At 43.1% G+C, this 72,089-nt stretch overlaps 1 protein-coding gene and 1 long non-coding RNA gene across 2 annotated transcripts; one reads left to right on the forward strand and one right to left on the reverse strand.

The window, feature by feature from the left end:
* The first annotated feature begins 10,488 nt into the window (after positions 1 to 10,488).
* LOC119183128 (uncharacterized) lies at positions 10,489 to 18,495 on the forward strand. Its single transcript, XR_012888000.1, has 4 exons — positions 10,489 to 10,816; positions 10,883 to 10,946; positions 13,023 to 13,116; positions 17,109 to 18,495. It is a non-coding gene; the product is annotated as an uncharacterized LOC119183128 (long non-coding RNA).
* A 22,375-nt stretch (positions 18,496 to 40,870) lies between these two features.
* On the reverse strand, positions 40,871 to 44,270 carry LOC142777268 (uncharacterized). Its single transcript, XM_075881586.1, has 2 exons — positions 44,151 to 44,270; positions 40,871 to 43,375 (listed from the first exon to the last, which is right to left on the reverse strand). Exons 1-2 carry the CDS (start codon positions 44,158 to 44,160, stop codon positions 42,357 to 42,359), a joined length of 1,029 nt encoding a protein of 342 aa, XP_075737701.1. The 5' UTR covers positions 44,161 to 44,270; the 3' UTR covers positions 40,871 to 42,356.
* Between the last annotated feature and the right edge of the window lie 27,819 nt (positions 44,271 to 72,089).

The following is a 72,089-nucleotide window of genomic DNA, read 5'->3' on the forward strand; positions in this document are numbered from 1 at the left end:
ACTGGAATACTGTGAGGCAGCCAAAATTTTTTCCAATGCAACAAAACACACTCGGCACATTTTGATGCAACAGATATTAGTGATCAGATTGGAACCTAGCACAGCGTGGAACACTTTTGGATGGTATCTTTATTTTCAAATACGGCAACCCAATGTGAGGCTACTGCAAAAGCGGTGTACATGCATACAAAATGAAAGTATTTAAACTGTAATATCACAATAAGTGTGCCAAGGTAAACAAATATCACTACCCTTGAGTGCATCTCGGTAAGAAATCAGACAAATACAACAATATTATAATACAAGTGCTTCCAAAAAGTCAGACACACTGGTATTAGGAATCATACCAAGTAGATCAATCTAGTGTTTGGTAACTTTATTTGAACGTGTTAGAGAGCACTGCAAATGACTTCTAAGCTGGATTGTGATTGCAGATCAGTGCTGTGAAGGCTTTAGCACTTTGCGGATAGTATAAATATCCTTCAACATCTACAAAATGCATCTGATACTTCTTGATGGGGCAGACATTGGTTTTGAGATTACAGCCAAGCACAGTGGCTTTCTCATGTCATCAATTGTCAAAATACCCTATAATGCAAAAACATGCCCAAAATTTTTGATGGGACAGATACGGATAATAGGATTGCACCAGAGCACCGTACAGAAGTTTTGGCAGGTTTTCGAACAGAGCAAAACTGAATATGCTTAAATGCATGCATGCATATACACACACACATATATATATATATATATATATATATATATATATATATATATATATATATATATATATATATATATATATATATATATATATATATATATATATATATATATATATATATATATATATATATATATATATAGTAGATCCTCCGTGAGCGGTCACAACGTGGTTTATTTCGACGTTTCGGCCTAGAGTCTGGCCTTCATCAGGAATAAAGATACAGTTTGTCGGTGCTCAGCTTTATACAATCTCAAATCAGAGGGCAAGGAAAGAGGGAAAAAAAGGAAAGAAAAAAAGAAAAAAGGGAAAAATAGTATATGGTGGACGCCCCTCGGGTGCCCCCCTTCCACTTTTCCTGCCACTTCCCCCCTCATCTCTCTCCCCCCTCTCCCCTTCACCTTTCTGATGTCAGTGGTCTGTGTATGTTTCCGTTCACTAGCGCATTCCTCCCGATCAGACGGCCCCTCCTGGCACTGGCGGTTCGGTGTGGGGCAAAAAAGAGCTTTTCAGGAAGTCCTAAGCCTTTAACTACTCGGGGTTCCGTAAACAATTCGTCGTAGAAGGACGGGGGCCGCGTATTGTAGCAGAGGCTGGTCAGCGGGCATTTTAGGAAGTTCTAAGCCTTTAACTACTCCGCGCCCAGCGGGCATTTTAGGAAGTTCTAAGCCTTTAACTACTCCGCGCCCTGTCAACATTTCGTCGTAAAAATAGGGGTGCCCCGTATTGCGGTAGGCTGTGCAAGCGCGTGCAATGCGAATTCCTGGCCCGCTTCTAAATTACGCGTGTCGTGGGGGCCTCCCAGCTGTGCACATGGTTGCTGTTGGGCATCTTGGGTTGGTTGCTATAGCAACCAGCCCAAGCTGCTGCACATTTATGTCAAAGTGCAGTCGAGTGACGCGTGCAGCCACGACGCGTGCAGACCGCGGACATCAGAAAGGTGAAGGGGACAAAGGGGAGAGAGATGAAGGGAGAAGTTGAAGAAAGAGTGGAAGGCGGCACCCAAGGGGAGTCCACCTTATATTCTTTGTGTCTTTTTGTCTTTCTTTTTTTACTTTTTTCTGTCTTTTTCCTTTTTCCTTTCCCTCTGATTTGAGATTGTATAAAGCTGAGCACCAACAAACTGTACCTTTAATCGTGATGAAGGCCAGACTCTAGGCCGAAACGTCGAAATAAACCACGTTGTGACCGCTCACGGAGGATGTACTGGACTATATATATGTATATATATATATATATATATATATATATATATATATAGATAGATGACTGGCTATATATATAGAAATGTCTTTGCGTGCCGCATTTGTATATACAGTTAGCATGATTTCATGACTTGACGCTCAATAAAAAATTGCTATACGGTCACCATTCCTCCGCATGCTTCGCATAACGTCGATGCCCAGGTATGTGGGATCAGCCAAATTTTTTTTAGCTATCACTCTCATATTGTACTTCATTTTTCTCTATCTCTTCAATTTCTATCATTCCCTCAATCTCCCACTGAAAATGCAGAGTAACTAACCGAGCCAAGCTTGGTTAACCTCCCTGCCTTTCCTTTTCATTTCTATCTCTCTCTACGATTCTTGAAGGCACCATCACTGAATGACCGCTAGTAAAACCCTGCCAGTGTGTGGTGTGCAATGTACATCTCTTTCTTGCTCTATTTAACTCCCTTAATCCCCACTCCCCGTGTAGGATAGCAAACTGGACGTAGTTCATCTCCGTAGCGTTCTTATATTCTCTCTCTCTCTCTTTCTCTCTTTATATTATCTGCTACTTAGGCGATCTGCGCTGGCAAGATATTCGTGTGAAATGAAACCCAGCTTTTCAAACTTGAATTTAGCACCATGGGCTAAAATTAAATGCGAAAAATTGTGTTTGCAACAGTTGTTGGTCGTTGGTCGGCCATTATCTCGCCAATGTGTCCGCTGCAACGACTGTACGACTATACTGTAGTTTTGGGAATGACTGCAACTTGTAACTAAGTTTTTTTCTGATGGAGTTTCTCGGTTTGGATGAACGAAAAAAATTGACAGTATATCCACGGGGTGAATGATGGAGATTGGGGCGAAGCATCCGTCCGTCCATTCGTTCTTGCTTCCGTCCATCCATGTGTCCGTCTGTGTGACCGTCTGTGCGTGCATCTGTTCGTGCGTCTGCACGCTCATCCGTGCGTCCATCCCGGCGTCCGTCCATGCGTCCATCCGTTCGTGCAGCCATCCGTGCGTCCGTACATGTGTCCGTGCGTCCGTCTGTGTGTCCGTTCGTCCATCTAGTCAACACTCCAAGTACCATGCACCATCTCGCATCTTTTCATCACATATCCCCCATATATAGAATCGCCACATTCCAGCGGATATTCCAAGGACTAAACGAGAGGTGGCACACGCACACTTTCTTATGGCTTGCGCTTCGTGTCTACTTCCCACCTTTAACCACCTCGAGTTCATGGTATATAATAGTTTACTGTATTCATGGCACTGCGGCCTAACGCTCGCTAAACCTTTCTCCGTCCATTAGTTCTTGCTTCCGTCCGTCCATGCGTCCATCTGTGTGACCATCCGCGCGTATATCCGCCCGTTCGTGCGTCCGCACGTCCATCCGTGCTTCCATCTCTGCGTTCGTCCATGCATCCGCCCCTGCGTCCATCCATCCATGCAGCCACCTATGCGTCCGTTCATGCATCTGTCTGTGGCGCCGTTCATACATCTATTCAACACTCCAAGTACCACCATCCCGCATCTTTTCATCATATATTCCCCATATACAGAAGCACCGCCATCCAGCGGACATTCCAAGGACTGAATGAGAGGGGGCACACGCACACTTTCTTACGGCTTGCGCTTCGTGTCTACTTCCCACCTTTAACCACCTCGAGCTCATGGTATAAACACGGCCATTGCATGCTTACGACGTTGAATTTCACTTGAGCGCACAAACATGACCATATACGTTTCTCGATCAGCTGTCACTTGCAGTTTTATTACTCAAAAAAACTCGAAAGCTGTTGAGCAGGAGCTATCGACTACCTTTTGTATACAGGAGGAAATATTGTCGGAAGGTAACCACGATGATGCTTGATGGTGCTTTTTCACCGTTGATAAAATGCCTCGATCATATCCTGGTAATCTCGTTAGGTTTCCAAGATGAGAGGTCATCGGCGCTGAAACATTGAATTGAGAGCAATCAGCTGACACTCGACAACACGAAAATAAAATATGCGCAAGTGTGCGTGAGCGAAACGCAAATATCCGAATACGCAACGAGTGATGAATCAATCAGCTGACAATACCAGGAAAAGAAAACGCGTGCGCGAAAAAAGCGGTACTTTGCGAATACTCAATGTGTTACGCGGTGAACTACAGCCTTATTTTAGTTGCACTAAGCGCGAGAAAGCATCGGCATTATTGAGCCCGTTCTAGCAGTCCAGTCATCGTCCTGGTGCACAAAAGAGCGGATAGGGACGTTGACAAACTAATGCGTGGAAAAATGCGCCGTGTGTCCAAGCTCTTACGACGTTAGGTTTCACGAGTGTCAACCTCTGTGCGTGCTTTAACACATGCTTTTGAGCAGTTGTATTGTAGCCGCGTGTTGCACGAATGCTTCCCGTTTTCGTTTTTGCTCTGATGTCATTTAACGAAAATTCGCAAGGCGACAGTTACTTGACGCGCCGAACAGCGGTGATCTACTGCTGCCGCCGAGCTTCATTATGACGCCCACACGCGATCTCTGTCTCTCTTATATATATATATATATATATATATATATATATATATATATATATATATATATATATATATATATATATATATATATATATATATATATATATATATATATATATATATATATATATATATATATATATATATATACTTACTTACAGTGTAACGGGGCGATAACAAAACTTGAGGAAGGAATGTGGCATTGCCCCCTTCTGAAAGAGGCATCGTCCCAATGCTTTTACAAAAAACGAAAGTACAATATTAAGGTAAGAAGATGAACAATAAACACAGAAACAACAACAAACAGTATACAGTCCTTAGGTTTGTTAGCTAGCGAGAAACGTATTGTGGAGCATGACATAGACGACTTCAAGTAGCGCACGCTGCATTTAGAAGTTCGTGATGCCGTCCAAAACAAACTCCTAGTCGAGTCGGCCGAGACGTCAAACTACCCTGTATGATTCGAAGTACCGTCGCTGAAGTTTTTCACAGGGTACACGTCGGCGTGTCGGCGTCCAGACCCAAACAAGACCACCACCCTAGTAGATCGTTGTTGCGCTTTCTGTGGGCAAGTAGAGGCATATTATAAGCAGCGTCGTGGATCGTCTGATGACCTTCTCTCTCCTTTTTTTTACAACGTCTCTTTTCTCTCATCATTTATCCCCCTTATCCCCTTCCCCAGTACAGGGTAGCCAGCCGGTCTGAGAACTGGCTAACCTCCCTGTCCTTCCTCATTTATTCCTCCTCCTCCTTTGTCAAAAATTGTAGCACCGGCTGTTGGTCGTCTGTTAGTTCTTGGTGTGGAGGCGGACGAGCTGTCTGGCTTCTTCGGCGCCCTGAAGGTAGACGGGGACGTTTGAGGTCTTCTTCATTGGAGACCTACAATTTCATACAATAATACCTAAAGGAGAAGCTGGCGGGCTTCTTCAGCGGCACCTGCACCCCCATGTGAATTATGGGAAGTACAGGCTTCGGTTCTGATTCGGATGGATCATGTTGGAATTCGTGACGCTTGTTAGCCGAGTGTAAAACAAAGTGATATGAAGGTATAGTTAATGAATACTTGCTTCGTTATTTTTTACGAAAATTAATTGCAAAAAGTTTTGTCATTATGTGGTAGAAGTGAAACCTGGACAAATTGTACCAGCAAGAGATGCATTACTGTGTCACTGCTTTCAAAATTTAGCAACAAAACGTAATGAATTGTTCTTTTCAAAATTTGAAAACAAACTTACTTGTTTCCTCCTCGAAAGTACGTATTATCTATTTATGAAAATACCACTACACTATCAAGTCAGAAACACTTAACGTTTGGTCTGCTATGGTGCCAGGGACGTCTGTCACAGTGGTCTGCCCCAACGCACCTCTCGTTTTGTTGGGAAGTCGAGTCAGAGGAGTCTGACGATGCATCTACTTAGCTTCGCCGTCGTTTTGCAGTTGATTTAAACGAGTTTTGGCAAAACACGCTAACAAAAAACATGAGCTCGATGTAATAGTTTGCACAGGCATGGGGCACTCCATCTATACACAGCGGTGAATGGACGACGCTTACATTAAACTGTCAAATAAGACTTCTATACCTCCAGCGTCGCTGTAAGTTGAGAGACCTAGCAGTATTCGGCTTCTTTGAACAACAAAAGCACTGCTTCAGTGCTTTGCACCCACCCCACTACTCTTCGCGAATCACGAAACTGAAACTGTAGGAAAAGATTCGTAGACAGTTCGCTAGCTAACGCGATCGAATCCGAAGCCTGTACTTTCTATAATTTCCATGAGGGTACACAATCGCAGTGCCAAATTCCTCTCTAGATATTATTGTATAAAACTATGATCGAAGACATTGGGTAGTGCGGCGTCGAGCGTCGTGCCCACGCTCTTTCCATACACCAACTTGTATGTCGTTTCTTGCACGGCTGTGTTGTACGTGAAAATCACGCACGGAAGGATGGCATCATATGTCTTGTGTTCGACACTGACGTACATGGCCAACATGTCATCGATGGTTTTATTAAGCCTTTAAGACGCTCCATGAGACCATTTGTCTGTGGGTGTAGGCGGTGGAGCGGTGGTGGCTTGTCTGGCTATGTCTCAACATTGCCTTAGTCAAATCAGCAGTAAAGGCCGTACCTCTGTCGGGGACGAGAACATCTGGGGCATCATGACGGAGAACAATGTTCTAAATGAAAAACTTGGCTACATCTGCGGCACTGCTTTTGGACAGGGCCTTTGTTTTAGCGCTACAGTATACAATATACGGACGACGGCTTTGCTATACTACGATGGCTTTGATATAGTCTCGCACAGGTCATCGGTTCGGAACGACTGAACCTTACTGTAGGTCGTCGTTCAAATGTGGCACTTGTACTGCTTCGTACGCATTTCCAGGGCCTTTTCAATCGTCGTGGCTTCCGATACTGATTCCGTGACCGTCCTGAATGGGTCGCATACAAGGCCGGCGAAAAGTTTCTGCTTGACTTCCCGCATCAGGAAGCAGAGCTTCTTCTCGGCATGACAAAAGAGAAGCGTCCTTTCATAGGTGTACATACCGACATTCTCGTTTGGGAGCATTGCATGGCTCTTAAGTATGGTTTCGACTATTACTCTTTTGACGACGCTTGTGAAGGTGTCAAGAAATGCAGCAGGGAAAAGGTTCTAGGCCACATGTGTGGCTTCTCGGTTCTCAAACCATGCATGTTCGAGCTGAATTTTGCAGGGAGAAATAAATATTCGCAACATCTCACTGTTGGTTCAGTAGTAAAGGGGGACTTGATCGAACCTTGCAAACCAGCTTTCAGGGTCTTCCAGTGGCGAACCGCGGAAAGTTCACGGCTCCTTTGGTTGCCGGAGCAGTATTGGTGCAGACGGCACAGCGGCTGTTATTGTCACCCTGTCCGACATTGAGATCCTGGTTAGCAGCGAGGTAGAGCTCCCTACTCTGGTGGGGGCGCTTGTTGCCGGCAGCTGGCTCGCTTCTCAGCTTTGGCATCGATGTTCCCTTGACGATGTGGGCTTTGCTCAAGGCTGAAGGTTGGCCTTTGGTACGTGGGCCGGGAAGCACCTCCACCAGATGTCACTGGGTCGTGACGCTGACAAAGGTAGAGACAATTTGTCCATATAAAACTGTTTATTTGGCTGAACTTGTGGTCGTTAAACGGAATGTCATATTACAGCGATTCACAGGAGCACCAATAGCGGCGAATAGAGTGTATGCCGTCGATTAACTGTTAAGCGGTGAAGCACGTTGGCATTTATACATGTGCCATTGAATATTCCAGCGTTATGGCTAGCGGCCACATAGGTTCCGGAATAATATGTAATGTTCGCGTAGTGCGTGTCAACATAACAAATGATCTCCTACAGTTCTGAACCATCTCAAACACTGCAAGCATGGTTTGCACTGAAATTTACCTAAAGTATAATAGGGCGATGATAAAACTTGAGGAAAGAAAGTGGTGATATGCTTCAGTATGCATTTCGGTTTGAATGAAGCCGCCGAAATGAAAATGAATTTTGAGAGTCTAATGTGCAGCTAATGCACACCTAATGAGTCACTAGATTGACATTACACCTGCAAAGCCTAATGTCTTTCAGAATCAGGTGTGCAATAGAGACTCAGATGACAACATGCACCAGGATTTCTGATGATCAAAGTACGCAGACTTTCCAGTGCGTGTCCTAATGTCAAAACACATCACATTGAAAAAAACTTTTGTTAATCTTTTAGAGCCAACAAAAACTCAATTTCTTACTACTAAATGTAATAATCGCGGGAATTCTAGATCCCAAAACCACTAAATGATAATGAAGAACGCCGTAGCGGAGTGCTTCAGAAATTTCGATGATCTGTGATTTCTTAACGTGCATCTAAGTTTACTTCAATTACTTGCTGATCTCGACATTCACGTACATGTTGTCTTTCGGAAATCTAAAACACTAAACAGTTTGTATTCCCATAGATTTTCGATCATGTTTCAGTAAATATGACATTGACATGAAGATGATGTGTAAGTCAGCCACACAATAATAATAATAATAATAATAATAATAATAATAATAATAATAATAATAATAATAATAATAATAATAATAATAATAATAATAATATTCCAGGGTCTCTTATGCATTCACGTAAGACAACTCGAAGGTGACAGCCATCTCTTTCTTTTTTCCAATAAGACGATGTGTTCATTTTGCCGCCCTTCAAAAACTTTCTGCAACTAATGTTGTTATGCATTGCCACCCCGGTTAAAGACGCCGTTTTGCGTAGCCAATCAGCCAGCCAGCCAGCCAGCCAGCCAGCCAGGATTGGGTGCGATGTAATATGACTATCATGCGACGCTATAATGACACGTCATCTCGTGGTTATTATTTTTTGCATGCATCTATTGTTGCCTACATTGCAGGATGCGAGACGCTGCCAACGGTCAAACTTTACATTTAATGATGCATCAAAGTTGTGATTTCATTACTAATCAATCATTTATTATTTACTTACTCGTGTAGTGTGCCCAGAAACAATTATGAGGTTGTACAGGCGCATCTAAAACAAGAACAACAACTTCTATTATTATTATTATTATTATTATTATTATTATTATTATTATTATTAATGATTGGATATTCGTGCCAGAAGCGCGATGGGGAGGCAAACTTTGCTGGGGCATTCAGGGGTGCTTTTCACCACCTTGCGCGCATAAATTTTGAATATGTGTTTAAAACTAACAAGCATAGCGTCGATCACTAACGCTGAAGCGGTACCCGAAACAGTTGCATAGACGTGCCAATTTGCCCTTTGCATGGAGGGGTTACATTACCCGATCAGTGGACACCGATGATTGATTGATTTGTGGGGTTTAACGTCCCAAAACCACGTTATGATTATGAGAGACCCCGTAGTGGAGGGCTCCGTTAATTTCGACCACCTGGGGCTCTTTAACCAAATCTGAGCACACGGGCCTACAACATTTCCGCCTACATCGAAAATGCAGCCGCCGCAGCCGGGATTCAATCCCGCGACCTGTGGTTTAGCAGCCAAGTGCCTGAGGCACTAGACCACCGCGGCGGGGCTCAGTGGACACCGAGGGCAACACAGGAGATAAACTCCTCGTATCGTTGTAGTGATCATTTGAAAGCGTATTTAAATATCAGTCACACTTTTACAACAAAAATACGGCTGGGAGCGGCAGCTGCCAAATGTGTGCCCCTCTGCCCCCTCCCCGCCACCAGTAGGTGGTGGAGAGCGAAGGCGTGACGGAGAGGGAGAGAGAAGTTTTATGAGCATTCATGCCTCCACCCCGCCACTGTTTTGCTGTCACAACGCTAGCTGTCACGCAGAGACAGCGGCGTACGTAAAAAAACAAAAAACAAGGGAGGGTAAGGGAAAGCATCCTCGTCGATCTCGGGGAGGGGGGCGGGCGCAGGAAAACAGTCATTTTGCTCTATGTATGCCACGCCGAAAAAAAAATCGCCTGAGAGGCGCGGGGAGGGGGGAGGGGGGAGGGGAGAAAGAGGTAACTGACTCGGTGTGACAGCCCCTGGCTACGCCACTGCGTCGAGACGTAAAGGAACAGGCACCCAGTCAGATACCTTTCTTCTCTGTAGAGCAGGAATGCATGCCACTCATTCTTTTCTGCACACAAAGAAAGCCTCAGCTGCAAAAGCATTGCCTCTGAGATTTGTACTTATTGGCCTTGTGTTACAGAGACTCAGAGATGACCAACGCTTTTGACATGAGTTGGGAAACTTTGTTTGTTATCCAAAACAAAATACTTACAACTGCACAACTACATATATTGCAAACTAATATATAAGAAAGCTTCATTTGGCTTGCAAAGTTATGAATACACTTGATTGTTATTGTAAATTAATTGTACAGTGATACGTTAGTGCTGCTACCTGCACACTTATTTTTGTTAAGCCAGTAAACCAGAAGCTGCAACAGGCCTCGTTGTACTGCAGGCTCACCACCAGCTTTACGCAAGAACATGTGCTGCAAGTCCGCGGTTGCATAATTGCCGTGTTGATAGATACTGCGTGCATTGTAAGCATATCCTCCTTTAAAATTCGTCTACGGGATAGTTTCCGCTTGTCGGGAAGTTCTGCTGCTTTGATCGAGTGGCGGACGATGACTCACCATACGTGTCTGCTCCAAGCAGCCACATCGGACGCGCGCCTTGTGTTCGCTCTGAAAAGTGATTTCTTCCTCCATTTATCGATTACTCGTGTTGTTCGCGTGATTCAGTGTTGAGTGTACTTCCGAGGACAATCCACGACCCCTTCTGTGACAACAAGTGACTGATGTTATGCGAGAGCGTGAGCTTTTTGATAGGTAACTGAAGAGTGCTCAGCCAATGTCAAAACTTTGGTAAGTTGAAGAAAGTCGCTGAACTACGTAGCTGGGTTACTTCATTGTGTGACAAATGGTGTGCAGGAAGCGGTGGCCCGGGCGGCTTGTTGGCACAGCGAGGATGACAAACCAGAGTCCTGATAGGCAGGTATGTTTTGAGGTGGCTAATACCCGTGCTACACGGGCAGAAAAAATGGCATTTACCCCCGAATGCCTTCAGATTTATTGCCATTCGCGCGGTGCCACACGGGCGAACGAAATGGCATTCATCCGAATGCCATTCGAATGCCATTCGTCACCAACTGCCTTCGCCAGAACTCAGTTGACTGAGAAATGCCTACTCTCGACGACACAGCTCGCGAAGTGCGATTTACCTGAAAGTATATAAAACAAATCGTATTGAGCTAAAAATGAAATTTCCCGTCTTTTATTTGCACTAAAGTCTTAAAAAGATGCTTTGAACGTTATACGAAGAAAATCAAGTATTGATAATGAAACGCTTGTCAATTTTAGTGTCTATTTACGCTGTGGATCTGACTAGTGTTGGCTTAGGTTGCTACGGTCGGCTGCAACGTTGTAAAACAAAGCAAGAAACTAAAACTTAGGACAGCGTAATACGCTTATTTCTACATTTGATGATTATCTGATGTGTATGAAGCTTGTAAATGCTTCTTAATTTTTTTTTATTGCTATTCACTCAATGCTCACTTGGAAGGTGCTGTGATCGACATCATCAAGTCAAATGTCATTCGCTTTGGACGTGTAGCAGCGCCGGCGAAACGAATGTCATTCGGAAACTGAAGGCCTTCGCCACCAAATGTCATTTTCTAGGCCCGTGTGGCACGGGTATTATTTTATATCACCGTAAAAACAGTCGCTGTGTGCGTTGATTGCATGTTTTAAAGATTCGCGTTGCGCTACGTAATCTATCCTTTGGTCATGCAAGTCTCTTGTCTTGATGTTATTCCTGGGCTGTTTACTGCACGAGATTATCCTTTGATCCCTTGTTGCCCTGTAAGAGTGTCTGCTTTTAAACATACTGGTGTTGCGAGAGCAGTTCACGTTCACCCAACGTGATAGTTTGTGCGTTTTTACGCGCAAAACAATCACGCGACTGAGCACGTAGATAGAAAAACGCACAGCCCTGTCAAGCACATTTCGTGGCTGCGCTCCGAATCCTTGTGCCAAAAATTCATGTAATTTCTCTGTGGTTAGAATTTCAACATAGCCGCCTCATAAATATTTTAAGAGAGCTAACTTGAAGAATACGTATTTTAGCAATATACACTATGTGCTGAAACTAAGAGTACACTCCTATCACTGTATTGAAGATATGTCGATATCGAGTGTTAGTAGAAGAAATATGAATTCAATTGAGTTAATTAAGCTAATACATGACACCCATTGTTGCAATATTTGTGGGAACTTTTCTTAGCTATATAAATCTTTGTTTTCTCCTTGAAGCATACCAGGTGCTCCATCACAAATAACTTACACTGTGCTCATAAACTATAATTGTTGCTTGATTGTGTGGTGCTTCAAGTTGTGGTTTCGTGCTTTCTTTTTTACATCAGTGTTGTACTGATATTGCCTACTTGCTTGTGTGACGAGGATGTAAACCTATGTGTAGCGTTCAAGGATTTAGTATTTATTTTGTTTTGTGAGGTAGTAAATAAAAAGCAAAAAGATCTTATTCATATGTTTCCAGATGTTGACAGAAAGTTTCAGAATATTAATATTTTTGTGAAGGGCTTATGTAACAAAAAAACTCCTAGAGATAGCTTGTGTGAACAAATGTCAAACTACATAGGAATTTGATTCAGAGTACCAACAGTTCGTTTCCTGAATAGCTTACATTTATGATGTAATACAATATGGATGGCCCCCTCTTACACACGCCATGTGCACATAAACCATGCACTCTTTGCAAATATTGTTTTCATCATTTAGATCACCCATACACATGTGCATGCTCTGCGTAGTGTTATTACGTAGTTTTGTGGATGCGAAACATTCAGTGGCACTCTGTCAATTGTCAGCAAGAAGGGGCTAGTCCAATATTGCCTATTCTGGTTGTGCCATGATCCCTTTATTCAAGGATTTACCCTTTAATGTATCAGTATACACTTTTCTAAGACATGTTTCGTACTCGCTATCTGTGTGTGATATAACCTTTGTTGTGTGTGAAAGTAATCTTTTGTGGTATCTTTTATATATGTATCAGCAATGGCAGCTGTTCATGGTCCTGGTACAGAGGACGGGCTACAGTCCACGATTGGAGCGGTCTTCCTGCAAGCCCTGACAAGCCTTAATAAGTGGTAGGCATTTCTTTTTGTTACCAAAGAGTGATAGTTCGGACACATAGCACCTATTGAGGTATAGCATACACTGTCTTTTAGCTTAGCTGTGGGAAGCCTATGTCCTGCACTTCAGTGCAGTATTCCTTGGACATGGAACATGCATCATTTGGTTTGTAATCCTTGAACATGGAATGTTGTCGGAGCCAACGTTGCGACACTTGGAGGCGTTTTGACAATGGGAACAGCTGTTTCTTGTCACTGCTGTCTTGAGCAAGGCAAGAGTTCTTGTTAAAGGGTTGCACAAGGGAAAACATTCAGCATTGTTTGTTAAACATTAGGTAATGTTTAGCTCAATATAACACAAGAATGAGACCGGTGCTTTTTAAACAAAATGGGTTATTGCAACGGAAGCACAAAAATTCACGGCGTGAGGCTCACCCTGTATTTTTAGTGCTTCAGTTGCAATTAACCATTTTATATAAAGTTAGGGCACATGCTGCGTCCTCTCTCATGGTCTTTGTGGTACATTGTGCTAAATATCACACAAGTTAGAAAGTTCGCTGCAGCGACATTCCCTCTTATAGGATTTGTTGTTCTTTTCAAGTTTCCTCCATCAACATCTATTGTGTTTGGACTGCCATGAAACTGTGTGCAATGAAATCTTACTTATTGGACACCGAGGACACAGATATGCATTTCGCTTATTGTCGTGAGGATTGCTTTTTTCCTAAATGTTTTTTAGTGGAAATGAGAGATTTCTTTAAGATCTTTTTTTTACAAGTAGAAGTGTCATTAATTTTTTGTGTTTTTTAAAGGGACAGCAAACAACACTGAAGCGTAAAAATTTAATGAATTTAAATAAGCACACTTTTGCTATGTGCACATTCTGCCCCAAGAATTTGGTGAATTTGTGTTTAAGGAAGTTACAGGGGTTGTTGTTTCAGCTCGTTTTTCAATTTTCACGTGTATGAGCAGATTTGTGGTATTTTTATAAGTTGTAGTGCAATCTTGTTTTAAGTAACATCATGCAACATGCAAGTACCTATTCCTTTCTAACAAAGCCTTCTCAGATAATCGTTATGCCTAAGAGTTTGATCATCTGAATTAGGGACAGCTTTTCTTGGGAGGCAGCACATACTCATGTTTCATCACATTGTTAGGAACATGTTCCCACTACAATCTATGAAAATACCATGAATGTGTTTATGTAACACAGCTCACAAGACATTGAGGCCTATCATACAGAGAAGTGTAATCTGTGTGATAGTGCCTTGAATAGTCTTGTTGGACTGCAAAGTAGAATTGCTGAATGAATTCATGCTTTTTTGGAAGTACAGTACTCACGGATTGAAACAGGACATTCCGAGTGTGTCGCCAGTGGTACACGTGCCGTCGCTTGTGAGTGCGCATAGAACCAATGTGTTGCGTTTTCGTGTAGGGCTATAGGGGGAAGACCTATGGAGCAGGATTACTCCTTTCGATTGCCAAATTGTCGGCCTGTAGTTCACCACGTGTACACTGCCAGGGCAGCGCTGCAAAGCTCACGCACATTCGCATGTCGACCAAATTGGCTCGCCGCTGTGCACCACTTTTATAGCCACACCAGCAGACGACCCTCTCATTCTGTGTGCTTGGGCAATGCAGTACGCATGCCGTGCAAGTAAGATGCAGGATTAAGTTAGTAGACAGCGCCTTGCGTGCATTTGTAGACATGATAAACATCTGCACAAAAGCATGAAAAGTTTACTTCGTGGTTTCTCTCTCGACAAAAAAGAAAATGGCTAGCAAGCTTTCCTTCATGCAACATGGAAATAATATCATATATTAGTGTCGTTAGGGCAAACTATGGCCTATTGTTGAATAAAAATGCGAGAATCTCGCTCGTTCTTCCGTGGCCGACACCTCTACAAATGCTTGCCACGCAGAATAGCCGTACTATTCATTCCTCGAGGCGAGACAACAAAGTACTAAGTCATTGTTTTGATGCTGCATGGAAACAGGGCCATGGCTGGTGCTTTTCTTTTTCGTCGTGACAAAAAGCTTGAAAAACTTTTTATGCTTTTGTGCAGTTATTTATCATGTCAACGAGCCCATTTCAGGCGCGACATCTTAGCGTTATCTAATTTCTTACTTGCACAGCCTACGTGCCCCATCGTCAAAGGGCGCCGATCTAGAGCGTCGTCCGCTTGTGTCATAATATAAATTGTCCGCACCGTCCCCATCGATTTGGGCTGCATGCATGCAAAAATGCGCGAGCCTTGCAGTGCCACACTGGCAGTGTGCACTTTGTGAACTAAATGCCAACTCTAGCGACCGGAATGAGTAAGCCTGCTCCGTAGCTGTTTTCGCCCTCACTCTATACAACAGTGCAACATCGTGGTTCCACTAGCACCCATGAGCGGCGGCACATGCATTGGCGGCCGCGCGCTACGAATGTCCTGTTTCAATCCGTGAGTACTGTACATATATGTTGACCATACTGGACATGTTGGTACATACTTGGGAGAAAACAGGAGTGCAAGCAAATACATTGACTGCTGCATTCATTATTCTTTTTGTGTCGACGTCTTAGCTCATGATGCTTTTCACTCCTGAGTGTAAATTTTATTTCCTCGCTGAGCTCGTACATAGACTCTAAATTGTATCATCTCTGTGACGTGTGGGTTCAGGCGATATTTTTGTCATCTGCATGGTCTAAAATTATTATGAGTTCAAGACTGTGATGTGCTCTTTCTTTAAATACTTGATTAACGCAAGTGTTCAGTCGGGTTGGCAATTTATCACATAGAAACTTTTCTAAGGTACGGCAAAATATCAACAGAGAAAAGGGAGACAACACAAAGTTGTGCTAGTTCCTGTTGCCACCCTTTTGATTGTGCATGTTTTTTCGGCTGTTGAAATTTTTCTTTAAGAAGAGTTTCTATCCTTGTTCTATCAAGACGTTCAGCAAGTGCTAGCACACCCCAGTGTGAATTCTTGTGCTTGTTAATGACAAGCGGTCAATTTCATAACTTGCAATACTGGCTAGTGAACATGGGCAATTGGGCACTCTAAGCATGGAGCTAGATAAAAATATTTCCTTTTTTATAATACTTTTGTCACCTCTTCAAGGTACATGAATAATGTATTTTCATCTATTGAATAATATGAAAAAGTAATCAAGGGTACAAAAATGTTTTGCTTGCTTCCTCCAATCTGTTGTTTGTAGAAAGATGTGTAGAAACGACCTGTAACATGTTACAACATGCATATCTGTGTAATATACTGTAGGTTACAAAAAGCACAAGTTTTTAAATTGTTTGCACTTGAGTTGTGTAGCGGTGTTACCTAGACGTAGCTCTACATTTCATGTGCCTGTTTGTTGCTCAATTTCACCTTGCACATAGGCGTGCGCATAGGAGTGGGGGGCAGCTCCCCTCTCTCCCAACTTGTTACCTAAGACGGGGGCTTCAAAATTGGAAGCTTACTTAACTAAGTTAGGGGGAGTGCCTTGGTGAACCTCCCCGCCACACAAGTGTAGCGAAACCCTGCACACGCCTATGACTTTGCACCTCTGAGCATGAGCCCTCAATAGTTCTCAGTTAAAGAAGAGAGATTTTAACGTGGAAGTTTTGTGTAAAACAAAGTTGTGGAATAGACCCACTGTTGCATGCCGTAGTCATACATTGGGTGCCATTGGAATCGTGAAAGGAGGTTATTCTGCAATATTGCCTTATAGAAGCTGACTCAGCTGATTCCTCTGTTCGTGATAGCTGGCTTTTCTCCAATTACTGATCAATCGGCGGCCCTTTGAACTGATGTATATTGGTTAGTTTTTTTGTTTTTTTCAACGCAGCATAAAGTCAAGGCTATGTGGTTCGACATTGAATCCAGATGACTCATTTAATATAAGTGATAAATATATATCACTATTTAGAAAAGGCACAACTCATCAATTGTAACGTCTATTCATGTGCTGCGCTAAAATGTATGCTTCAGTGCCTTCTAAGTTTTCATGTTCTCTCTTGCAGGTTTTCAATACAGCAGCGGTGCCACCACGACGGTGCTACAAGAGACCCTATCATAAGTGCAAAGTAGAAAATTATATACAAATGCAGTTCTTCCTGAAAATGTCTTATTCGGTGTTTCTTTGTTTGTTTGTAATTATGAAACTGCACTTTCACAAGAATTGTACACAAGAACGAACTAGCTCCATTTATTGTCCTATCGAAACTGAATTGCTTGACAATGTAATGCGTGTTTCCAAATGCAGGCATTATATACTTGCAGCATTATTTATCGGCCTCGAAATATTCTGACATGTAAAAAACAATGATCTGTTCGTTGGTGGAAATGGTCTGATGGTATTTCCTTTACAGTCCTGTAATGTGTGCACACTTTCAACTTAATAATGAAGCGATTTATTGTTCTGCTTTTCAGCAAATGTTCTGTTGATGGCATAGGGCCTTAGGCTACAATGCGACGTTTGATGTCAACCTAATGCATATGCTCGATAGCACTTCACTAGACAACGGCCATCAGAAACTCTGATGTCGGGACTCTATAGACTAACGCTAGCCAATGGTCATCAGAAACTCTCATGTCGAGCCTCTATAGACTTACGCTAGACTATAGTCATCAGAAACTGTAATGTCATAACTCTATAGACTAACGGTGGCCAATTACTACTAGACTCACATTAGGTACGAATTAGGAAAACACATTAGACTGACATTAGACAGTTTAAAGATTGGGATGTCAAATGACATTAGCCTGTTTATAAAAGTACATTAAATTTTTTCATAAGGGGTAGCATCATCCTCCAATTCCTCCCAGCTGGGTATGTCTTTGTTTACTGACTAAATTGTTTGTGTCTTAACAACTATTACAAAATTTAGCACTAAAATTGGCATACATTTAGTAAATAACTATTTCAAAGAGCTCGGAGTATTTTGTGCAATTTGCCTGTGCAATAACAAAGTTATCTCAAAGCCTGGATCTGCTATCCGTCCCCGCTTAAAACCACGACGGTGAATGTCAGCCTTTGAGAGACTGAACCGTCAAGGTACGTGCCACAAAATGCATCAACACTGAAGTGGCTTACTGATGCATGCTGTAAAAGAGAGGCACCGAATTGAAACTGGCATCGCTTGTATGGGTTGTGAAGACTTGCAGGTATGTTTCCTCATTGTAGCAAACAACCCGTTTTCAAAAACCAAAGACAACTGAGCGCAATAAACAAAAGTGCAGCGTGGACTAATTGTTCATGCACTCGATCTGTCAGAGAAAAAGCTGCAGAAGCGAATATTCAATGAAGTTAAGAATCTGAGTACCCCCAACTGCTGCTTAAATCACAGTGCAAATCTCTGTGTGGGCTAAATAAAATTTACTGGAATGGTTTACATGCATATTTTTCTTATACGGCTCTGTAGAACGCAAATTACCAGGTATTCTGCGGCAGATGTCAGAATAACATTTCCCAATAGTGTGTTTAGCAGTGCGCATAATTATAGAAACACCGTACCGTCGGGACAGCACATAACTATTTTAATATTATTAATAATAATGGTTGATCTATCAATACACAGTTGATGGACGGGGTTATAATAAAAGCAACTATTCGCTTGACTAAGTTCTCGCCCCCCTATTTGCATAGGGCAGTGGCAGTGGCGGCACCACAGCCTACAACATTTTGTACAATAAGTACATAACATAAACGAAATTAGAAATAATGAAACTTTCAAGCTCACTGCAGACGGTTGCCCTGACAGAAACAAAAACACGCACATATGCACTGTGCAATAAACATATATAGAAATGTAAATCAATTGTCGCAATTCTTAAACCACAAATACACAAAACACATATTTTTGTGCAGCGTTATTGACTGCATTTTCATCATTTGAGTTTTTTGTTTATTGTGCAGAAGTCCAAATGTCCAGTATTAGTCATTGTAATTATTTTGTCTTGTTAGCCTTAACATAGAGCTACTCATACCACTAAAATCTTTTCCCATCCTTATATATTTGGTATTTTTGTATTTGGTATAGTAATTTGGTATTTTTGTCACTGCTGAAACCTACTAACAATCAGCGGCAGCAGGAAGAATACCAAAAGCCTGCACGGCAGCCTTGAACGTGATTTTGTTTGGGGGCGTAAAATTGCTCAACAAGTTGGCCTGTGTAGAAGAAAAGCACTGCGCAGAGTACAAGCAACGTGGTAGAGTGTCGGCAACGTGACAGAGTTCTAAACAACACTTTAACCGAATCGAGGACACGTCAAAGAACCCCTGGTGGCCTAAATTTCCCAAGCCCTCCACTACGGCGTCTCTCATAATCATATGGTGGTTTCAGAACGTTAAAACACATATTAATCAATCAACTGAATCGAATGTTTGGCGAGTGTTTTCGCTACACAATATTAATCGTCATCTACTTCGAGTACTTTCCTCGCGCTATCACTACGGTTCCGGTGCTTCGTGGTCGCGAACGGCATGCGCACTATCAGTGTGACATGGCATTTTCGACAGGAAAGTGGCCAGCGCCAGGTTTCCAAGCAAGCAAACGCGAGCAAGTCAGATGACGGTTATTGTTGTGTAGCAGAACTACTACACGAGTACTCTATTTTTTAGAGTGTACGTCTAGCTAAAACATCTGACTCAAAATAAATAAAATGTTCTCTACTGCATAATAGAGCGTAGGAAGAACAAATATTTTTCTCATCTAGAACGTAAGCATTGCTTCCTAATGATCTGCGAGTGAATGATCCACTAGGGATGTACTCCGAGAACAAGCCCAATAAAAGCTATAATTTTTAGAACGTTTGCATAACAAGATAAGGATAACAATCACATGCCTCCTACCCTGGCCCAATGCTGTATGAATTCCTTTCTAAAAGTGCCCCTTCATCCTGAACTCGCGAACTTGCTGTGGACATCATACCAAGAACAAAAACTCGGAAGAAAGGAGAAGCTTCCTCTTAAAGAAGCAATAGCATAGCAAGAAATACTAATACCACACACATTTTGTTAAAAACTTCAGTGGTTATGCTTCAAGTGGATTTGCTCAAAACCTAGAAGGGTTTGTTGTTAGCTCTATTGACAGTCACATCTTCACTAGAAATGTCAAAGAGTAAAGAACCTTTATTTTTTAACGTATGTAGGCTTGTAGGGTTTCCAAAAATAAAAAGAAACAAAATACCAGAGCACTAAAATTTTATCGGTATAAAAGCGAACATGTCCTGTTGCATGCATAAAAGGCTCATCTACGTAAATAGGTGCGCATTACAGCTTTTCGAAACTTCAAGCTAATCAACGATACACCTTCTTTCCGCACAGAAGAAAGCTTACAGTTATGCATAGTTTCTATAGTAAATCACTCAGTAAGTTAATGTACTGCTCAGTATAACGCTCAGACGTTTTCATGGCATTATAATTCTCGTGGCATGCGGCAGGTTCCACGCATTGTGGGAATCAGTTTTATGCGAATCAGATAGCAAGTAGCAGCCAATGTCAAATTTTTAGGATTGAGCAAAGTGTTACGAGTCGTATCAACATTTACCTGCAGATTGGGTAGTTGTGCGCATGACGTAGGCGTTTAGGCTAGTCTACTATATTGGCTTGCATTGGGTAGTAGCTCATGAACCGACGTGAGGTCGGCACTTGCGTCAGACCAAAGACGTCAGTTTTGTCGTATCGAAGTAAACGCTATAGTGAAATAATCGACATATAGGCAGGGCTCTGACGCGTTCCGAGGAACGCTTGACTGTATACTTGCATAGTCATTGGTGTGGACGTGTAACCTTCATTACATAATATCGGTTAGTCCAGATTGCGACCAGTGCGCAACCAAAATAGCAGTTGTCCCGACGTGTCACTTCTATAGGGCCCCTTTCTGAAGCACTGTGAAATACTGCCGTGGATATGTGGGATAGAATGCGTGACGGCCATGAAATGCTACCTAGGTTCTATTACGGCTCAAGCCAATTTTCATTCTTTTCTTCCATCGGGATTTTTTCCTCATCAACATCACGGACGCCGGCCGCAGATTTTTCTTGCCACGGCTTTCCTTCACGCTTACGCGTTGATTTTCAAAGCCTGGGTTGATATAAACTGTGAATCACCTGTGGTGGGCACCCGCATACTACGGTCTGTGGTATACGGCATGTGCCAAAGGGGGATTGTTGGAAAGGGTTTCATGGCGTGTGCAACAGGAAAGTCAGGTTATTCATGTCATGACTTGTTAATCGCGCTTTTCATTCAATCATGCCATCCCATGCCTATTTTAACATATAGAAAGTTAAGAATATGACCACAAGGTTACCGGGACGTATTCGGATAGATAAATAGATAGATAGGTAGATAGATAGATAGATAGATAGATGGATAGATAGATAGATAATGACAACAGATATTTCGGTGCTATCTTGACAGTTATCGTACTGTAGTCTTCACATCGTGTATGTGTATCACTATCAATATTATGTTATCGAACTTGAGAAAGTAGCGCTAATAGTAACAGAAAGGCACACTGATAAACCGACGAAAGTGCTTCAAGCGACTAGTTTTTTGTTGAAAATCCGTCTTTCATATATACATCAATTTTGTTCACGGGACAATCTCAGTGCACTGATAAACTATTTATAATAATAAACTATAAACTATAATAATAATAAACTATAAATTTATAATGATAAACTATAAACACCATTTTTTTATCTGACAACAGTATCGACGGTGTTGACACATTTCTCCCCTCCAGTGATTATGCTCTTTGCTTCGATGATTTTACGAGTGCACTTTGTGTCGGCTGATTAGGATACACTTTGAATGCTTTGGTGAACACCCACAGTCATTGCAATGTGTGGATGGATGTCCATGTGTGTATTGAGCAACGTTTTGTTTGTGTTCTTGTAAACTATCACTGATGTATCTGCCCGTTAGTAAACATGCCGGTGGTAAACTGCACACCACGCCTTCTTCATATGACACGAAAGGGTGTCCGTGTTTTTTCTGGTATCCTTCCGGATTTCCAGTGGCGGGGTTGGTAAGCTTATAAAGGTGGCAAAGCTTACATAGCTGGAAAGGCAGACGGCGCCACAGCCCACATTACCTGCTTAACAACCTGATTTCCGCTGTCCGTCTGCTTTCGGAAAATACATACTTACGTGAACGTGTAGGCAAGTGCGCAAGCAAACAAGTACGCACGCTAAGAAAAACTTAGAGGAAGAAATCACAGGCTTATTATGCAATTTAAATCGAGTAGCACTTACTCAGTGGACTTGATCCTCATTCTTTCCTTCTCATGTAAATCAAAAAGAAGAAAGTACACTTGCGCTTGATTGTGTCAAAGTAAAGGTGAGAAATCAGCAAATTGAACGCTGTTGCTGTCCCACTAAATTACAAAGGAATTTTAGAGGATGGTAAATAAATAAATGTCTTCTGTTGAAATTGGGGTGTTATGTGTAGGCCAACAATGAATAAGTGCTGCCGTATGCAGATAGCTTTCGAGAACTTGAAAGCGTTACTATATATATATAAATAAATTGCATGACACTGCTGTTCTTGGTACAAGTATACCGACCTGCTGTGCGGTCACTATTACCTCAGTACAAATTGTGGGTGCATCAAGTACTTTTCAGCTTTGTTTATGTGCTGTATAAAAATGTGGACACGTGGCTTTCTGAGACGGTTTGTTCACCTCTTATTAGATATCAGTATGGGAATGAATGAATGAACTTTATTTGAAGTCCAGTAGTTTTCTCCAGGCGAGGTGGGGAGGCGGGGATTCACTGCGGTCCCTTCTCACCCTCCGTCAATTAGTACGACAGGCAAATCATTTAAAAAAAAGGAACTTCTTATAAAAATTGTCTCAACTAGCATAGTAGTGATTTGCATTTAAAGGGGCCCTGCAACACTTCTTCAAGTAGTCATGGAATGGATTCACTAAAAGAGCCTATTACCTCACGAATTCACTATCGCAGAAAATTTTAGAATTTGTCCAGAACGAGCGGAGTTTGCAAAGATTTGTCAAACGCTGCAACTGCATTTACTATTGACTATAGTCCTGACGATAGTGCTAGGAGCTAAGCAGGGAGAGAAGGGACGGGGGAAAAATATACGTCACGCTCACATCGTGGCCTTGAGCACTTTTTCTCTTAATTTTCCTTTGAATACGCGGCTTTTAGGTGCGATCACGCACGCACAAATCGCAGTTTTAGTAACGACCTAACGCGTGATGTTCATATCAGCCGATGGTTGAGACAATGGCTTTGACGAGATATTTTAACACGAAAGAGTTTTATGCTGGCATCCACCAAGATTGCAGTGGCATACTTTAGTCGCAGAAATGACGTTTAAAAAACATGGATCAAAAGGCAAAAGTGCCATGAACTGGATTCAAACCCATGACTTCTCAGTCAGCGACAGCAGCTGCCAGGCACGCTATCCACTGTGCCACGGCCACATACAAAGAATGCGCCTTTTATATCTACAACTGCCCTCTCACAGTTTTCTTGGTAAAGTGTAACAATGCATCATGAATGTGAAACCAGCTATTAGTTTCTTCAATGCGTCGTGTTTACACGTCCGTCCCACTAGGTATATTTCCAAGAAGAGAAGTGCAACGCCTTAACACACGGCCAAATGATGACCTTACCCATAGCGTCGGCGTGGCTCATATCCCCCATTCATACCAAAAATAGCTGTGCAATGCACAGAGCAAAGCACCTGCTTCGCCTGGATGTGACTCTGCGCTGCCTTAGCATTCCCTGCTTAAGCCAGCTACGCAAAAAATTGTGGTCGGCCAACAGAGAAGACTCAACGCGCGTTGCGTTTCTCTATAATCGAGCAGTGGCGTTCAATAACGCTAGCACGCTGTGAGTTGGCAACCTTAGCATAATTTTGGCGCACAATCAGTCATGCTTTTCTGGCTGTCGCACTTTCTTTGGTTCCACTCTCACCTTTACCTACTACAGCTAACACAGGCACCCATAGCCTCAGGGAATGTTTAATCATTAATCACGGACGTTAATCGGGGTGATAATGTATCACTAACCGTCAACGTGGATGTGTTTACGAACAACAGTGCTTTAGCTGTAGAACAACAACATTATATAGGCTCTTTCATACCAATGTACAGTGAGCACTATACATTCACTTCTGTAAGTACACGTTTTACTTTCGTGTTATACTGATTCTTACGACGGAGGAATCAACCATGTTTTTAGCTTGTACCTTCAATTTTTCACAAGAGAGAAAGCAAGTTTTAGCTGGCTTTGAGAATTTATTGTGAATTCCAGGGCGCTTGCTGGTGCTATATTATTTGGCTCACGTGTTCCCGTGAGCCCTGACTACCAATGGGCAGCGCTTTCTGACCGTGCTGAAAAAGTTTTGCAGGGCCCCTTTCATGCTTCAGGGTTCTCTTTTGCTCCGGTGGTAACTAGTCTAGGTATGCGTATGCTCAGCATAGTTATTTTTTTTTTGATGCGAAGCATTTCATAGCAAATTTTGGCAACATTGAGCATATCCGTCTAACTATCTATGCCCTACTGAAAATTTCCGTATGTGCGGCTGCGCACATACGCCATCATTGGAGAACGGAAAGCCGTATGATACGGAAAGTTCTGCTGATAAGGAAAGCCCAAAATGCGGAAAGGTCCACACATAAGGAAAGCCGCATGATGCGGAAAGGCCCGCAGATAAGGAAAGCCACAATATGCGGAAAGCTCCGCAGATAAGGAAAGCTGTATTAATTATGCAGAAATGACCGTCCGAATCTAGTGCAAAGCAAAATAATGTGTATATTTAATAGACGCCCACATCTTGAGTACATGCAAAATCACAATATTTCTTAAAGATGCATGATGAGGGATTGAACCATCGGCATCTTTCCAATTGTCGTGATGCGGAAGCAAAATTAGCTTTTAAATAAAATACGTTACAAAGCTACTAAATTAACATGCTAGTGATCATAAATGGTGGTTACATTGCAACACATTAATGCAGTGTTCTATGCAAGACTTAAAAAACTTATAATGTTATTATTTGCAATTGAGAAGCATTAATATACACATCAGGCTTGCTACAATCAACATATTTTCATTTGTCTGTATGCTCCAGCTGTGAATAGCGACACTGCAGTTTTGATGGTACACAAATGAGGTGACTGCACCGTAATTTCACGAGCTCTACGTAAGCTAGAGGATGGTGGCACAAAACACAATGTAACAGCAATTTTGGAACGAAATTTTAAACATAAATAATAATCATAGCACTGTGAAAGTGTGGCGCTGTGTTTATCTTATGAACGCCTTGTGGAGATCGACGAAATGCTGCTTGAGGCTGCGGCACCACTGTAGATTTGGGAGGTCACTGCCAACTTATGTATCCTTCATAGGCACCTGAAAATGTAAATAATTGGCACAAATAATGTCAGACACACTAGTTAGCACCTTTGTTTACATGCACAAAAAATATAACACACAGAATGAAACTGAAAATGTCAGGCAGACAATCCTTCATGTTATGCATATGTGAATAACAGAAGAAAGAAATGTATAAATTAGTTCTGCCACATGAAAAAAACAGCATGCTTATCACAGTGAAAATAACTAGGTTGTTGCCATGATTTTCAATGGTAGAGATAATCTATTGATATGTCCTTATAAAATTATGATTTAAATGCTTCCTGCACACGAAAGCTTTAGGAACTGCCAATGAAAGCTCTCAATGTACATTTAGTAGTGCGTACAGGTACATTTGCTGTCTTTAAACTATACAGTTTGTGCACAAAATGGGCGTTTATAACAATTTTGAGACACAAAGCTATGCAACTTATGAAGGTTCAAATCACCATGAAAGCAAGCAGGATCAGGCAGGTGCCGTTAAAAATCTGTGCAAGCCAGGCTACTATAACCGAACTGCGCAGAAATAGGGGAGCAAGAGTAACAAAAATTCGGCTGCTGACCCGCAGGTCACGGTATGAAATCCCGGCTGCAGCGGCTGCATTTCGGATGGAGGCAGAAATGCTGTAGGCACGGGTGCTCAGGTTTGGGTGAACATTAAAGAACCTCAAGTGGTCAAAATTTCCAGAGCCCTCCACTACGGGGTCTCTCATAGTCATATAGTGGTTTTGGGACGTGAAACCCCACATATCAATCAAGAATAACAGAAATAAACTGCCAACAGAAAAGTTGGGTGCATATGCTATCTGTAAGTGCTTACACCTTACTACATAGAGCATGCTCATTCCATTTTAAATACCGATATTGAAAATAACTGCTCTATTAGGAATGTAAAAGGTGAGGTAGAACTGAACGACTCTATAAAAAGTGACCCTATTATGACATCACGTTTTCTTATAACAAAATTGACTAAGACTCTGAAATATAATTATGCAAGAAAAAATCTTTAAAAGAACAATCAAGTTTGAAGTCATAATTTTTAATATGGCTACTGTGACTATAACCAAAAAATCGAGCTCAACAAGGCTAATGTTAGTTTTTAAGGCCCATGTTCACTAGACAATGAACTATACCACAAAAAGCACAGCGTTCAGGCAAAGCACCACACAAAAAAAGAGTGCAGACCTTTTTGTTATTACCTACAATGCCTTTAAATTGGTATTTTTACCTCTACCTGCCGCTTTTTATCTAAGTAACTGGTGTGAAACAATTTAGCTGAAAATTCACTGTGCCTCCAAAACCTGTTGGCTGAATCTGAATATTTAAAAATGGTGAAGCTTGCACTAAATGAGGCTCCACAAGCCTTGGAACAGCGAGACTGCATGACTTTTAGAACTACTATGGTTACTTGTGTTTTGTTTCGGGGCCTAAGCATGAAGACAAGGGCTTAATTGAATTGCTGCTAACAAAAAAAATGCTTTCGAAACTGCCCGAGCGTCAAAGGATGCTCAAACATTTGTTGTTTTTCCCACTGGGACATTCTACACCAAACATCCATACCATACTGCCTGGCGACCATCACAGATATATAGTTAAAAAAATGGTGGTAATTTACTCTTTTGAAAACAGGTATTTGCTGAAACATTTTGAATAGAAAAAAGTAGTGGTCATGTGGGTAGCTTCAGAATTTCGCAGAATGTCATGGGGGTGTTGTTTGTGAAAAAAATTTTAAAGTTCCGCTTTTTCTTGCCATATCGAATGTGATCTACATATTAAGTAAAGGTGCTCCTCTAAAGTATTTGAAGCCGAGTAACTAATGTAAAATTTTTCCGCTAGATAGGCTTTGAATAACTCAGCCAAACTGTTTATTGTTTGCGTTTCTTCCATGGCAATACTGCATTTTGTATGAATATTTGAGCCATAAATACTCACTCCCCAGAAGGTATATTTCACGACAAAAAATAATGTTAGGTCCAGATTACAAATATCACTATATAATCGTTTTGTCCACATTGAGATGCAATTTACACTAAGTGTATATTTGAAAACTACTTTTATGTGTAAGTTGAAAGCAATAAACAGTTCTTGTTATATGGCAAGTGTAATCATTACAATTTTTGTTTCGATAAAGAAAATAATTTTTGAAGTCTCCTATTGAGGGCCATGAGGAACTTTGTAACTGAAGCTGTCGTATATCAAATGCGAAAACAGCCATCATTAGGAAACTTAAAAATTATTTTCTTCTTTAAAACAAAAAGTGTAATCCCATAACTTGCGATATAAAGGGAACTGCTTTCTTGCTTCTGATGTAGCAAAAAAAATTGCACTAATGTTACTGAGCTTTATGCACTACACCCAATCACCTTTACTTAATACCTAGACCAAATTTGGTGTAGAAGAAGCGGTGTTTTTGAAATACTTTTTTTTACAAACAACACCCAGACAATATCCTGGGAAGTCCAGAAGGCACCAAGGTGGCCTAATATTTTGTTCTCTGCAATATATTTTAGCCTTTTGCTGCTTTCGATACAGTAAACGAGCACAATATATTTTTTTTTCAAAACATATTTAGGATGATTGGTAAAATAGCTGAGATGTTTGATGTGGAATTGCCTCACTGCCAGTATTTATTTTTCAAAAGCTCAAGCTATCACCTCTCTGTTACTGCCTTACATACACCGCCTGCATAGGAAAGAAAAAGAAAGGCAGGTCTGACAAAGTTCACAAGGCAAGATATTTTCATGTTGGATGAATTCATTACCATAAACAGCAGCAAATAACATTCATTTTGAGTAGTCCTAGACACAAGCTATATACCAGTATACTAAGAGCCAAGTGCAAACTTTTCAGTCAATCATGTGTGGTGATAGAGAGAAAGCACTTAATACAATACTGATCAGCCTGTGATTGAACTGAATGAAGTACAATGCACTGTTCAATTCAATACCACATAGCCATGTTTGTTATAGCAAAGCCATGTGTCATTGATTCATGCACTAGATGAGACAATGCAAATGTAAAAAAGTGAAAAAAGAAAAGAAGGAAAAAAAGAAGAAAAGGGGGATGCAAAGTAGGAGCAGTGTAGCACACTACTTTTACTTTGCATCTCCTTTTCTTTCTTCTTTTCTCTTTTCTTTTTTTTAACCTTTTTTTGCTTCCCTTACTCCCAACCTCCGACAGGAAAACACTTTGTATCATCGCAATATATCTTCAAAGGAAGCGAGGGCTGCACTCCTCGGCGTTATAGGGTTTTTTTTCAGACAAACATTTCCAACAGGCACACACACCTACACCAAAAGACGATGTCATTACTAACCCCATTTAAACTAACACGCCAAGGATGACAAGATGACTTCTAAAAAATAGGTCCTCCTATCACAACATCGGCCAGCCTGTCTGAGGAACTTCCACTGTTCACCCTGATTACCCCACTAGATGCTTCCATCTGTTGACTCGCATCTTCATTTTAGATAACACTAAGACAAGCTTACATTGACGAATTCGCACGAAAGTTTAGTGATGTATCACGCATCAGATTAAGCAACTGTGTTAAAAAATTATTGATAGGTTGCTTGCAGGCTTTTTATACTACAATACGGTGCTTGAAGTAGCCTGAAACTGCCTAACATCTTCTATGCACATGAATCAGATTGAAAACGTAATGCACAACATGCTTAAGAATATTGCGAGAAACATGATAAAGACAAAATGACTAGCCACCCAAATTTTTTTGCTGTACATGTTTAAAGTGTTCATGTTCACCCAAACGAGGTGCTTATGATTACAAGCCGAAAAAAACTACAAGTAAGGCCTTGGGGCCTTCTGTAAGAAGACGTGTAGCATTTTTTCGGTGGAGGGCTTTACACCCATAAGTGAGGAACAAAACTCCTGTACAATGAAGAATGTTTGCAGCTATCAGTTATAGAAAAAACTAATGCAGCTAATCTTCCCTGACACATCTGTACATTTATAGAGGTGACGAAGCTTCTGTCATTTGTGGCAGTAACTCCAACAGGACCAGTGCGAAAATTGGCAATACTTGGCTAGACAAATGTCCAAACATGCCTGCCCGACTCCCTCTAGCCATCCCGACTGAATCTGACATGATTTCTTGACTGCTGGCTGGACAAAACCAAAACCACTGAAGCACTCACAATACACAGCGTGATGTTCCTCTGGAGTGGTCAACTTCGTCTTCCGCAATGAAAGAGCAGCACAGTGAACTGATAAGGCACTCCTTGCAATGGTTTTCAATGCCACACAGTGACTTTGCTGTTCCTGTCGAAGAGAGCTTGGGGAGCTTAAAGGGTGCTTGTTTTTTTCTGGGGCTGCGGCCGCTCCTCGTTTTCTACTCAAGGGCAACTTGCACTAAGTTGTAGACGATGCTTTAGGAGTTGTATATAATGATATACAAATTTTCGCAGAACACAAATTTCCTCGTGGCATACTGAGGAATTTCTTATAAAACTTAAGGCGTCGCATATGCAAACATTTACAATCGATCCGAAGATGCACTTGACTCTAGAGGAGCAAGCTTGTTATGTAGTGTATATAAAGAAAGGTCATTCAGCACAACCACAACTACAGTTGCACACGGAAACAACATTGGCTGGACGCTGTGGGCCGCTTTCATGGCATAGCTTAAGCTGACACTGATCGTGCAACGATAAGAAAACTATGCAAAGATAGCCTGATCGATTTCAGGCAGTACTGATGGGTAGGGCACGAATCTATTGTTCTACTCATGAGCAATGCACGAAATTCAACATCAGTACCAACCCATTCAGCTAAAAATTTTGATTAGGGATTTCTTCATTAAAGAGACTGACAAGTCACCAGAATGTGTGATTGGAGGTGGAAATCAAAATCTGTGAATTAAACTGCATTCTGTTTACAACTTGAGTGGCATTTACTTTTAAAATTGCACTTGAAAAGCCTAAAAATGAGTATGTCATGCAACCTGTATGCTTACTGCAAATAGGTTGATGCTTTAACATGCAAAAATATTAGTGGTCAAAGTTACAACATATATATATATTACCTGTGCCAACATTATTCTGTGCTGCCTACGCAGAGGAGTCAACCCTCAAAAAGCAGCACTGCCATCATGGCAAAGAGTGAGAAATATGTGCATTTCACACGCATGTGAAATGCATGCTTTCGCTGCAAACTGCAATGCACAAACATATAAAGCTGTTATGCTGACCTCCCACTGTTTGCAGCCTTTGTTGTGTGACACTTCATAGCAGTCAGAGACCCGGAAATTCTTAAATTGTTTCCAGCACTTTCTGTGTTACCATTAAATGTACTCATGAAAGCCATGTCAAACAAAAAGAAACAAGCCCCGAAAATTCTCTTCTTTCACTGCATGATTATACGCTCAGACCAGTAAGATTTCTATTGCAGAAAAAAACAGGTACTATAAGAATTGATATTCGGTCTAATCAACTGCTTTATGCTTTGCGCCATGTTATTATGTTAAACGGGTGTTCTGTTTTACACGATCTGGTCTACATGAACTTTTGAACCGGGCACCATATAGGTTGAAAGACACACACACAGAGTTTGAGACAAACCTAGTTTCCCGTGCATGAGCATCCTTATGCACTTTAACAACACATCTCAATCTAGTTAGTTGATCAGAACGAGGTGAAAACAGCTCGCACTTAAAAAGGACGGGCAGAAGGAATGATGCTTCACCTTGTGCTCCCTGTACATCTTCATTGAGGGTGCAGTTTTCACCTTATCCTTATGCGATTTCGCATTTATAACATTACTCGCTGCATATTCTTTGTGGCATTAAAGTGTGTGATACCGTCATGTGTAGCCCATGTAATTTATAAAAATAGAATTCAAGATAGCTCGATTCAAAGATGACAAAGTGCATCCAGCACCATATCCTGTACGCATTCTTTAGGCAAGTGGCAGAATGATTTATTCTTCAAAACATATCTTACTTGTAATCACTACAAGAGCTAACTCGCACACTGGCACATTCTGTTTGCCTATTCAGATTATAAGGTACCTTTTTTAGCAAACACCAGAAAATCTGCAAGAAGAATAGAAGTGTTGTAATTGTGAAGAAAGAAAAGTAAAAGAAAAAAAGATAACCTGCCCTGGACAGGGACCGAGCTTGCGACCTTTAAAGAACGCGTCCGATGCTCTACTAACTGAGCTACCATGGCGGCTATCCCCCCTTCCACTTTGTACGGTATATATGTGCATTTAATCAAGGAAGAGTCAGTCAGCGCTGCCTGTTAACATTATGGCGAGTGTGGGACACCTTTTTTTTTGCCTACTGGCGGCACACAGCACGCGCAATTATTACATGAGCTAACAGCAGACAAATTATCTCTCATATACAACCTCATGGCGCCAAGCCTGCCATAACAAGTTCCTCACTACGAATGAAGGAAAAAAGGGCTCGTTTTTCTTTGTTAAAAACGATATTATTGAGAACGGACAATGCTGCCAGCAAAAGTACTAGGGATATTAATGGAAGTATTTGTAATGTAATTGACAAGAAAGTAACGTGGAAGAAAAGGTAACTATAGTCGTGCGGAATAACTGAATCTGGAACCTTTGAATAATGCATCTGATGCCCTACTACTAACTATGACAGTTATCTACCCGTCCACTTATGGGGTGTATATGTGCATTAAGCACAGGGGCGTTAGTCAGGCTGCCAGCTTGTAATAACATCACATGCTACGTGATGCCAATAGAAAAGAAAAAGTGTCCCAAACTAGCCATGATGGCAAAAAGCGGGACTGACTGTCTCTCCGATGATTAGGTACACATATATACCTTGCCAAGCGGAAGGGGCAATAGCTGCTGTGGTACGTAACACAGTTGGTAGAGCACCGCATGCTTTATTCGTAGGTGGCAGGTTCTGTCCCTCACCATGGCACGTTATCTTTTCTTCCACTTTTCTTTCTTGAAAATTACATTACGATTACTTCCAATATCCTTATACTTCTTTGGCAGCATTATGCATCTGTTAGTTCTCAGAAAATCTGCTAGTCTTAAGAGGTGACAATGGTTTGCCCTCCCACCTGAATGCACGTACATGAACACACGCACAACTGATAAAAAAAACAAGTCGCACACCACTAAGATTACTAAGATTCACTGTTTCAGATTCATGAGTAAAGGAAAGAACTATAAATTTAAGGGTTCGTTGTCTTTGCTGAACACATTATAATGAGAACTAACAGACAATGATGCCAAACAAACGGTAGGGGATGCTATCAAAAATAACTTTAAGAAATTGTGAAAACAAAAGTGAACGAAAACATAAATTGGTGACAAGTTGCTAATGGGTTCACGTTTTTTGACAATTGAATCAACATTACTTTTTATAACATCCCCATATATATTCCTGGCTAATGTTGTCGGGTAATTCTCATTATTAGAGTGGTGAGTAGGCCGACAAAGGAAGGATATGGCATTGATACTTCTTTTGAACACCAAATAGTTTGAGGACCTTAAAAGAGCGGAAGCTGCTTTGAGTAGACCAGAATATTTAGTTGGAGCAAAAAAAAGTACACACATTTTACCAGGCTTTCTAACACATTTTCAGACATAAAAGTGTATGCTGCCAGTAATGTCAAGTACGAATATTTTTGTCACACTATGCACTGTAGCCGGTGTAGTTAGAGTGGTGATAGTGAAGCATTAATCAAGCACGCCACCAACTGCGTTCACATCTATGGTCGCGTATTTTAAAAATAAACCTGCGGTATAGTAAAAAAATATAGAGCATTTGAGATTTTATCCAAATCAAGTTATACCAACTGGGTGAGCAAACCATTTGCATAAAATCAAAAGGCATAAAGTGATCCATGTATTATAGCTATGTAAACAATTTCAGCAACACAGGGCAAAGTGACAACAGTTCTATTAAAAATTCCTCTCATTATAAGATGCATGAAAAGTACCACACCAGAATATCTTATAGTGCATGTAATATTGAGACTACTAGACTGTCTATTGACCTTTTAGAAGGATATCTTTTTTACGTTCAAGGGGCAACCACTTAGCCTTTTCCTGAGCTTTTCTGTGAATAGTTCCTGAATTTCAGATATCATTAGAATTGAATTATAAAGAACAGATTTTGCTTACACATTGAAACCTAGTTCTGTACGTAATTGCAATAAAGGGTGCCAAACCACCTCCAACTATTTTTTAACATTTAGAGCAGATGTGTGCAACGACTTCAGAATAGTGTCCTGATCAACAATGATAATTGCAGCAGCACAACTAGCTATGGGTGCCCAAAAAGTAGCTAGAAACAATACCTTTTCTTCTTTGAGCCTTTTGGAAGTGTTCAGCCCCTCAGTGCTCACCTTACAACAACATTTTTTTTTAATACGTGTTTGTGTTCCCACTGCTCTTACTCCTTGCACAGTGAGGAGGAGCACATGGCAAGAAGAGACAAGAAAAAAGCATAGCGTAAAAACAAGCGAAATAAGCGAGGACACCTTTTGTATCATCCAATGTGTGTAACATTACTATTGCGATAACATATAGAAAAATTATCACGGCTATGCATCCATTGTAGTCATACACAGCTGCAACACCACGACTAAATTTCAACCTTGTGTTGGTTTAGGATCCCTTTATAGTGGCAAGCTAAAGATATCTGCATTTGTTCGACACATATTAAGATGCAGTGAAATGTGATATGGTAATCTCATTTAGAATGCACGTCATATGGCTTCATTGTATATGTATGTGGCCACAAGTAACTCTGGTTGCAAAGCAATATGACACAGTCTAAACAGACGTCACCGACCACTCCAATCTGAACTTAGCTTTGCTACTTTCCTATTGTCATTACAGCAAAAAATGAACAATTGAATCTGCTATAGATATGTGCAAGCTTATGCTAAGGACCAAGTATGAAGGGTGTTTTGTCATTATTGAGATCAGTTATTTGTTGAAGAACACTTGCTGTCAAACACAAATACATTGCTGTCGAAGCATCAAGACTGAAACATAAAGCAAAAAGAAGTGTCTCTTTAAAAATTACAGGCCACAAGGTGGAAGATAAATATTTGATATACTTGGGATGTAAGGCATGCACAAGAAGTGCTGCCATATTACATTTTTCCCTGTGTTGAAACCTGCTTGCTTTACTCACCCAACACATCTGTAAAGATGCCGTAAAAACACCAAGCAGCTGATGCAGCATGGTTGAACACATGTCCAGGGATTCCACCATTCATATTGGCTAAGCAACCCTACAGCCTCCACTGTCCTGCAACCATTTGTAAGACAAATATAGTTCTACCCAAAGTTGATGGTTTACAGACACACATGCAAGACGCATAACCACTCTATAGGAAGTTTGCTTGATAATGTGCTGGGTAGCGAAATGAATGCCAATATCAAGCAAGTATCTCGGCCTGCCACTTCTTTCTTTCCGTTCTTAAAAATTAATCAATCCATGGTTAATAAATGTTCCCCCAATGTGAAGTGTTACTGGCAGTCTGGTGAAGAATTGCAATGTATTTCAAATACAATACAATTCATGGCAAGTAAGCATGCAATAGCGTTTTGTCAGCTGTTCAAGAAAAATGTATGAAGTTTAGCTAAAACTCAGGTTTTTTTATAAACACTATTCAATTTGATATTTAAAGTTGTGAGCAATATGTGAAAGAACACGGATTCATGTTTAATCAATGATAACTTATAATGTACTGATATTGTCACGGGGTCCTGACGTGGCCGAAGACAGGAGACTTTGTGTTGTGATTTAACTGTTTATTTGGGCGAACCTGTGCCCGGTAAACGGAAAGTCCAATTACAGCAGCAGTCTTGCGCAGATAGCAGTCTCGACTGATAGCGGCGAACGGAGCGTCGGCCTTTGATCAACAACTGACTAGCGGCAAAGCGCGTCGGCATTTATACTCTTGCCGTCGAAACTTCTAGCGTTATCGCTGTACCGTTCTCACAGTGGGCGTGATCTTATCGAAATGATCTACTACACTCCATAACCTTCTCGAAAACTGCAGGCGCGGTTTGCACTGGCGCGGTTTGCGCGGTTTGCCGATAACAAAAACTTGGGAAATGGAACGTGGCATTGCCCCCCCCCCCCCTCTGAAAAAAAGGCATCGTCCCGATGCTTTAGCTAAAGATGAAGATACAATAATAATGCAAGAAAGTACAATGAATAAATTACGATACAACAATAATACAAAAAAACACTGTTTCAGTTTGTTAACGCGCATGAAACGGCTTGAGGCACGCGACATGGATGACTTCAGGTCGCGATCGGCGTCGTTGAGAGTTCGTGATGCCGTCGGGGACAACCTCGTAATCAAGTGGGCCGAGATGTCGAACCACCCTGTACGGTCCGAAGTACCGTCGCAGAAGCTTTTCACTTAGTCCACGTCGGCGTATCGGCGTTCACACCCAAACACGTTCACCGGGCTGGTATTACACGAAGCGTCGTCGAAGGTTGTAACGGTGGCTGTCGGTCGTCTGTTGATTCTTGATACGGAGACGCGCAAGTTGTCGGGCTTCTTCGGCGCGTTGAAGGTACTCGCTCACATCGAGGTTTTTAGATGCGGAGCATCTTATACTCGCGCCTTGTAGTGCGCCGTCCGCACCGCTTCTCGAACATTCGACAGCTGACGCGCGCGCATGCGCCGTCGCGCCGTCGCCCACTGTTCCACCATCTGTGCATCCCTTCCTCCTCTACACACCGCGCGCGCTTCACTCCTCCACCATCTGTGCACCCTTCCTCCTCTACACACCGCGTTCGACATCTACAATTCTCCCGATTCTCCAGTGGACGCGCATGTGGCGTCGCGCTTCGAGAACATTCAACAGCTGACAGTGCATGCGCCGTCGTGCTGTATATATACTCAAGGTCGGCGCTCGCTCGCTCAGTTGCCGCTCGTCGGTTGGTTTGTACGGCGCGTCGACGTCCAAGGTCGCGGTGAAATGAATTCCAACGAATCCACAAACACAATGATCGACGTCCCTTCGACCAGCGCCGCCCTTTCGCATACGTGTGTACGTGTTCACTCATTTAACACCCCCTCCTACAACCACGTTAACCAATTTAGCCATCGACCCAAGTAAGTCGCAATTTAACACCCCATTTCACAACCACGTTAACCAATTTAGCCATCGACCCAAGTAAGTCGCACTTTAACACCCCGTTAACCAATTATATGGTCCGCATCCTCCTCAGTGTTCCCCCGAGGGAAGCTGCGGGCAATTTTTTCGTCGGTGAAGTTGGGTAACATGGCATCGAGCGTCGTAGCCGGGCTCCTTCCGTAGACCAATTTGTATGGAGATATCTGCGTCGTCTCCTGCACCGCCGTGTTGTATGCGAAGGTCACATACGGAAGAATGGCGTCCCACGTCTTGTGTTCGACATCGACGTACATTGACAGCATGTCGGCGATCGTCTTTTTAAGCCGCTCGGTGAGGCCGTTGGTCTGTGGGTGGTACGCCGTCGTCCGGCGGTGGTTTGTTTGGCTGTATGCCAAGATCGCTTGAGTTAAGTCGGCAGTGAATGCCGTTCCTGTGTCGGTGATAAGGACCTCCGGGGCGCCGTGACGTAGGACGATATTTTTGACGAAGAACTTAGCTACCTCGGATGCCTTGCCTTTTGGCAGGGCTTTTGTCTCGGCGTAGCGGGTGAGGTAGTCGGTAGCTACCATGATCCACTTGTTTCCGAAAGCCGACGTCGGGAACGACCCCAGTAGGTCCATACCAATCTGCTGGAAAGGTCGGCAAGGTGGATCTATTGGCTGCAGAAGTCCCGGTGGCCTTGTCGGCGGTGTCTTGCGTCGCTGACAGTCCCGGCATGTCCTCACATAACGAGTGACGTCGGCGGTAAGATGTGGCCAGTAGTACCTTTCTTGTATCCTCGCGAGCGTGCGAGAAACACCGAGGTGCCCTGCCGTCGGATCGTCATGCAGGGTCTGCAGGAGTTCTGGTCGCAGAGCTGAAAGCACCACAAGAAGGTACTAAGCTCGAAGCGGTGAAAAGTTTTTTTTTGTAGAAGACCGTTCCGTAGAAAGAACGACGCAAGTGCGCGTTTGAATACCTTCGGAACTTCGGCGGTCCTGCCTTCGAGGTATTTTATTAGGGCCTTGAGTTCCGGGTCGGCCCTCTGTCGTTCAGCGAAGTCATCAGTAGTTATCGTTCCTAAGAAAAAGTCGTCATCCGGGTCGTCGGGTAGCGGTTGGTCGACAGGCGCACGAGAGAGACAGTCGGCGTCGGAGTGTTTTTTGCCGGACTTGTAAATGACAGCAATGTCATATTCTTGAAGTCTCAGGCTCCATCGTGCGAGGCGACCTGAAAGGTCCTTCAAGGTGGTTAGCCAACACAATGCGTGGTGGTCGCTCACAACTTAAGGGTCTGCCGTAGAGGTAGGGGCGAAATTTCGACGTAGCCCAGATGATGCGAGGCACTCCTTTTCTGTTGTGGAATAATTTGCTTCTGCTTTGGATAGTGATCGGCTGGCGTAACTAATAACCCTTTCAAGTCCGTCAGCCCTCTGCACAAGAACGACGCCAAGACCTACGCTGCTTGCGTAAGTATGTATTTCTGTCTCGGCGAATTCGTCGAAATGGGCACGTAACGGAGGCGTCTGGAGGCGATGTTTAAGCTCCTGGAAAGCGTGTTCCTGTGGCGTTTCCCACTGGAACTCCACGTTGGCCTTGGTAAGGTTAGTGAGAGGATCGGCGATGCGGGCGAAGTTTTTCACGAACCGCCTATAATAGGCGCACAGGCCCAGAAATCGGCGCACAGCCTTCTTGTCAGTGGGCGGCGGGAAGTCGGCGATGGCGGCTGTTTTCCGTGGATCGGGACGAATTTCAGACTTGCTGATAACGTTCCCCAAAAACAAAAGCTCCTCATACGCAAATCTTCACTTTTCTGGCTTCAGTGTGAGTCCGGACGTCTTGATGACTTGAAGTACAACTTCAAGGCGCCGAAGGTGCTCGTCGAAACTCGAGGAAAACACGACGACGTCGTCCAAGTATACAAGGCAAGTCTGCCACTTCAATCCTGCCAGTACTGTATGCATAACGCGTTGAAAAGTTGCAGGCGCTGAGCAAAGGCCGAAGGGCATCACCTTAAACTCGAAGAGGCCGTCCGGTGTTATAAATGCCGTCTTCTCTCGGTCTCTTTCGTCGACTTCGATTTGCCAATAGCCATTCTTGAGGTCCGTTGACGAAAAGTACTTGGCGTTATGGAGCCGATCAAGTGCGTCGTCTATTCGTGGGAGACGATACACGTCCTTTCTTATGATTTTGTTCAGGCGGCGATAATCGACGCAGAAACGTAGGGTCCCATTCTTTTTCTTCACTAACACCATGGGGGATGCCCATGGACTCTTGGATGGCTGGATAATGTCATCCTGCAGCATTTCATCAACTTGTCTCTTCATGGCCTCACGTTCTCGGGTCGAAACCCTGTACGGACTCTGACGGAGTGGTCTGGCATTTTCTTCGGTTATGATGCGATGTTTCGTGATTGGGGTCTGCCGAATTTTCGATGACGACGAAAAGCCATCTTCGTATTGCAGGAGCAGGGCCTTGAGCTGTTCTTGCTTATCGTTCGGAAGTCTGGGATTGATGTCGAAAGGTATGGGAGCGGCTTGGTTCCTCTGAGCAGGTTCTGCAGAATCGGCGAGGGCGAAAGCACTGGTGGCTTCGACAATTTCTTCGATGTATGCGACCGTTGTTCCTTTGTTCACATGTTTGTACTCACTGCTGAAATTCGTGAGAATAACTGTTGCTTTGCCTCCCCGTAGCTCTGCAATTCCTCTTGCAACGCAAATATTTCGGGTGACCAACAGATGCTGACTGCCTCCAACGACGCCTTCCAAGTCAGGTGATTTAGGAGCACCGACTGAAATAATGACGCTTGAGTGAGGCGGAATGGTGACTTGTTCTTCCAGCACATTCAAGGCATGGTGTCCTGACGGCGTGCGCGGCGGTAGTGCTTCTTCTGTGGATAACGTTATCGACTTTGTTTTTGGGTTGATAACAGCACCATGGAGGCATAAAAAGTCCATGCCAAGGATGACATCTCTCGAGCAACGCTATAGGACTACGAAGTCTGTAGGATAAATACGGCTGTTAATGGTGACTCTCGCTGTGCAGATTCCTGCAGGCGTTACGAGATGACCTCCGGCTGTGCGGATTTCAGGGCCTTTCCAAGCTGTCCTAACTTTCTTTAACTTCGCGGCGAACGACCCACTGATGACAGAATAGTCGGCTCCAGTATCGACGAGAGCGGTCACACTGTGGTCGTCGATAAGAACGTCGAGGTCGCTAGTTCGCCGTCTCGCATTACAGTTAGGGCGTGGCGTCGGTTCACGGCTTCGTCGGCTTGTTCTGCTGCTTCCGTGTTGTGTCGTCAGGCCACCTTTGGTAAGTGAGCTCTTGCCGTCAGGACTTTGCCTGGTTGGCATTGTGTTCGGAAAGCTCTGTCGCGGCGTCGTCGTCGTCGGAGGATCTTCGGTAGTTCGTCGCACAGCAACCGCACCTCCACCGGTTGCTGCCCTTAGTTTCCCGGATACGGGCTAGGAGACAGGCCCCGCGTTGGGCCGGAGTACTGCCGGGGGTGTGGTGACATGCGGCGGCTGGGCGACGGCGAACGGGAAGGACTTCGGGGTGTCCATTGAGTTCCTGTCAGGTAGTCGGCGAAGTCACGTGGCCGTTCCCCTGGCTGCGGACGTGGTGCATCGACGGCGAAGCCACGCAGTCCCATCTGTCAGTACTGGCAACGGCGGTAAGTGTGCCCGGCCTCGCCGCAGTGGTAGCACAGTGGGCGGTGGTCAGGGGTGCGCCAAACGTCGGTTTTCCTCGGTGCACTGCGCTGGCCCGCTGGTGAACGATAGGTCGTCGGTGGGGGTGGTGGCGGCGGTGGTGTTTGGCGATGGAAGTGCGACGGGGCGGCGTTTTGGCGTGGACGGGGAGGAGCGTTGTGGCGCACTTCAGCGGCGTTGCTCATAGTTTCTGGCTCGGGCAGCGGTGTTTGGAAAATTCGAAGTGATTGCCGAACTTATTCTCGGACAATGTCGGCGATCGAATCCACTTGAGGGTGCGCCGAAGGCAACAGTTTTCGCAGCTCTTCCCGCACGATCGCTCGGATCGTTTCACGCAGGTTTTCGGAGTCACTGGTTTGAGCAACAGCGCATTCTGGAGTCAGGCGACGATTATATTGTCTGGTGCGCATGTCCAGGGTCTTTTCGATAGTGGTCGCTTCGGCTACAAATTCTTCAGGGGTGCTACAGCCAAAATAGAAATTGGAGCAATTTGTGGAGCAGGCAAACATTGCTTCTAGAGCAGATAAACCCAAATTTGGAGCAGATTACGGGAAGACATACCTCAATTTTGGAGCACAAAATTTCAAATTTGGAGCAGTTTTAAAAATTTTATTTTTTGCCATAAGATGACCTAAATAGCAAATAAACAGCTGAGAACATTAGCACAACCATAATAACAACCAGCTTTTACACGTATTAACAAGACAAAAACAAGTGATCTTGCATATGGCAAGAAGCTCATAAAACTTGATTAACAGAGACATGACAACTTGACAAGCTCAATTACTCAACTTGACTAGTTCAGACACCATTCAACTTGACGAGTCTAGACACCACACATTAATGCTTTCTTTTTTTAAAAATCTCTTCGAGCTTACTGAGCTTTCTAAGCGCAATCTCCAGGCTGGCGTTCCCCTTTGCCAACAGTACATGGCCACTTGACACTTCATTCATGTCTTTTTTCTTGACACCTGCGTTGATTATTTCTTCTGCACTCGTGAGCAATGCCTTGCTGGCTGCCACTTGGTTCTCTAAAGCAGCTTTTGCTGCTTCGTGAGTGGGCTGCTTTACGACAGGATCTTTCGTTGCCTTGCGTTTGCTCGAGCTTGCCTCGAGGCTCAATCTTTGCGCATACTTAGCCCGTGCTTGCCTCACACTCCTCAGCAGGTCGGGGTTGAGTGGCGCCTTAACTGCGTCATGCCATTTATGCTGGCAATGCTCAGCGTGTTTCTTCCATCTAACAGGTTCTTGTTTTCGCTGAAACCTCTTTCAGCATCAGCATTGCCATGTGGTAAGCAAAGCAGTGCTTTGATAATCTTAGACAGCAACGGATACTTCAGTTCTCCGTTGGTAGTCTTCAGGCAAAGCACCTTGGTCCAGTACACATCCACCCTTCCTTCCAAGTGCAGGGTGCCTCTGTCCCCATTACACTTGAGCATGTTCCATTCGTCGATCAGCGATGACACTTGATCCCCACAAATGACCTGAGGCTGCAGCTGCCCGGCAATGTACTGCAAGGACCGCACCTCATGTTCAGCATTCTCACATTTTAAGGCAAGGAACTTTGTATGCATGATTACTTTGTTTGTGAGAGGAAGCTTCTGGAGAAGCGCTTTTGCACAAGTGATGTAGAATGCACGAGCCCCAAGATGGAAAGTTTTTTTTCTGCAGGGTCCCAGCCTTCCATAGCCTTCTCAGTGTCCATCCCAACTTCTGGGTGCACCTTCCAGAACGCTGCATTGTCCAGGTTCAGTTTTGTCAACTCTTCTACAGTCTTGATGCAATACACTTCACTTCTTAAGACACGGCTCAAAACTCGTCGCACCAGTGCCAGGATTTCATCATGAAGGACATGTAGAAGTGGCTCCTGCTTTTGAAACAAGCACTGAAACCCAGCAAAAAGTTCTGCCGCATTTCTTAGAAACAACATTTTAGCAAACGAAGTCTTGCTGGCAAAAGCTGCAGCGAGCCTGTTGTGCTGAGTCTGGGCATTTGGTTGGCGCACAGCGTGGCTCTTCTCCGCAAAAAAAGACTGCAAAGCAGTGAACTGTTCTAGCACACGACCTAGCGAATCCTATAGTGTCAGCCAGCGGTTGGACACGTGCCGGAGAAAAACATGAGGAATTAAACCCAAGAGTTCTTGCTGTTCTTTTAGGCTCTCAGATCGCACAGATGAATGCTTAAAATAGTAGTACACATCTCTGACAACTTGTTCAACATCAGAGCAAAATGCATCTAGGCCCTTTGAAAATGCATTGTGCACTTTGTGCAGAGTGCACTTTCCCACGTCGACCAGACTTGGGTTAATTCTCTGTTTTAACTTGGACTTCACACTCTTCATTACGTTAGGGCCATCACTGAAGAAGCAGAGTAAGCCTTGCCCCGGTAGCTCAGCGAGGGCATCCTCTATGCACTCCACGACTATGTCACCAGTGGCCCGGCCAAGGTTACACGAATGCAAGTGCTCAACAACCGCCTGCTGCCTACTCTCGGAGAAATACCACACAAGTAGATCTAACTGCTGGACACGCTGCTCAGGCTTTGGAGTCTCATCAATCACAAGGGCAAAAAACACATTCGGCCGACACAACTCTGCAACGAGCTTTGATTTGAAGAAGGTCCTCAGCCCATCAAAGATGACGTAAGAAAGCTTGGCCCTTGCGCAGTTGAACTTTTTGGCCACGTCACTTTCAGCAAACATTTTTTTATAAATGTCCGTAGCAGTGGTGCCCCAGACATAGGGAATGTCCTTTGAAACAACAGCCATAGCGAAAATGGCTCCCGCCCCACACACTTGATCTTGCAATGTGGCACGAGGCGTTCCCTTCGAAAAATCTATCGTGGCTTGCACAGTTTTGGGAGCTAGCAGCACACCACTTGCGTCTCGCCGCTTCGCTGCTGCCTCTAAATGCTTCTTTTGTCTTGCATGCCGCTTGACAGCAGCAGTGCTTTGCTGAGCACAGGAAATTGACACACTGCAAAGAATGCAAAAAGCCTCCGTGTCCTTTACACCTGGCTTGCACCACTTGCTGATAGCATCGCCGTTGCAATCCACTTCGTTTACGACCGACGCACTGAATTTCGTACTTCTCCCTGTAAGAAACAAAATAATCATGAAAAGCTCATGCCATCTAAAACAGAAAGCGCACGCGCACAAAAAGTGCAATATGAAATACAACGGTGCGAAAATTAGCATCGTTTTATTTAAACGCGGTGCCTTTCGCCGCATGGATCCAAGCCTCGTCGCCTACTAAGCTCACGGCAATTCACTGCCCGTGCGCTCGCTGCACTGTGCGAGTGTTATTCGTACCCGGCTCGGCCGTGACAGCAAGCTCGGATAATGCTACGATCTTCTTGGGTACGCAGCTTCCGATAGTGCATTTGCTACGCACTCCTTGTCGTTCCGCAGGAGGAGGTTGCAGCGAGCATCACGTTTCCGTTGCTCCGTACTAAATGCGTGCAACACTTTCAAGGCAGCGCCAACAAGGCTACGCCACACGCACTCCCTTGAAAGCTGAAGGTGCCTATCGCGAGAGATGTCCGCACTAGCACGCCTGATCGTAAACGCCCTCACGCGTAACCGTGCTTATCAGCATATTCGTGCCTAAGGTAAAATCTCTCTCTAAAATTTTCACCAGTCTCGGAAATTCAGCCGTTAGAACATGTAGAACGGGTGCGTATTAACATTTTACGACACGCGAAGTAGTGAACGTGAGCCCTGCCACTTTAACAATGGCGGTGTGCTGACCCAGCCTCCATTTTACTAGTTATGTCGGCAGAGTTCGTCAAAAGGTTCCACTCGCTCGAATAAACCGGTGGCACACCCACAAAGTTTTTTGCGTGAAACGCGGTTTGAATAGGTGCTTACCTTTCGTCATAATGAATGTCCATGTACAGCCAGCAGCGTTGTAGCCAGCGGACGAAATACAGCAAAACGCAACAACTTGCCGAGTGCCCCGCTACCGCGCGCACCAACGTTTATACATCGTTGGTAGGGGCGTTGGCCCGCACAGCGTCTGGACAACTGGATCAGATTGAATAGCGTTTTGTAAAGGTTGCCAAGAGGGCATTTATTTCCCGCTAAAATTACCGCAGCTGAGAAATTTTGCGGCTAGTCGAGCATTTAGGCGCAGCGTGGCGCAATTTCAACAAATTTCAGGGTTTTGGCACAGCGCGGCTCAAAGAAATGAAATTGTATCACAATGGCGCAATCGGCGCAGCTGTAGCACCCCTGATTCTTGGATGGTGTTTGGTGGGTTTCTCATCAGTCCCGCAAAGAGCTCCGGTTTGATCCCTCGCATGAGGAAACGAACTTTTTTCTGCTCAGGCATGTCTGGGTCAGCGTGACGGAATAGTCTGGTAATTTTTTCTGTGAAAATGGCGACATTTTCATTCGGTAGCTGAACCCGGGTCTCTAATAAAGCAGCGGCCCTTTCCTTGCGAGCGACGCTCGCGAACGTTTGCAGAAATGCGCCGCAGAAAACATCCCACGTGGACTCCCGATTTTCAAGCCAGGTCCTTGCGGTGTCTTCCAAATAGAAGAACACACGACGCAGCTTTTCATCATGGTCCCAGTGGTTGAGGGCGGCAACACGGTGGTATGTTTCTAGCCAGGACTCCGGGTCTTCGAACGATGACCCATGGAAAAATGGTGGTTCCCTGGGATGATGCATGACCATCGTGGGCTGGGACGCTGCGGTTGTCATTGCTGCTGCAGTCGCGGTCATGGCCTTGGTCTTCCGCGCCTTGTCTTGTAGAAGCCCGTACTCCAGTGGTAGCCTTTGCTGTCGGCGGCTTGTTCGCTGCTCCTGGTTGGCGTCGGTGTCTTCTCCGCGACGTGGGCTGGGTTCACGGCTTGACGGAAGCGTCCGGTACATGAACGAAGCAGCACCTCCACCAGATGTCCCGGGGTCGTGACGTGGCCGAAGACAGGAGACTTCGTGTTGGGATTTAACTGTTTATTTGGACGAACCTGTGCCCGGTAAACGGAAAGTCCAATTACAGCACCAGTCTTGCACAGATAGCAGTCTCGGACTGATAGCGGCAAACGGAGCGTCGGCCTTCGATCAACAACTGACTAGCGGCGAAGCGCGTCGGCATTTATACTCTTGTCGTCGAATGTTCTAGCGTTATCGCTGTACCATTCGCACAGTGGGCGTGATCTTATCGAAATGATCTACTACAGTCCGGAACCTTCTCGAAAACTGCAGGCGCGGTTCGCGCTGAGAATCGTGTTGTGTTTTTGGACGATAACAAAAACTTGGGGAATGGAACGTGGCAATATGAATGCAACTAACTGAATAATAAACGATAGATTTTGCTTGAGCATTTAGAGTTATGAACACTATCGCACTTGCCAGCTGCATCTTGTCCAAAACAGCGGCAAGCTAGGCTAGTTTCTGTAGGTGAGCAGTAATGAACAGTGCAAAGTAAGAACGAGAAACACCAGTAACAGCAGTATGGGGCAAGCGCAGACTGCCAACTGTATAATTTATTGCACAAAAGTTCACCTGAATATCAGTCAGACAACTTGTGTAAATGAAGGTCCAGTTGGAAATGAACAAGTTACGAAATCAACAATGCCTCCTTTCTCTAACAAGACCCTCATTCACATAAAGTATGCGGCGATAGGCCCCTACCGAGGTATGTCACAGCATGATGTCACTGGCACACGTAAAAGGTGTGGCTGGAAAAACACTCCCACTAGTGGCTCAGCCCGGTACAGTCGTGCAGTGTTTGGGGCAAGTTTTAATTTTTCAAAGCTTACACTTCACGTTACAATGTCGACATTAGCTGTAGTATGTGTCAGCAAACATCTACCTGTGCGTAAACTGTGTGGTGAACTATTTGCCACGCTGTCTGTTTATCTTGAATAAGTGAACACACGTGGTCGCCTGTGCGAGGAACAGCGGCATAGTCTTCAAAAATGTGCACTTTAATTGCGGCATGTAGTGCGCATTGAAAGGTATTGAGAATATCGGTTCCAATGAGAATATTGTGTGTGGTGTGTGCAGTGTGAATAACAATGTGTCTTGTTTGCGAAGACGTTAGCACTCGTGGCAGCGACCGGTTGTTGAAAAAACTTGATTCGACATTTTAGTCAAGGTAAATATGCACTTGACGTGATTATCTGCGAGGGGGTACATCTCGGTGTTTGCGCTGTGCGCAGAAAAAAAAATTACATGGTCACCGGGCTGGAAGATACCATTTGCTGAAGCTGCATGTATGCATCGCCCCGACGAGTGCGCAAGCCCAAAAAGGTATAACTCGTTTTATCGAAGGCCTCATATGTCTCCATGTAATAAGCAGAGATTCTTGTTTCACATATACTCAGTACCTTTACCACTCGATATTCATGAAGTGACAATGAACACTACAAGTTTGTGTGTTAGGTCCTAAGGGAGCAATGTAAATATGCAAATAAGTTGTAGGTGTCAGATGCAGCGATGTAACTGCACAAAAGATTACGTATATATTAGGCTACAGGTTTGGAGTCGCATACATATCAGTGGGCTATCAGGAACGTCACCAACAACTTCCTTTCTAACCAGTCCTTGCACCGAGGAAGGGAAGGGCTGGCACAGTGCTCGAAGTGACGTCACACGGTTTGCAAACATAGAGAGGTTTCTTACTTAGGCACCATTTTGCACAATACATTTTTTAGATGACAGACTGTACTCGTCCCACATTTATCATACTGATGTCTTTTGTTCTTACTTTGTGCAGTGAATTACTAGGCATTTAGTCATCATAATCTTTAAAAGCTAATTTCAGTGTTCTCTCTCACATTGCTGACAACTGTGTAATTGCATAAATTGGGCAAAAAAGCAACACAGAAAGGCTGTCACAATAAATACACCCACATGGGTATTCTCCTGCAAACAAAAGTCGGCACTGGTCCCGTCATTACCCGTCTTACTTCTGTCTTTGCCTTGTTTGTGCTGAAACAGCCAAACACCTGATGAGTTAGATGAGAAATATTAACGCATCAAAACTATAAGTGCTTGCATCAGCAACTACACAACAGCGTGATAACCGCACCCCTGCCACACAGCAGTGAAACATATTTTGAACATGCTGGCAGTGTATTATTTTATAAAAAGCAACTCTGGCAGATTACAAAATCTCACATTGTGCATGCAAGTTTTCTTCAAAGTCAGGCGTACAATGTAGGTGCTGGCCGGTACATTAGTAGTTACAAGCAAAGGCGTCTTGCAGGTACACATGCAGATTGCACGAACACCTCCCTCTCTCTTTCTCTACACTGGGCACACACATTATATCTTTCAACAAGCACACGCCACTGTTTAGGGGCATAATAACGCTCTACCGTGAACGTATGTTAATCAACCCACTTAGGCAGTTGGCTAGGTGAATCGAGCCAAGTTACAAATTGTATCGCCCGCGAACGTAAACAAAATGCTGCTTTGCATGAAATGGCACTGCAGGCTTCGTTTAATTAACAACGTAGCAAGCGCCGTGTGCGTCTTCCTCACTACATTGCACATATGAAAAAATCGATCACCATACACATGCACGTTGCCGCAGTTGTCTCGAATTAGCTCCAGTAAGGCCGCGCCGATGCGCCATGGCTCTGCTGGCGTTAGCGTTGTCAAAGCGAATCGGCAACCGCACTCGCAAAGGCGCGTAAGGCTGCCGTTTCACAACGCCTCGTTCGAGTGCGGCAACACACACTTGCACTGAGTGGCATACTTAGTCTACATAAAAAAGTGTCCCTCTTACCTTTAGTTTCTTTCACACTGTCCTGAGGGAAGCGACTACAGGCGTCAGCCGTCACCTCGGAGTCCTTCGAGCGCCCGCACAACCCGCCGATTCCTTGGACGACTCGCACTTGATCCGCACTCGAACAACCGTGGGAATAGGGCGCGATCTTTGCACATCACACGAACGAGGAACGGCGCTTCCTTGCGTAAATTTAACATTTCGTGCTCTCGTGTGTAGCAGCGCGAACACATGAGAGACGCACCGAAACGACATGCCCACGCAAACAAAAAAGACAAACATGTGGCTTCAGCTGTGAATGGATTCGACTTGGATATCCATGTGAGGAAAATAAAAAAAAACAACTGTCGCTGCTATAAACTTTAAAAAATGTATGTTATCTGGCAAAATAACTTTAAAAGTGATAAACGATCATTCAAAAAACAAGTTACAAATTCTGAATATTTTTGCAGGTCTTTGTTTTGTTTTTTTGTTCTAGCAGACAACAGCCTTCTACTGCTTCTACGACAGACGTAGTGCGGTTTTACGTTCGGTGCGTGTCGCCGACGCAAAGCTCTATAGTATTCATATCAGAGTTATCAATTCTCAATGAATCATAGCATGACTACAAAGCAGTAACATTTTGACATAGTGCACAGTACGCAATCTTTCAAGGCTTGACATTTCTTTGCTCTGAAGCAAATCGAAGCAAGCCGGCCGGCGCAATCAGTTGATGTCGCCGCTACGCGAGGCCCCACGCTCGATTTGTCATCAAGCGAGAGAGCTACTAAGTGGAATACAGGTAGATGCAGGGATTAATGGCGTATCACTCTAATTTCTTGTGGTGGCCGACTCAATCGCAAGAGAGCCCCGGGAAACAACCTTGAACTGCTCAAGCTTGTGTGTGGGTGTAAAAATACTTGTTTTCATCCGCGACGGGGCGGCAATCTATAGTTGAAAGGCATGCGAAAAGCATGTGACATATATACGATCACAAAACATATGCACAGAACAATAGATACGATCGCATATCGTACATAAACATGCCAACACATAGCGTGTAAAGAGCAAATTTATATATATATATAACTTAAATGCGCACGCGCACGGTCCAGCGCGAATAGCTTAGCAAGCTGGTGCACTCAGCTTACGTACTCGAGCACAACTAAATGGCACAAGTTCAAATCCCGCCAAGTCTCTTCTTTTTTTTTGTTTTTTAATGTTATTGTACTGTTATGTACTGTTATTTTTTCTAATGCGTTAGGTACTAAAACAAAATAAAAGCAATAGTGCGTTCAACTACGCATGTGGGACTGTGTTTTTTGCGCAACAGTTATTAGTATTTTTATTTTCATTATTACATTTTTTTATTTATTTCCTAATGTAACAAAATTAGGACTAAGGGAAACATTGGGTCTGCTTGATTGTGAAGGGACTCGAGAAGTGAGAAAACTCAAACCAAAAAATTTATTTGAGAAAAAACTGAGCATTTCACAGCCGGACCAGCTTCTTCAAGGGTAGGCCCTAGGTATGCGCTAGACTTGCTATGACTCATCGCGAGCTGTGGCAGTTGCGGGAAGGCAATATCACCGAGAAGCAGTTCCAAAATATATTTTGGTTGATGTTTTTTGATTCCTCCAAAATAAGGGCAGCACAATTGTGATCGAGCCAAACCACGAATTGCGGGCACGAAGTCATGAGACAGAAAATGAATAATGTTGATTGTTTGAAAAATTGCCCTTAATGAAAGGAAGAGTTATAGAGTGCTACGTAGCTTAACTCGCAGTAGGAATTTTAGATAGACATATAGATAGTTTAAAGTGGACAATGTTGCACACACAGACATTGGTTAAATTTTTTTGCAGCACAGTTAAAGCATCCATGTAGAATTTAAGCATCAAGAGAAGCTCATGCGTCCTCACTTTATTGTGCTTTACATTGCTTGTATGCGTCCATGCAGCCATGATATATTTTAAAGCATTTGTTTCCCCTGTAACCTTCTTATTCATTAAAGCTGGCCCGTAAGTTGTGTCTTATGTAGCGCTACAATTGAAGCGTAATCTGCATGGTGGTCTGAAACAATGCTTTTGAAAATCTCAAAACGACCCAGATATATACACGACCATCCGAGCATCAATGATAAGCACAAAATGTGTCCGTACATATCAGTTGTGCTCTCATACCTAATAATTTTTCTAACCACTCTCTCTATCCCTACCTACGCTGTAGGGCAGCAAATCATCAACCTGGTTGAGCTACCTGCCTTTCTTCTGTCTTCTTCCTCTCTTTTTTTTCTGTTCTACTTCATTTTCCTGTGTACTTCACAGAGGCATTATTCATGTGCACGAAGAGTAACTGCCTATCGTAAAGTAAAGCAGAGAGGTAATTTTGCTTCATGCATATGTATTTTAAATTTGCTCTCTTGATAACGTGCATGAAAGCTAATAACCAAGTAGCTCGACATGTGTGCGGTCGCACCACAAGATACCAGTTGTTCATCTGTTACTTCGCGTTCTAGAAAACCTGAATAGACCCGAGACGTTCATTTTGCCGTTTAGTTTTTTTTTTGTCACGCCGTGCACGCCATGTTGCTGGTGGTTATTTTATCGGCTGTGTGTATACTGGTTCAGCGGGTCGTCTTGGCTCATGGTCACCATTTATTCTGCGATATAAAATTTCTATGCGTGACTATTTAGCAAATCAGCAAGTTTTTAAGAGGAATAACTCAAGGAATAAACTTTGCAAGTGAGCGCGACATCTATCTATCTATCTATCTATCTATCTATCTATCTATCTATCTATCTATCTATCTATCTATCTATCTATCTATCTATCTATCTATCTATCTATCTATCTATCTATCTATCTATCTATCTATCTATCTATCTATCTATCTATCTATCTATCTATCTATCTATCTATCTATCTATCTATCTATCTATCTATCTATCTATCTATCTATCTATCTATCCGCTTACGTTTGGGTGCTCTCGTAATCACCACCTTAACTTGGCGTGAACCAAAATTAGAATGAGAAGGTAAGCTGGTTTGGCGAAGATGATGCGCTGCTCAAGACCTCAATAATGTCACAATCCCGTCACGTGCGTCGTCCAACACGTCCCGCCAGACAGTGGCACATACCCACGAGCGGGTATGTGCCGCTGGTATGCGGGTATGTGCCACAAGTGATTGACACTTAGTATCTACCCAGGAACTACAAAAACACACATAGGCAATTTTAACGCGCGAGCGTTAAGAAATAACCGAAATCGGTAGCGTCAACCTGACGAATGCAAAGAATGAATGTCAGGGTCACAGCTGGAATTTAACCCAAGCATTCTGCGTGGCAATGAAGCATTTTACCTCAGAGCTACGCCAGGTCTCGGAACTACTTTTCATACGTCAATATTGCTTGCAGTACTGCCTACCCAACTTTATAAAACTTACACATGTGCTCCTTTCATACATCCGTCACGTTGGTTAACGTTATATGTGGTCAGTTGCCATGCGCTGAAGTTGATTCATGTGGCAGTGTTCAGGGCCAGCATCCTCGCGAGCATCAGCGCTTCATATCAGCTTCTGGTGTTGCTAATACGTATGTTCCAGTTGGCATCGCTGTGCAAGTGCAAATAACTGGTTATATAAACACCTGCAACTCTTCAACACATGTCTGTGCGTGCAACATTTGTACATATATTAGCGTCATCTTATGACGTGTCGCTCAGCAAAAAAAGTTGCAACACGGTCACCTTCTCCCCGCATGCTTCGCATATCGTTGATTCACTGGTACGTGGGATCCGCTGGAAGTTTTTTCGCTGCAAGTGACCGAAGAAGGTGCTGGATCAGGGCTTACTCTGCCACGGATGCACCCCTCACTGCAATTGCCTGCCGCCCAAACAAACGAAAAATGGCCATCCACGGCCTACAAAGGCGCATCACCAAAGCAAAGGTGTCTTTTAATTTTCTGTTTCTTTTTTTTTGCCAATATCTACAGCATCTGCCCCATTCTTCCCAAAAGGCCCTCATTTCTCCATTCTCTCTCGTACCAAATGAGCCGAGGAGAACAAGTTTACGCCACGTCAACACTGTCATCCCGGCTGATTTATTCTAATCTTCCTTTCCTTCCTTCAACTATATATTTACCGCGATGACATGTTTTGTTCATCTTGCGCCGCGTTCACTCATTAGCCCTGAAGAATAACGGTCCACTGATCGAAGCCACTGACCATGGCGGCGGTCAGATCTGCAACGCAGCAGAGGGTGCTAAGAATCTCTGGATCCGGACAGGCCGCCATAGGAACCTGAACTTAACAACGTTTAACGCTAGAACCTTATCTAGTGAGGGAAGCATAGCTGTACTATTCGAGGAGCTAGAGAGTGTTAAATGGGATATAATAAGGCTCAGTGAGGTTAGGAGGACAGATGAGGCCTATATGGTGCTACAGAATGGGCACGTCCTTTGCTACAGGGGCTTGGCAGACAGAAGAGAACTGGGAGTGGGGTTCCTAATTCACAGAAACATAGCTGGCAACATAGAAGAATACTATAGCGAAAATGAAAAGGTGGTAGGTATCGTAATTAAACTGAATAAAAGATACAAGCTGACGGTAGTACAGGCTTACGCGCCTACATCCAGCCATGATGACGCTTCAGTTGAAAGCTTCTATGAAGACGTGGAATCGGCAATGAGTAAGGTAAAAACACAGTATACTCTAGTGATGGGCGACTTTAATGCAAAGGTAGGGAAGAAGCAGGCTGGAGACCAGGTAGTAGGAGATTATGGCATCGGTACTAGAAACGCCAAAGGAGAGCTACTAGTAGAATTCGCAGAACGCAATAATTTACGGATTTTGAATACCTTCTGCCGAAAACGAGAAAACCGCAAGTGGACATGGAGGAGCCCTAATGGCGAAAATAAGAACGAAATAGACTTTATAATGAGTGCACACCCTGGAATCGTGCAGGATGTGGAAGTGATTGGCCAGGTACAATGCAGTGACCATAAAATGGTACGGTCTCGAATTCGCCTAGACTTAAAGAAGGAACGTCAGAAACTGATACGCAAGAAGCCAATCAATCAGCTAGCACTGAGAGGGAAAGTACAGGAATTCAGAGTCTCGCTTCAGAACAGGTACTCGGCTCTTAGTGAGGAAACCAACCTTAGCGTAGATACAATGAATGATAATCTGACGAGTATCATAACGGAGTGTGCAGTAGAAGTTGGAGGCAGGGTAGTAAGACAGGACACTGGCAAGCTTTCCCAGGAAACGAAGAACCTAATTAAGAAGCGTCAAATCATGAAAGTGCCAAGTACAACAGACAAAATAGAACTAGCAGAGCTTTCGAAGTTGATTAATAGACGTAAGGTATGCGATGTAAGAAGGTATAACATGGAGAGAATTGAACACGCTCTGAAAAACGAAGGAAGTGTCAAAGCATTGAAGAGGAAACTTGGGATAGGCATAAGTCGGATGTTTGCACTAAGGGACAAAGAAGGCAAAATAACTACCAATATGGATAGGATAGTTAAAATAGCGGAGGAGTTTTACAGAGATCTGTACAGTAGCCGAGACAACCACGACCTTAATACTATAGGAACTAGCAGTAACCCAGAATACACCCCACCAGTAATGATAGAAGAAGTCAGAAAAGCTTTGGAGAGCATGCAAAAAGGCAAAGCTGCTGGTGATGATCAAGTAACTTAAGATCTGCTGAAAAAAGGAGGACAGATTGTGTTAGAAAAACTAGCCCCCTGTTTACGAGGTGTCTCCTGACGGGAAGAGTACCAGAGTCTTGGAAGAACGCTAACATCATCTTAATACATAAGAAAGGAGATGACAAGGACTTGAAGAATTACAGGCCGATCAGCTTGCTCTCTGTAGTATACAAGCTACCCTTACAAAAATCCTATATATGTACTTATATAAAAATCCCCATATATGGCTACATCAGGAATTGGGCATATCTGGCCCATATATGAAATCCCCATATATGGGCCGTATATAAACCGATATGTCCAAATCCTGATATAGCCATATATGGCCCTTATATCCCCATATATGGGTGTTGCTGTATATGACCATATATAGCTATATATAGAAGCATCCATATAAGGTCTTATATGGATGCTTTCATATAAGACCTTATATGGATACTTTTATATAAAGCCATTCAAATGATTCATCTATATTAGTTCAGCCTGTGTCACCGGCAAACAATATAGCTGCTCAAATCATTCTTCAGCTAGAAATATACCTGTTTGTTGAAAGGTCTGCATGCAGTCACTATCATCTCCAAAATAAAGGCAGTACATACCCCCTGAACATTCTTGTTCAATTAAGTTATCCTCATTATATCTCAAGTTATTCTCAACAACTATTTGCTAGAATGTAACTTGGCATCATATTTAAAGTTTGTGGTGGGCACATGTCACTGTTAGTCCACTTCTCCTGAAGAGATACATTCTTTGTGCTTAAATTTATTGCTTACTTATCGACACATTTTTTATTTATCTATTTATTTCATTACCCACAGCACCAATTGGCATTACATTGGGGGAGCATTTACAAAAAGTAGAATACAAAAAATACATAGTCAGCCAAACAAATTATCAAAGTCACCTGAATCACAATCTGCAAGAGAAATTCATATATAACTTGGAACATGTTCTAACATATAAATCGGAACAATTCTAACATGAAATAAAACAAATATTTGGGAGTGTAGAGGCAATGCTAGAAGGCAGCTGGTTCTATCTTGTAATTTTTTTTTGTAAAAATCATTTTGAAACACGTCAGTCTTGCACGCGATTATTCTTATCTTGAACCTATGGCCAACACGGTCTGAGAAATAGTACAGTGCAAGTAAATATCCCGGTTTATCGATTCCGACTTGACAAAAATAAATAGCATGAAAGAACCCAATTTCAGTTTCGTAAAGATATTTTTCACAGTGTGTTATGTCTAAAACTTTTCTCGCGTGTCAATGGAGCGTCCATAGTCGGTCAAAACGAAATATTGACTTGCTATTGACCGTATGAACTGCGTGTGCATTGAATAACTTAAATGAGTTGATAATCAACTTTTAAGGAGTTTGGTCGAAAGTGATTGGTATGCAAGCTTGTTATGTACAAGTATTGTGACTAATGACCTATAGAACGACTGCTAAAACTGGTGTCTATAGGTCTCTGTGCGCGTGGGAACGGAGGCATTTAACAATATTTCTTGCCAACGGGACACTAAGAATGTACTTTGTAAACGTAATACGCTTTCCATTTTGCCAATAATGCATCATTAACGTAACAGTGGTAAAGAACTCATTCAGCAGAAATTCCGGCGTAGGCATTGGTGGCTCTCCGTGAAAAATCGTTTTGTCAATGATCAAAAATTGAGGGAATGCAAATAAAACAAATATTGTAAATTTTCGGGTTTGAGTGATGATCGAAATCATGCAGGCAATTTGCATGGCATGCAAGTGCTCTACCGCACAGCTATGCATCTGCTTGGAAATAAAGCATGAATAACTTCCTCTTGTTGTAAATGCAAGGAAAATAACTGTCATGCTTAACAAATACATGTATCCTGCATACAGGTTTCACAACACAACATTTATTATCGCAGCTATATTGCATGATACAAGCGTGCATTGTCATCAAGCATCACAACACGTTATTACCAACGTGACTTTGCGGTCTAAAGACAGCCAACCATTACAAAAGGCACACTGGTTACTGCACGTATTCCCTCACGACTGCGTAGTGGGTGCATAAAGTTCTAAAACATTTTACACACATTATATTGAGAAGCACGTTCTGCTGGGCGAGTTGGTACTTCATCTTAACTTAGTTGCGCGAAAAAATTTGAAGTGCGAAAGGAAGACACCTGGACACAGCGCACACTAACAACTGAAACTTCATTGGAGAAAACAGACATATGTATGCGGTTACGACAACACGTGAGGTGGAAAAAAATGACTAGATGAGCAGACATCTGATCATTTTCTTTCACAGTGTGGACATCGTGTGGTGGACGGCACTGCGCTGTCGTGTGGGAAGTATTATTTAGAATTCATTTATATAATTGTAGATCACAAAGCTTCTCTAGAGGAATTAACAACCATTCTCTAACCAATCATCATATTGTAGAGAGTGTGGCTGCGCGCCCTTGTTTGGAATACGGTAGTTAAAGCTAGATTCAGTGACACGGTATAGCGTGGGAAATCGGAGAGGCGTATTTCATAAACAAAGCTGGGGATTCATGTGTCACGTAACTCTCACTTATGTTGCTTGCTACTGAGGTAGCTTTCCTGGAAACGCATCATTTATACAATCTGTCTGCTCATCTAATCCTTTTCTTTCACCGCACGTGTTCTCGTAACCACATATATACGTATGTCTGTTTTCTTCAACAATGTTTCAGTTGTCAGTGTGTGCTGCGTCTAGGTGTCTTCCTTCTGTATTTCAATTTTTTCGCGCAACTCGGTAATTACATAATATTTCTTGTTCTTTAAACTATGTTACCCCTTTTTTACACAAAATGCAGCCATGTGCGAAACCTTCATTGAGACACTTTCAACCTTCTCAATTACACAGTACTATTCCACAATTAAATTTGTTCAAGTAGCATCATGCAATAAAGAGTACACACTAAGTGATTGAATTACACACAAGAAACAGGATCGATACTGCTATCACGTTCAACTGTGAAAAACGGAGCTTAACGGTCCCCCAATTTTTTCACACAGTAGCAAGCCCTAATGCATCATACCAGTTTATTTGTCGGCTTGCGTAAAACTATCTACAGTGCTCACGGATTAAAACGTGACATCGCATTATTTTGTGTAACTATGTATGCGGGTATGCGCAGTTCCTCAAGATAACCACGCAATGTTGCGACATCAGTAACGATAATGTCGCCTGTGATGTACGCATTCCAGTCAAATTTACACTTATATCACCCTGATTGTAGATGGCGGAAACAAAATTACGGGCTATTCTTAAGTTTTTCCATTTGGATCCGTGACATAGCACCCTGTTTTGAAGAATCAAACTAGCAACAAAATTTTAACTGCGTGTCCTTATCAAAACACACGTAAATATAAAAACAAGTGGAACGTAGACGAAGAAAGATAAATTCAAACGCAAGACAAATTCAAACGTGGGCTCATAAATCTCATGACACCCTTGGAGTTGGAGATATGCAACTCTTTTTTATTTGTAATTGCGCAAGTTGTAATTTATCCTTGGTTTTTACTTAAGCGTTAAAATGAGAAAAATACAACACAAGTATATTTAAATCAATGATTAAATAGAGCACTGTCTGGATCAAGTGAAAAAAAGAGAAAGTGTTGTCGTATCGCTTAAACAAAACAGCCTAATGACGTAACCACGATTAGCATAAAGTTATTTACTCAGCAAGCATGCAATGTGGTATGTTTTCGAGTTATCCTAATATTATGAACAACGTGCGAAGGTAATGAAAATGATGAACTTACCTTAACATTTAACCGAGACTTGTCTTTCAAGGAGCCTGTTAATCCTAATAACCTATTCACACCTTAAAGACACCACGTCCATTCGTACTGCTTTAGGAAGAAGTTTTGAAGGAACGCTTGCCCGCAAACATGGGTATCCATTTTTCTCTCGCACGAAAAATTGACGATCGCCAATCCAGCAGCGTACAGACGCACACGCACGTCTGTCACTTCCACGTCTGTCCACAATTTCGCCACGTACAGCGAAGTAGATTCCTGAGAGCTGCGCGATTATCTTGTGTAAATTGGAGCAGTAGTTGAACACGAAATAAGAGCAAAAGGAATGAAAATAAACAAACTCGATCAGCACGGCACCCATGACTCCGGCGAGCAAAAAAGCAACAATGGCGCGGATGGATACAGTGCATGCCATGCACATCACAATGAACATTACACTACTCCTTGAGATCAGTAATTTACGCACTTTTCACTAGAACTAAATTTTCCTGAGCTTATTGGCGAACGACGTTTCATTTTTTAACAATTATTGACGCAATGTTATTACCATACGACTGAATGTTTGTGCAAACTATTTTCTTCGTCGTTACTTGAAATGGGCCGCGGCACTCTCTTTCCTGCTGTGTCGACAGACTGGTGTAAGCCACGGCAGGGCTGCAGGGCGCCTACGTGCGCTTCTTCGAACTACATTCTCCGAATTGTTCACCCATCTGATGGGCGCCCTTTTTTATTTTTTTACTGTGCGCACCCCTTGCAACCAATGCAGTCAGGCGAGTTTTTTCGGACAATGGATTTCAACTTACTCCCGCGAGCCGAAAAAACTGCACGTGGAGGACCTTTGAGACAGGCATTCCGTGGAGCTGAAATCACTGCTTCGTGTTCGCTGGCTACGAAGACGCGTTTCAGCCAAATTTTCATCTTATTTCGCAAGGACTTATAATGATAATAATATTATTCAATCAACCAATAATCAATCAATCATTTTTAACGTATCCAAGAACAACCACAGGGTTTTTCACGCTGGCGCGCGCGAAAATAAAACAAAAATAAACAATACATTACAGACTGTCCACAGAAAAGCAAATCAATGAAAAGAGCAAAAACGAGCTGTCGAAAAAAATCAATGCACAATCGGAACAACAAACAAAAGAGTAGATATTCATGGAATGGGACTGAAAAATAATGTGGAATATACACAACCGTGCCGAAGGCTTCCTGAAATACGGAAAAGGAAAGAATCTGTGCATATGCAAATCTACGTTAGGACAGGGCAGCCCTCACTGATGAAACAAAATGACTGTAGACTATGAAAAACATAACGAATCAAGAAAGTTGACGTTAGAGAGACTCGGTATTCTGTAAAAGATAGAGTGTTGAAAGAAGCTGGTAGGTACATGCAACGGTCGATTCTCTCTCGATAACTTGCGCAAAGTTTGAAAATTATTACAACCGAGAAGGGCAGAATATCTCACCCTGAACTAGCTTGTAAATAAATAACAGCTCAGCGCGATTTTGCCGGCCAATAACTGATGGCAAATATAATATTCCAGCAGTGTTGAAAGGATTCTAGTGAAACGATGGGGGTAAATGCTTATGAAGTTTTTCTGGACTCACTCAGTGGCGCTACTGTTGGATTTAGCAAGGCCATTCCAAATCAGATATGCATATGTACTCAAGTTGAGCGCAACATGTCACGGTGTACCATTTGTAGAAGGCTGTAGGAGAACCAGATTCTCGCGAGATGTTAAGCCAACAGGAAGAGAATGAAGGCCTCGCATGGCAGCACATTTAATGCAAGTAGAAAAAATTCAGCATGGTATCAAAAAGAACACCAAGATAACTGATCTCATAAAACTTAGATAACGACAAAGTATGACAGCATATGGATCTGCTGTTGGACGTTTTGCGAAATACAACAACAACAACAACAAGAACAACAACAAAAACAACATTAATAATAATAATAATAATGACACACTCATATCATTCTGACATGGCCGAAAATATCTAGCCACATTGAATGAAATGCCAGTGTCCTGGTGCCCCTGAATCTCTATACGCGAGTGTGCACTTGCGCAGTTTGGTGAATATGTACCGGCATACATATCTGATAAATAAGTGCACTACCGTGTTGGTGTTGAAAGGATATGTTCGCAAGCAGTTTGAATCGTTACGCGCCTGCACAGCAAGGGGCTGTGTACATAATGTAGAGTTTGGCTTAGGTATCACGCCAGCCCGCAAAAAATGTGTCATACTAATTGTATTCACAAGGCAATGTTTAAACTAATCCTGATGATGGCACGTGCGCTTTAGTGACTTCGACCAAATAATGACACACCGACACAGAATAGAAGTTTTGTGAATTTGGCAGCCTACGTTAAATGTTGCTATAAAGTTTCAGCATTTCATTACATGGTCCATTAAATATGTATCACGTGTGAGTCAGTTGCACCTTTCTTAACGTACATGTCCATGACGTGAGATTTATTTGACACTTGCAAACATTACAATAAATTAATTGTTCACTTGCGCAATCATGAAATTTTTGATAATTTTACTATGTGCACAGTCAGGAACATTAAACGTAGCCAAAGGAAACGCAAGATGTATTTTTTGCGATAAATTAGTACAACTTCCGTCTTGAATGTAATCATAATAGTGCCTGCAAGTTTCATTCACGTAAGTTCTTTTTGTTTTTGAAAATACTCCCTTAAACATTGCACTGCGCACGCAATTTTAGTAAATGGCTGCTGAAAGCAATCGCAGATGAGGGGTCAACAGGATTAATAGAAATCTTGTTATATGAAGGGAGCATATAGCCATCAAAACTTTCAAATAATCAGAAATTTTGTCCACCGATGTGGAAGCTAAAAGTGCATTGAAATTACTATTTCTTGCTGCCAATTTAAACAATGCATTAATGGGAACAATATAACTTGCATGCATTTTGTCTTTACATAATACTATATAGGATTGCTCTATAATAATAGCGAGGTTCGGAAGCTTCAATACGTTTTCTGACTTGACACGATTCCTTCCTCGTAAAACATATCTGCTCTTGTATACAATATTTACGTCGTTATAATTGCAACTTATTGTTTCAAACCTAAATGCCATGAAAAATGTACGAGTTAAATTACACGAATGCATGCAATATGCATTCAACTGAGTTGCAACTATCACGTACACAAAGCTGACCTGAAATTTCGGTTTTTTTGCATGGCAGAAACAACATATATATTAAATACTCCTATTGTTATGAAAAATAAGCAGGTCAGCTTTGTGTACAAATTGTTATATATTACAATTCGCATAAAAGTGTGATCACGGTGCTAAATATATACGTGGTTCATCCCAAATAAGAGAGCACTTCCACATATAAGGACCCACTTGTTATGTTATATATGGTGTGGCCGTGCCTTATTTGGCCGGATTTGACTCCTTATATGGGCCAACTGCGTCATATATGGCCGTATATAACCCCATACATGAACCCACTCCGCCAGATATACATCCATATATGCTTATATCTGGCCACATATGCTGCCATATAAGCTTATATGTGGCCACATATGCTGCCATATATGCTTATGTATGGCCAGATATAACTTATATATGGGCCATGTATGGCGTTTCAAAAAGGGTATTTACAAAGGTAATTGCTAACAGAGTAAAGAAAACATTAGAATTCAATCAACCAAAGGAACAAGCAGGATTTCGAACAGGCTACTCAACAATTGACCATATTCATACTATCAATCAGGTAATAGAGAAATGCTCAGAGTATAACCAACCACTATACATAGCCTTCATAGACTACGAGAAGGCGTTTGATTCAGTAGAAATATCAGCCGTCATGCAAACACTGCGGAATCAGGGCGTAGATGAAGTATATATAAACATTCTGGAAGAAATCTACAGGGGATCAACTGCTACCATAGTGCTTCATAAAGAAAGCAACAAAATACCAATCAAGAAGGGTGTAAGGCAGGGGGACACAATTTCCCCAATGCTATTTAGCGCGTGCTTACAGGAGGTTTTCAGAAGCCTAGAATGAGAACAGTTAGGGATAAGAGTCAATGGAGAATACCTTAGTAACCTGCGCTTCGCCGATGACATTGCATTGCTGAGTAACTCAGGGGACGAATTGCAACTCATGATTACGGAGTTAGACAGGAGAGCAGAAAGGTGGGTCTTAAAATTAATCTGCAGAAAACGAAAGTAATGTACAACAATCTCGGCAAGGAGCAGCGCTTCGGGATAGGTAATAGTGCATTTGAAGTTGTAAAAGACTATGTCTACTTAGGGCAGGTAATAACCGCAGAGCCGAACTACGAGATTGCAGGAACTAGAAGAATAAGAATGGGGTGGAGCACAATCGGTAAGCACTCTCAAATTATGACAGGTAGATTGCCACTATCCCTCAAGAGGAAGGTATATAACAGCTGTATCTTGCCGGTACTTAGCTACGGAGCAGAAACATGAAGACTTACAAAGAGGGTTAAGCTTAAATTGAGGAGGACGCAGCGATCAATGGAAAGAAAAATGGTAGGTGTAACCTTAAGAGACAAGAAGAGAGCAGAGTGGATTAGGGAACAAACGGGGGATAAGGATATCATCGCTGAAATCAAGAAGAAGAAATGGACATGGGCAGGACATGTAGCGCGTAGACAGGATAACCGCTGGTCATTAAAGGTAACTGACTGGATTCCCAGAGAAGGAAAGCGGGTTAGGGGGAGACAGAAGATTAGGTGGGCAGATGAGATTAAGAAGTTTGTGGGTATAAATTGGCAGCATCAAGCACAGGACCGGGTTATCTGGCGGAAAATGGGAGAGGCCTTTGTCCTGCAGTGGACGTAGTCAGGCTGATGATGATAATGATGATCGAAGCCTCTGGCTAATTAAATGAGTTGATTTGTGGGATTTAACGTCCCAAAACCACCGTATGATTATGAGAGACGCCGTAGTGGAGGGCTGCGGAAATTTCAACCACCTGGGGTTCTTAAACGTGCACCCTAATCTGAGTACACGAGCCTACAACATTTTCGCCTCTATCAGAAATGCAGCTGCCGCAGCCGGGATTTGATCCCGCGATCTGCGGGTCAGCAGCCGAGTACTTTAGCCACTAGACCACTGTGGCGGGGCGGGCAATTAAATTAAAGAAACCCTGGATCAAGAAGGGAAACCTGGAGATGTTTGTGTTGATTGCCCGGTATATGCAGACACTTCTGGTTGATTATTAGTGGTGGACGTTACCTAAAGGAAATTTTAATTTTGGTTCAAAGTAAACATGAGTGCTACACTGAGTATGCAGCATTTCGCCAAACGCCACTAGTATGATGTAGACGAAGGCTCCGTGGTGTGACGTTCCACAAGAAAAGCAGACAATTCTCGGGGTGTGCTTAACACCATGACGTATTTCTCGCTCTGGTCGGGCTGCTCTCAAGGTGGTTTTCACTGATTTTGGCAGTTTGCGCCAGGAATGCCTTTTTTCAGGAGGGTACATCCTCTAGGCTTTACTCATAAAGCACCCACATCGTTTCATTCTTTACCGTGTGTGGCCCCGCCGCGGTGGTCTAGTGGCTAAGGTACTCGGCTGCTGACCCGCAGGTCGCGGGTTCAAATCCCGGCTGCGGCGGCTGCATTTCCGATGGAGGCGGAAATGTCGAGGCCCGTGTGCTCAGATTTGGGTGCACGTTAAAGAACCCCAGGCGGTCAAAATTTCCGGAGCCCTCCACTACGGCGTCTCTCATAATCATATGGTGGTTTTGGGACGTTAAACCCCACAAATCAATGAATCTTTGCCGTGTGTGGGGATTCAATTTAAAAACTAGGCTTACAACTTCCCCGAAGCCTGAGCAAACGTGGTTTTAAGGGCTCCCCGCTAGGGGCGCTAGTTTGTCACAGTTTTAGGCGTGTCTTTCGAAGTAACGCCGAAATCGGTCAAAATTAGTTTACTGAAGCTAGCAATATTAATACGTTTAGCAAAAACATTTACAATTAGATTTGAGAATTACCAAACAAGGCTACAAAACACACACTAAAAACGTCAACAAAGATAATATTTTGCTTTCAGGGGTCCTTTTAATAATGGTTACGTTGTGTCGCTTCTGTTGCAAAGTCTTTTTGGCTGATTCGAAACAGACGCACACACGTGGTGGTAGGTGTTATTTAATACCCACACTACATGACGGCCATCCCACTACAATCACGGAGGTATAGAGCGCACGAGTGTAGCAAAAGAGTAAATCAAAAAAAAGTGAAAAGCAAATGGGAAAACAAACCAAAAGGAAGTTTTATCGACTAGATCAAGGAAAATGGATTAGGCGCAGAGAAGCGAATTCACATTCCTCTCGCACTATATTGTATGAACGCACAAGTGGTTCTGTCCTCAGATATTGTATCCAGAAAACTGGATAGCGCTATGGTTTGACTTCGAACTAGGAAACCACGAAACCAAGAAACAACATTCCTCGCAATGGCCCCACGTTTACACTCTCCATTAGAGCATTTATGATATTTATAGAAGTATAAAAACAGAATTCGGGCATATAATAAATAAAACTAATGCATCGTCAGCGTGGGCGTCACACGTGCGATGAAATTCCACATTCATGCACATTCAAGTGACATGTACGATACCACTGGTGGATGCAAATGAAGCTTTTTTAATTATTTTCAAAACGGGGCGGAGACACTGAAGTCTAACGCTGTGTCACAGAATCTGCACCAGGTTCGTTTTGTTTAGCACTTCCTGAATGCCGTTCAGCGGTTTAACTGGTTCACCTATGCCGCTTGTCTGCCCAAAAGCTCCTGCGAAATGTTCATCTTTATGAAAGTATGGCAGAATGTCTTAACATGCAGATGGGTTGGCTTCGGCTGATTCAAGAAAGCCGATATTTGAAGAAGAGCGTATTTGACGAAAGCAGGAAATGATTTATTCTGCTGCAAGGCTCTGCTTGAAGCAGAGCCTCACAGCAGATTAAACTCTGCTTACGTGAATTGAATTCTCACAGATATCCTTTAGTCGTTGCCTATGAAGCATTCAAGTGAACATTTTTGGGGGGCCCACTGCTGGTTCCGTTCCCCAAAGCATTTAGTTTTTAACGCTATAGCGTTTAACAGCTCGTTTAGCAGCAATTCTGGCATTGGCATTGGTATTGTTGACGTTGATTGTGAGCGAAAAATCATCTTGTTCGTAATAAAAAATTAAAGAAAAATGCAAATATAATAAATATTTCCGGCTCCGAGTGAGGATCGGAATCAGGCCGTTTGCGTGGCAAGCAGGTGTTTTACAGCACAGCCACGCTTGTGCTTGGTAATACAGTGAAAATATATTCTTCAGCTTGTCAATGCAGTGGAAATAACTTTGGAATTACAAACACACGCGTACTGTGTACAAGCGTCACAATACTACATGTAATATCGCAGTAATATTAAGTGGTACAAGCGCAAATTAGCGTCGGGCGTCAGGACGTGTGAATATCATATATACATATTGTGGTTTAAATCCGGCCACTCATTACAAAAAGCACACACGTTACTGCGTATATTCCCTTAAGACCCCGTAGTTGGTGTATAGCAAGTTATGAAACAATTCATGCGCATAAAGGCTCATGTTGTAAAGCATGGTACCCATAACATAGTATGCACTAAGTGGTCAAAGTACGCACTAGGGACAGGATATCCCTATCGCATTGAACTTTCAAGGTAGGTTGCCACCTTTTTGGAAATCGTTTTAGATTTTGATCTTGAACTAATTATTTTGTGTTTGTCTTAAAAAGGGGTGTTTTTATACATACTTCAAGTGTGTTCGGCAGGAAAAGTTCAACTAATCACAACTTAGTTACGGAAATTACCCATCGTGTGTCCCTCGCGTGAAGAGCGATGAGTACCGATTCTGTGATACAAAGCGGAAATCACTTGGTAGCAAAGCAGCTGCACAATAAAGCGGTGCAGTGCATGTCTTTGCGTTGCATGTCATTGCGCTGTAATCAATCATAAGCATATTGTGGGCGATAAAAAAATGTGTAGTTGCACATGGTTTAATTACAGTTAAAAGCTTATAACATCGAAAGTGGTCGATAGTTTTCAGTTATCTAGTTCATTGCAAAGTATAATGTTGCATAAGAAGTATGTGAAGTTTTATTGTAAAATATCGGGTCTTTTGAAAGCTATGAATTTTCGCGCAATAAAAAGCCACTAAAAATGAGGTTTTGAGTCAAAAACGAGAAAACAGCTTTCTAAACGTGCTATATGCATCATCGGAAAGTTGTGAGGCACTAAAAGCCACCGGGCTCATAGTTGGGACTTTTGCTAGCTGCCATAAGTTGATGGTTGCGTGGTTTAGGTATTCCTAGTTTTTTAAGCTTGTTTTTTTGTTTTTAGAGGCGTTTTTCAAGCGAGCTTGTATTTTGCTTAAAGAAGCTACTCTGCTGTTGTAGCGAGGGTCAACACCGACCTTCCTCAAGATGTCCATCGCGCCCTTATTTCGATTACAGAACTGACGTATACGATTTCACAGCCCCCCCCCCCCCCCCCAAAAAAAAATTATCGGACCTGCAGGGACATCTATAGGGGCCCGCTGCCAAAGCATCCCATTGAGTTATTCATTCACGTTTTAACGTTTCCAGCAGGACTATTTCCCAGAAATATGTCGTCTAAGCAGAGCTCTGCATCCACATATTTCTCTTTGTTCATTGTATCTTTGTAAATACCTCCGCTGTGCTTGTATTGCGTTGTACCCACAGCTTTGCCTATGTTGCAGGCACACAACTTTTCACACTTCCCGTTTCGGCTTTTATTTTACTCTAAACTTAGCCATATCTTGTTATATTCTCTAAGACAACAATATGACATACTGAAGTGACGAGAAAATTGCTTCTTAAAACACGTGCAAAGTGAACACGATGTCACTTCCTGTGCCCTCATATGGCAACAAGCGTGATTTAGAACAAAACTTAGCCGTGATTTTCATTGCTCAATTTACCTGCCTATTACCTGCCCTGACTAGACATAGTCATTTACAACTTCAAGTGTACTATTACCTATCTCGAAGCGCTGCTCCTTTCCGAGGTTGTTGTACATTACTTTTGTTTTCTGCAGGTTAATTTTAAGACCCACCTTTCTTCTCTCCTTGTCTAACTCCGTAATCATGAGTTGCGACTCGTCCCCTGAGTTACACAGCAATGCAATGTCATCGGCGAAGCGCATGTTACTAAGGTACTGTCCATTAACTCTTATCCGTAACTGTTCCCATTCTAGGCTTCTGAAAACCTCCTGTAAGCACGCGGTAAATAGCATTATGGAGATTGTGTCCGCCTGCCTTACACCCTTCTTGATTGGTATTCTGTTGCTTTTTTTATGAAGCACTATGGTAGCAGTTGATCCCCTGTAGATTTTTTCCAGAATGTTTATATATACTTCATCTACACCCTGATTCCGCAGTGTCTGCATGACGGCTGATATTTCTACTGAATCAAACGCCTTCGCGTAATCTATGAAGGCTATGTATAGTGGTTGGTTATACTCTGAGCATTTATCTATTACCTGATTGATAGTATGAATGTGGTCAATTGTTGAGTAGCCTGTTCGAAATCCTGTTTGTTCCTTTAGTTGATTGAATTCTAATGTTTTTTTTATTCCGTTAACAATTACCTTTGTAAATAGCTTGTATACTACAGAGAGCAAGCTGATCGGCCTGTAATTCTTCAAGTTCTTGTCATCTCCTTTCTTATGTATTAAGATGATGTTAGCGTTCTTCCAAGACTCTGGTACTCTTCCCGTCAGGAGACACCTCGTAAACAGGGTGGCTAGTTTTTCTAACACAAACTGTCCTTCATCTTTCAGCAGATCTGATGTTACCTGATGCTCACCAGCAGATTTGCCTCTTTGCATGCTCTCCAAAGCTTTTCTGACCTCTTCTATCATTTCTGGTGGGGTGTCATCTGGGTTACTGCTAGTTCTTATAGTATTAAGGTCGTGGTTGTCTCGGCTACTCTACAGATCTCTGTACAGTAGCCGAGGATAGTTAAAATAGCGGAGGAGTGACTCCTCCGCTATTTTAACTATCCTATCCATATTGCTAGTTATTTTGCCTTCTTTGTCCCTTAGTGCATCCATCCGACTTTTGCCTATCTCAAAATTCCTCTTCACTGCTTTAACGCTTCCTCCGTTTTTCAGAGGGTGTTCAATTTTCTCAATGTTATACCTTCTTACATCGCATACCTTACGTCTATCAACTTCGAAAGCTCTGCCGGTTCTATTTTGTCTGTTGTACTTGACACTTTCATGATTTGACGCTTCTTAATTAGGTTCTTCGTTTCCTGGGAAAGCTTGCCAGTGTCCTGTCTAACTACCCTGCCTCCTACTTCCACTGCACACTCCGTAATGATACTCGTAAGATTATCATTCATTGTTTCTACGCTAACGTTGGTTTCCTCACTAAGAGCCGAGTTCCTGTTCCGTAGTGATACTCTGAATTCCTGTACTTTCCCTCTCAGTGCTAGCTCATTGAATGGCTTCTTGCGTATCAGTTTCTGTCGTTCCTTCTTCAAGTCTAGGCGAATTCGAGACCGTACCCTTCTATGGTCACTGCATCGTGCCTTGCCAAGCACTTCAACATCCTGCACAATTACTGGGTGTGCACTCATTATAAAGTCTATTTCGCTCTTATTTTCACCATAGGGCTCCTCCATGTCCACTTGCGGTTTTCTCGTTTTCGGTAGAAGGTATTCAAAATCCGCAAATTATTGCGTTCTGCGAATTCTACTAGCAGCTCTCCTCTGGCGTTTCTAGTGCCGATGCCACAATCTCCTACTGCCTGGTCTCCAGCCTGCTTCTTCCCTACCTTTGCATTAAAGTCGCCCATCACTATAGTATACTGTGTTTTTACCTTACTCATTGCCGATTCAACGTCTTCATAGAAGCTTTCAACTGAAGCGTCATCATGGCTGCGTAAGCCTGTACTACCTTCATCTTGTATCTTTTATTCAGTTTAATTACAATACCTACCACCCTTTCATTAACGCTATAATATTCCTCTATGTTACCAACTATGTTTCTGTGAATCAGAAACCCCACTCCCAGTTGTCTTCTGTCTGCCAAGCCCCGATAGTAAAGGACGTGCCCATTCTGCTGCACCGTATAGACCTCATCTGTCCTCATAACCTCACTGAGCCCTATTATATCCCATTTGACACCTTCTAGCTCCTCGAATAGTACAGCTACACTTCTCTCACTAGATAAGGTTCTAACGTTAAACGTTGCCAAGTTCAGGCTCCTATGACGGCCTGTAGTCCAGAGATTCTTAGCACCCTCTGTTGCGTTGCAGATCTGACCGCCGCCGTAGTCAGTTGCTTCGCAGCTGCTGAGGACTGAGGGCCGTGAGTTATTTGACCTATGCATGTGGGAGGTAGTGGCCGGATACTGCACCAGGGTGGCCAATCCTTCTCTGGTGAGGGAGTGCGTTCCTGGTGGTGGTTACCGGTGAGGCCGCACCCCAGGCCTCTCAATGCAGTTCCATCAACACGCCTTTTTTTTAAAATCCGGATGGGAACTACGCGGCACCGGGATTTGAACCACGGACCTCTTGCATGCGAGGCGGATGCTCTAACCACTACGCCATCGCCGCGTATATACTGGGTAGATACCATGTGTAAATCACCTGTGGCACATACCCGCATATGAGTGGCCCATACCCACCAATGGGTATGTGCCACTGTCTCGCGAGAAGTGTTTGACGATGTACACGACGGGATGGTGACATTATTCGTTTTTTTTGACCAGCCCGTCATATTCGTCAAACAATATTTCCCTCCCATGCTGATTTTGGTTCACGCAAAGCTAAGGGGGTGACCACAAGAGCATCCACATGTAAGTGGCTAGATAGATACGCTCAAAGTCACCGAAGTTCGCTAAGAAATGCTTCGCATTTCAAACTCGATAGCAACATCTGCATCCACACGAGTGCACGCGTGCTCTCACACACACGTTTTAATGGCGGGTACCCCTACCTGCCTGCAGCATGCGCACGCTATCGAGTTTTCTGGGCAACGAAGTAGTACTGCAGTTTCACACTAAAATGACGCGTCGTTTTCCTCACTAGTAATTCGTGGATTTCAACTATGTAACAAGAGTTTTTTTTTCAACAGATGGTTCGAATTTGAGAAGCCGGAAAGAAACCTTCAGCAGCAATCCTTCAACAAAACACAGTTCTTTAGTATCACAAGAAAAAAACTCGAAGATGTACCCTTTACAGATGAGGCCTGTTCGAAAACTCGATGACTACCTTTATCTGTCCCGACATGGGAGGGGCCAACTACATGCACCTCGACTGACATAAATAAACTTTTTCTATAGCACACCATACCAAAATGCGATCAATGCAGCCAGTTTAGAACCTGCATCTTTCAGGTCGGCAGCCGAGTAACGTAGCCACTCCTATCACCATGGCGACAGCCACCAGTGTCTTCTAGGTGCACTTATGCGAGACTACAATGGCAGTGTTTAAAGGTGTGACCTAGATCTCAGCAGCACAACACAGCCACTCAAAAACAATACGACAATCGCTGCACGCGTTCATTTCCTATATACGGACACCCCCGAGAAACACGACGCAAAAAGAGATGCAGGTATAGAAAGCCCACCTTGACCTGGTCGGGCTTTCCGTCGTGGCAGAATTTGGGGCACTCCCAGCTATTAGGCAGGTCGCCGCTGACATTGCCCTGCAATCCCACCAGATGTGGGTTGCGCTGGGCCAGGCACGCTAGGTGCACTATCTCCCTGCACTGGGCGCACTCCATGAGTGACGAGTAGGCCTCCTGGTCCGAGCCAGGCTGCGGTGTGCCCTTCTGCCAGCCATTCCACCCCCACATCACTTTTTTTCTCACTACATGCTATAAGAGCGCAGCAGCTTATATAGCGATGAATTTCGACTGACAATAGTGGCACAGGTTACAAGTAGGATTTCTTACACTTTTTTAATGTTTTGTATCAATACCACAACATGCGCACACGTAAATATATTGTATCTGATGCTTAGAAAAACGTAAGTTTATGAACGGTTGCACAATAATGAGCGGAATAATTACTAGAGCTTATCAGGTTTTACGAAGGCGGGTACCCCCAAACCATGCAAAGATGCCCACGGCATTTCGAACGCTGCGCCATCTGTCAACCACTGCCGCAGTTACTTTTTTTTTGAAGCCTCCGAGAGTGCAAACACTTGCCGCGCGTTAACCATTTCGGAGGTCACGTTTTTTTTCTTCTTGTTACTTGGAGAGGGCGCAGCATGCAGACCAAACTTTGTCTCCGTCGTGGTAGGTGTTCTGTGGTCACGTCGACCTCGTTTAGTTGTTTCGTCTTAACGTTTGCTTATATTCTTTTTACGCGCGTACCACAAGTGTGACTGTTAGCCATGGATACAGTAAACCACTAGCCCTTCAATGACAATGTTTTGGTGCGGTAACGACCGTCCTAGCAGTGTATACGTACGTTACAACGCGGGGTCTAGCAAGAGAAATAAGCGATGACCTCGCATCCGGCGGTATTTTTTCATGAGCTATGACAGTGGCTGTTGGCGTCGCGGCAGCTCTAATACTTGAGTGGAGGAACTATCGCTGCAGTGCGCAAGTTTACTATAACTTTATAGAATGTTGTGCCTGCATACTTTTCTGCTTCAGATGCCTCTCACGATTCGCCTCGCGTGTCAACTTGCAATCATAGTGCGTGCCACAATTTTGTTGTTAGCGCTGTGGCTGTGGTGGTTATTACTCTGGATTCGGAATACTTTTTCACAAAGGTGAGTGAGCGTTAGTACTTACTTGCTGTGCACAGCTGTTACTAGAAGTGCATTTTTGTTGAGTTTCTCACGACAAAAGAGAATCATGGACGAGAAAGGCATACTGCACGCGTGCATAATTCCTTCCTACTTCTCAGTGCTGGCATGGGCAATTCAAAACGAATGCGATTGACAATTTGGTTTAACCTACAGAAACCATTGGTTCATTTTTCACAAAAGTTTAGTTATGATGATTTTTAAAAACGTTCTGATGGTTGTAACTTAGACTGGCGAATAAACGCTCGGTGAAACTTCGCAGCCTGTTTCCCTTTGTGCTTTCACCTGCCGTGGTAGCATAGCCTTATTGGGTGTCGTGTGACTATGCTGGAAGACGCAGGTTCGACTTCCAGCCACGGCGCCCGTATTCGAATGGGGGTAAACTGCAAAGAACATCCATACGGCGGTAGTGGCACGTATAACTGTATCAATTGTATATAATCGTACTTTCACGCATGGACTGTAGAGTGGCATCAGGTTTCCTAGAATGTTGAAAAATTAAGTGTGATGCTTTTTTACGCGCCTCGTTGAATTCATAAGGGCTGTTGGTGCCGTGAGAAACTAAAATGTGTTGGCTTACCAAGTATGTCGACACCGAAAAAATTCATTATTTTTTTACACTCTAAGGTAATCGATAAAGCAAGACTGCTTGGGAAGCAGAGCTCTTTGTATTCGTGAAGTATGAAGCAACATGAGACACACATGGAAGTGTGCGGAACATCGTGCGAGTGCCTGACGATAAAAAAAGAGAGGCTTTTA

This window comes from Rhipicephalus microplus, chromosome X (genome assembly GCF_043290135.1).
Source record: "Rhipicephalus microplus isolate Deutch F79 chromosome X, USDA_Rmic, whole genome shotgun sequence".
NCBI classification, from domain to species: Eukaryota; Metazoa; Arthropoda; class Arachnida; order Ixodida; family Ixodidae; genus Rhipicephalus; species Rhipicephalus microplus.